Source organism: Monodelphis domestica, chromosome 2, assembly GCF_027887165.1.
Source record: "Monodelphis domestica isolate mMonDom1 chromosome 2, mMonDom1.pri, whole genome shotgun sequence".
Taxonomy (NCBI): Eukaryota; Metazoa; Chordata; class Mammalia; order Didelphimorphia; family Didelphidae; genus Monodelphis; species Monodelphis domestica.
In genome coordinates this window covers 8,941,014-9,011,877 of record NC_077228.1, presented here as the reverse complement: position 1 = coordinate 9,011,877, position 70,864 = coordinate 8,941,014, and the positions used below count along the sequence as shown (strand labels likewise).

Genomic DNA, 70,864 nt, shown 5'->3' with positions numbered 1-70,864 from the left:
CTTCCTTCCTTCCTTCCTTCCTTCCTTCCTTCCTTCCTTCCTTCCTTCCTTCTTTCCTTCTTTTCTTCCTTCCTTCCTTCCTTCCTTCCTTCCTTCCTTCCTTCCTTCCTTCCTTCCTTCCTTCCTTCCTTCCTTCCTTCCTTCCTTCCTTCCTTCCTTCCTTCCTTCCTTCCTTCCTTCTCTCATTCCCCCTACTCACCAAGATCTTTGATTTCATGGAAAAACATTGAACTTGGGAGTCAGGAGATAGATAGAAGGTGGTCTGATCATGAATAAATCCCATAGCTTCCTTTAGTCTTGTTTTTTTCTTCTCTAAAATGGGAATCTTAATGCATATCCAGGGAGAATTCACTGAGAAATTCTTCACCTGTGAAAGAAACCAAGAGAAGCAGCCCTGGAGTTATGGACCAAACTGGAGTCAGGAAGATCTTTCTCTTCCCTTTGGGATAATGGCTCTCAATCTGGCAGGAGCTTTAGGGGCCATCTAGAGGAGGAAACTGAGGCTGGGGAGGTTATATGACTTGTCTGGGCTCTCCCAGGCAAGAACCAAAGTCTTCTGTCTTAAGAACCAATGTTCTTGCACATACCAGCTATGTGAGCATGGGCAAGTCCCTTCGTGGCCCCAGACAATTCTCTTGGACAGATTTCTGATTTACAGATGAGTTACTGGTTGGCATCAGTGAAGGCTGCACGGATAGAATGTTCAGGCAGCAATGGCACCTCTGCTGGGAGGGCTTGCTGAGCCCTTTATAGGACTGCTCCTCCACCTTTCGTGTCCACCCACCACCCAGCTCTAACCTGTGACTCCTAGAAACTGTAGTACGTGCATCGACCACCCCAGTAAATCTGTCTTGGCAGATGGTCTAAGCCAGGTTGAAGGTAATCATTGGGCTTCAAACCCACTGGGGGGGGGGATGCCTACCCCAGCCACATGAAGACTTTCTTCAATAAAAGGGACAAATGAGAACCACTTGGATGGGTATTCACAGAGCATCTGGACCAAGGATTCGCCACCTCTCCCTGGTGTTATGGACCTCTCTAGCTATCAGTCTGTTGACCCCTATGGACCCCTCTTAGAATCACCTCTTTACATTCACGAAATAGAAAGAGAAAGAGGATTACATTGGAAACTAATTATATGAAAAACAGATGCCATTTTCCCCATTCACAGTCATGAACCCCTTGATATTTAAGGGTTAAGAACCCCTGATCTAGGCTGTTTCAGAGCAGAACACAAGTTTCAGAAATTCAAAAGCAATCTGAGACCATTTGGTCCAAGTCCCCCATTTATAGATGAACAGGAGGCCCGGAAAAGGAAATTAAATTACTCATCCGAGGTCATCTAGGAAGAAACCAGCAGTTACAGTTCGAACTCAGGTCTTCTGTCTCTAAATCCGATACATTTCTCTGGGTTGTTATAGTAGTTCCAGGTAAAGACGGAGCAATTATTGACTCTTTAATGAAATGGCTCTGGGCAGGGAGGCTGTTTGTTTCCAGAGAAGCTTGGGCAGAGGGTGGCTGGAAAATAGTTTCTTGTTGCCTTTTCCCAGAACCTTCTAAATGTAATTGCAACAGAACCAGCCCAGAAGGCAGCTTCTTTGATAAAGTTCTTTTCCATCATTCCTCACAAGAATGCCAGGACTCCCATCTCAGTACCTGCCTTGTCCGCTGAGTCCCATGTACCCACCCACACCCACCAGGGCCTGCAAAAATCCTCTTTGCTCTCACTCACATCCCTTTATCTTGTAAGACTGGAAACAGCCTTGTTGTCTTCACCATTCTGAGGCAAAACCACACCTCCCCTTTAAATAAGAGCCTACTATGTGCCAGATGCTGCACTAGGCTTTGGTGGAGGAAGCGTGCTAACAGTGAAAAGTGTAGGCTGCATAATTTTAATAATTGTAGCATTTAATTCTATAGCTCTCTAAACCTTGAAAGGGGCCTCACCAAGGTTATTAGATTAGAGAATTGTTTTTGTTCTATTTTTTTCCAGATTACACGTAGACACAATTTTATAAATCATTTTTGGACATTTTCAAATGGACATGTTATTTTTTGAAAGGAAAGGAGGTCCTTCTCGCCTATCTTTAATCTCTGTGGGATACAGACTTAGTGGTGGTATGGCTGGCTCAAAAGGTATGCAATGGTTTTATGGCTTTTGGCTCCAAATTGCTTCCTGAAATGGTTGTAGCAGTTAAAGGTCCACCAATAGTGTATCAGTGTCCCAATTTTTCCACATCCTCTTCAACACTTATAATTTTCCTTTTGAGACATGTTAGCCAGTCTGATAGGGGTGAGTTGGGAACTCAGAGCTGCTTTAAATTGTATTTCTTTAATTAATAGTGATTGGGGGAGGGGAAGATTTAGAGCCTTTTTTTATATAACTAAAGATAGTTTTTATTTCTCCATCTGAAAATTGCCTGTTCATACTCTTTTAATCATTTATCAGTTGGGGAATTATGCATTCTTATACATTTGCCTTGGTTCTCTGTAGATATGAGAAATGAGGCCTTTTCCAGAGACACTTGCTACAAAAATAATATTTTTCCTTCCCTCACTTCTTTGATTGTTTTCTAATCTTGGCTGCATTGGTTTTGTTTGTGTAAAACTTTTTCAATTGAATGTAGTCAACGTTGTCTATTTTACATCTTTTAATATTCTCTAAATCTTCTTCCCTCACCCATAGATCTGGTGGGGACACTATTTTGTGCTCTTCTAATTTGTTTGGCAGCAACCTCCTTTATGTCTAAATTGTGCATCCATTTTGACTTTGTCTTGGTATATGGTGTGACATGCTGGTCTATGCCTGCTTTCTGCCTTACTGTTTTCCAGTAGATTCTATGTTTCATGAAGGCAGTGGCTCTCTCTTGTTTATTTCCGTATCCTGAGCTTGATACAGAGTAGGTTCTTACTAAACATTTAGTGGTTGATCATGTCATTTGAGCTATCTAGCAGCTCTTTTAGGAAGGCTAATTTTTACACGCATTTGATAGATAGTAGATGTTGTTATCTACATTTTACATCAAAGGACATGGTGGCTTAGAGGTTAGACATAGAGGCTTAGACATAGAGACAAGAGGCACAGAAGTAAGTCATACCTGAAGCAAGATTAGAACTCAGATATTCCTAACTCCACTTTGTCTTGTTGCCTCTAAAAATAACTCAGCTAGAAACACCTGAGCTCTTGCCCCAACCCTGGAGAATTCCTTCCTTATTTCTCCATTGATGGTGTCCCAGAATCTTTGCCTCTCCTCAAAGGGCAAGAGTCCCCGGAGAAGCTTGTTTTCAGAGGTCTGAGTCTCTCCTCCTGTCTTCTCACCCCCCTTTACCTCCCAGCTATACTTGTCTTGGCCCCAGAGCTTCTGGGGTGCTTACCCCGGGGCCAAGAATTTATAATCAATGAATCCGCCAATGCCATCTTCCCCTTGACTCCTAGCCCTAGCATTTACCCAGACACACAGACATACACACTTGTCCAATATTGGTGGTTTTATTGCGGGGGGGGGGGGGAGACAGAGACAGAGACAGAGTCAAAGAGACAGAGAGATAGATGGAGACAGGGAGACAGACAGAAAGAGAGACAGAGAGACAGAGACAGAGACAGAGTCAAAGAGACAAAAAGACAGAGATAGAGAAGAAAAGAGAAGGTGGAAGAGAGGAGAGGGAGGGTGTGTAGGGAGAAGGCTGGGAAAATCTCAGATTGTTTTCCATCCTCTCACAAGTGGGGGAGTGGAATTAAATCTGTCAGAACAAGGACCAAGCCTTGCTCCTCTCTCACTGCTGTCACCTCAAGTGCTGTGGAGAAGGTCTCTGGCAATAATCAAGGCTACTCTATCAATTTGGAGGGTGCTTCGGCAGGCAGCTCTGCTCGGATGATTCAGGGGCCAGGAGGAACTGGACAGCGTTTACAATTAACTGAAAACTTCTGTCCCCAGCACAATCTGCCTCCTGCCTAATTTTCAAGAGATAGGTCACATTTCTCTCCTTTCACTAACTCAATATTCAGGCCAAATGGCACTCAGTTGATTGCTAAACTGGGCGCCCCATCTCCCACTCCCAGGTACTCTGGAGGATGCCCTGCCTCCCAGAATCCTTCTCTTCCTTCAAGGCTCTGCTCTGGTGGGATGGGTGGGGGGATCTCTCTCCTTTTCTGTGGCTTATCTCTCAGGAGGATGTAAGTTCCTTGTTTTTCCTCAATCCCTAACACCACACCAAGACTTGCATACAGTAGGGGCTTAATGAATGCCTATAGCACAAAAGGAAACTGATTAATATGATGGTAACTACACTTCACAACCACAGCCTTCTAATTTCTCAAAGGGTTTTCATGGGCTTGTCCTCACAAAAGTCTTAGAAAGTGGTTAAGGTGGGCATCATTTAGCAAGCCCATTTCACAGATGAGGAAACTGAAAGAATAAAAAATTAAATGACTAAAATGAGAAGTAGTTTAAGAGAAACAAGCTGAATTAAGAATAACTGACTATTGGGGGCAGCTGGGTAGCTCAGTGGATTGAGAGCCAGGCCTAGAGATGGGAGGATGTAGGTTCAAATCTGGCCTCAGACACTTCCTAGCTGTGTGACCCTGGGCAAGTCACTTGACACCCCCCCCCTTGCCTAGCCCTTACTGTTCTTCTGCCTTGGAACCAATACACAGTATTGACTCCAAGACAGAAGGTAAGGGGTTAAAAAAAAGAATAACTGACTATTGAATGACTAATGGAATAAATGAATGAATAAAAAATTATTTAATGAGAGTTTAGTAGGTGGGGGTAGCTAGGTGGCTCAGAGGATTAAGAGCCACACCTGGAGATGAGAGGTCATGGGTTCAAATCTGACCTCAGATGCTGTGTGTCTCTGGGCAAATCACTTCACCCCCATTACCTAGCCTTTACCTCTCTTCTGCCATGGAACCAAAATACAGTATTGATTCTAAGGCAGAAGGTGAGGGGTTAGAGGCACCATATTTACTACTGGGAAATACAAACAGGAAAAGGGAGACAGAGCTAGTCCTCGAGGCTCTTATTTTTTTTCTTTTTAAATAAAAAAATTAAAGTCTTTATTTGATTTTATATTTTACACGATTGCATATGGGTAGGGTAGGAGGGAGAGGCTTCAGAACTCCAATTTTTTAAAAAATGTGAACATTAAACTTTGTTTTCCATGTCATTGGGGGGAAATCAAATATTATTAAAATATTTATTTTATTTTATTCAAATCGAGTTCCAAGCTGTCTCCCTCCCTCCTTCCCAAGCCTGCACTCAACAGAGTGCCAGTATTTGACAAGGATATGTATGTGGCACTCCACAATACGTGGCTCCCCAGAGTAGCTCTTTCTCTGGAGGTGGAAAGCATCTCCCTTCCTAGGTGCTTAGGAATTGATTTGAATATTCATACAAGTCAGAAGAGCTTAGTCATTCCCATTTCCTTTTGGAACTATCTCGCCGTTACTAGGTTCAACGTTGTCTTGGTTCTGCTCGTCTCATTCTTCATTATTTCATGCAAGTCTTTCCATGTTTTCCTAGAATCGTCCTGCTCATCATTGCTTACAGCCCAGTAATATTCCATCACAATCACATACCACAACTCAGCCAACCATTTCCCAGTCGATGGCATCCTCTCAATTCCCATCTCTTTGCCAGGCTCTTACATTCTAATTGGGCAAGATGGCCAGGCTGGGGGTGGCCGGAGAAGGACATTTGGGGTTCCAGAGTCAGAGCTGACAGCCCTAGAGACTGGCCCACGGTCACAGGGCAAGCAATTTACACCTCCTTTCCAGAAGCAGTGGCAGTGTCTGGGCATGTGCCACTGAGGAGGTGAGCCACGTGGCAAAATGGCATTGGTGGCCAGCTCTTGAGAGTTCGTGGTTCTGCTTCTAGCTGCTTTAGTTAGATTGCCATCTTGGGCAAGTTCCTTCAGTTCTTCATATGTAACATGGAGGGAGGCTAGGAGGTTGGACTGGGTGACCTCTGAGATACCCAGCAGCCCCCAGTTTAGGAAGATTCTGTGAGCTGTGACTTCTTGGAATCGCCAAATGTTTGTAGAGAGCTCTGGAATCATCTAGGTCAACCCCTACCGGAAAGGAAAAGAATATCCTCTATGATGGAGTCAACTAGTGGTCATCCTAACTGCTGGAAAAGCTCCAAGTAGGAAGAAAGTGGCACCTCTCCAGTCCACCTACTTCGACTCTCAGACAGATTGGATGATTAGGGAGCTATATGTCACCCTCTCCTCCCTTCCTCAACAAGTTCATAACTTTTCTCTTCTCCCCAATTCCTGTCCTCACACTAGAGGACTTCAGTAGAGTCATTGCCACTCCTTGAATTCCTGAACTTACTCACTCCCAGGCTCCTTCACAGCTGCCCCAGAGAGGCTCGTACCCTGGATCTTGCCCCCATGCACAGATGTCCCACATCCATGTTCATGAACTCTGAAAATCCTTCATATGATCATTGTCTGCTGTCATCCTACTTCCCCCTCTGCCTTTGCATCCCTGAATCCTGTTCTTCTCTTCACCATGACCTGGAACCCCTTGACCCCTCCATTGTGTCCCAGGCTATCACCCCACTCTAGCTAATTCTCCTCCCTTCCCTATCCTGATGCTCTGAAGAGGCAGTTCAGCTCCATTCAGCCCTCTTCCCTGGAGGCTCTGGCCCTTTTCTCTCCGCCATTACGAACACTGGTCTTGGATTATACCCATCCACTGCCTTTGCTCCTCCACACATACTATTGAAGAAAATCAGAGAAATCATGGCACTGTGCTGACTTGGCACACCACAAATGGGTTACATACTCTCAAGTGGGCAGTCCTTTCTTACCTCCCTAACTGGCTCGCCATCTCACTCATGACACTGGCTTTTCCAAACCTTTTTCTCCCTTCTCCAGAATCCCATGGCCTCCCAGCCCCTCTGTCAGTTGACAACCTTGCTTCATAGTTCACTGTAAAACAAGAATGGAGATCATTGGCTAAGAGTTCCTTCCTTTCCCCTCCTGCTCATCTCATACAGCCATGACACCCTCCATCACCTCTGTCACCAATGAAGAAGGGTCACTTTTCCTTGCCAAGGCAAACTCCTTCCTTTATATGCACAAGTGATCCTGCCTTCTCTGGCAGATTGCCTCCCCTGTCATCCCTACTGACTACAAATAGGCCCATGTCTCCTTCCTTCTTGAGAAAACCTCACTTGATCTATCTGCTACCACTAGCTATCTTCTTGTATCTCTCCTTCTTTTGTAATCAGTCAATAATCATTTATTAAGCACCTACTATGTGCAGATACTGGGTAATGAAACTCCTTGAGAAGGCCATAATCTACCATCCATGTTTCCATTTCGTCCTTTATCTCTTCTTAACTCTCCAAGGTCTGGCTTCCCGTCTCCTCATTTGACCAAAAGAGCTCTCTCCAATGTTTCTGATGATTTCTTACTGTCAAATCAAATGCCCTTTTCTCAGTCCTCATTCTTCTTGGTCTTTCTGCAACCTTTGACATTGATATTTATTCTCTCTTCCTTAACACTCCATACCTTCCTTCTCTAGTTCTTTTATTTTTATTTTTTTATTTTATTGTTTTTTTGAAACAATTTTTTATTTTTATTGTTTTATTGAAAAATTGTAGTTAATTTAGAATATTTTTCCACGGTTACATGATTCATGTTCTTTCCCTCCCCTCCCCTCACCCCCTCCCATAACTGATGCTCCATTCCACTGGGTTTTACATGTATCATTGATCAAGACCTATTTCCATAATATTGATATTTGCACTAGGATGATCATTTAGAGTCTATATTCCCCAATAGTATCCCCGTCAACCCATGTGATCAAGCAGTTGTTTTTCTTCTTCATTTCTGCTCCCACAGTTCTTCCTCTGGATATGGAGAGCATCTTTCTCATAAGTCCCTCAGAATTGTCCTGGGTCATTGCATTGCTGCTGGTAGCAAAGTCGGTTACATTGAATGGTGCTACAATGTTTCAGTCTCTGTGTACAATGTTCTCCTGGTTCTGCTCCTTTCACTCTGCATCAGTTTCTGGGGGTTGTCCCAGTTCACATGGAATCCCTCCAGTTCATTATTCCTTTGAGCACAATAGTATTCCATCACCAACATATACCACAGTGTGTTCAGCCATTCCCCAATTGAAGGGCATCCCCTCATTTTCCAATTTTTGGCCACCACAAAGAGTGCAGCTATGAATATTCTTGTACAAGTCTTTTTCCTTATGTTCTCTTTGGGGCATAAACCCAGCAGTGGCATAGCTGGATCAATTACTTCTCTAGTTCTGAAGACCCCCATCTTTTCTTAGTCTTCTCCTATCTGGCCAGCCCTTCTTAATCTTCATTGCTGGATTTTCATATGCCAATTAATTGTGGATATTGCCCAAGACCTGGTCCTGGGCCCTCCTCTCTGTTTTATCTAAACAATTTCACTTGAAGATCTCATTGGCTCCAGTGGTTTCAATGATCAGCCCTGTGCTGGCGACTCTCAGATCTACTTGTCTAGCCCTGATATCTCTGCTGACTTAGAATCTCTCCTCTTGTATTGTCTATTAGAAATACCAAATTGGATGTCCCAGGGGCAGCAAGGTAGCTCAGTGGATAGAGAGCCAGGCCTGGAGATGGGAGGTCCTAGATTCAAATCTGGCCCCAGATACTTCCTAGCTGTGTGACCCTGAGTATGTTACTTAAATGTTAAATATTTAATAATTTAATTTTGAAGTATTTAATATTTAATAAATAATAATTTAAAACCCAGTTGTTCAACTCTTACTGTTCTTCTGCCTTAGAACACAGTATTGATTCTAAGAGAGATGGTAAGGGTTTAAAAAAACTGGACGTTCAAGAGATGTCTTATGCTTGACATGCTTTCCTCCAAAACCTACCTCTCTTCCTGTCTTCCTTATCAGTGCCAAAGGTAGCACCTTCCTCCAAGTTACCCAGGTTCCACCTCACCCCTCACTCTTTTTCACCCTCAAAATCCAATCAGTTGTCACGTCCTGCTGTTTCCACTTTTGTAGCATCTCACAGTCCTTCTCTCCTCTGACACTGCCTCCATTCTGGTGGAGGCCTTTAATGCATCATGCCTGAGCTATGGCATTGGAGCCTATTGGTGGGTCTGCCTGTCTCAAGTCCTTCTCTACTCTAATTCACCCTCCAGTCAGCTGTGAAATTGGTCTCTAAAATGAAAGTCTACCCATGTCACCCCCCCACCCCGTTTCATAACCACCAGTGGCTCCTCATTGCCTCCAGGATCAGCACAAGATGTTCTGTTTGGCTTCCAAAGCCTTACAAAACCTAACCCCCTCCTCCCTGTCTAGTCTTCTCATGCCGTGCTCCTTGACATGCAGTCTTTTTTTAAAGATTATTCATTTATTTGTTTGTTTGTTACATTAAAAATCCCACACATCTCCCTCCCTGCTTCCCCTCCTGGCACCAGAGAAAGATAAAAAGATCTTCTATGTACATGGAAAACTGGGTCTTGCTTATTTCTACTTGTCAGTTCTTTTTTGGAGGTGGACACACACACGCCATTCTTCAAACCTTATTTCTGGTGCTGTACAGAGTGTTCTCTTGGTTCTGCTCAGTTCACCCTTCATGCTTTCATGTGGCTCTTTCCATGGTTTTTTGCCTTCTTGGCGTTTCTTATGGCACAACAGCCTTCCATCCCAATTGTATGCCACGACTGGTTTAGCCAGCCATTCCCCATTTGATGGGCATCCCTTTAACTTCCAGTTCTGTGCCTTCCCACCACCAAGAGAGCTGCTCTGCATATTTTAGGGCATGGAGGTTCTTTCTTTTCTTTTTTCCCTGATCACCTTTGGAAACAGATCAAATAGTGGTAGTGCCGGGTCAGAAGGTCTACACAGTGGGATAACTCTTTGAGGATAATTCCAGATGGCTCTCCAAATGGTTGGGTCAGTTGACACTTCCACCAACAGTGACCCCATTTTCCCCATCATCTCCAACATCTGCCATTTTGCCCTTTTGTTATTTTAGCCCATCTGATAGGTGTGAGATGATCTCTCAGAGTTGTTTTGATTTGCATTGCTCTAATCAATAATGATTTAGAGCTCTTTTTGAGCATCTTTTCATATAGTTATATATAGCTTTATAATTATAAAATCATAATTATAGCTAATTTTAGCAAAGTAGCAGGATATAAAATAGACCCACATAAATCATTAGCATTTCTATATATCACCAACAAAGTCCTGCAAGAAGAGCTAGTAAGACATTATCCATTGAAAATAACCATGGATAGAAGCAAATCCCGAGGGGTATACCTGCCAAAACAAACCCAGGACCTACATGGACATAATTAGAAAATGCTTTATACAAATAAAGTCAGATTTAAATAAATGGCAAAATATTAATTGTTCATGGGTGGGCAGAGACACGAGCTCTCCTCTCCTGTGACTCTGGCTGTTCCTTGAACATGACAGACAATTTCTCTGGCTTTTCTCCATTCCTAGCCTCTTCCCCCTCTTCATCCCCACCTCCTGGCTTTCTTGGCTTTCTTTAAGTCTCAGTCACATTCCCAACTTGTGCAAAAAGGCCTTCCCCAGTCCCTCGATTCTAGTGACTTTCCTCTGAGATTATCTCCAATTGGTCCTGTGTCTAGCTCATTTGTGCTTAGTGTTGTACTTGTAGAATCCTCCCATTAGACTGTAAGCTCCTTGAGAACAGTGACAGTCTTTTTCCTTTCTTTGTATATCTCTGGCACTTAGCACTGTGTATGACACCCAGTAGGTGCTTAATAAAAGCTCATTGACTGACTTGCCTCAAGCCTCAATGGACTTCTTTGTTTCTATCTTCTGGAATCAAATGGAACAAATCTAGAAGTAATAACAGGGAACGTTTACATGTCCCCTTGAGTTTTCTCTTCTTCAGGTGAAATATGACTAGATCACCTGATAGGATAGACTCAAAACCCTTCACTAACCTAGTTGTCTCCCTCTGGACACTCCTCCACTTAGCGATGTCCCTGAAGTCCCTGAAGAGGAGCTCAGAGGGAAACAAAGTACAGTAGACCTAGCATAGCCTTTTCCCTGGAAGCTAGGGTCTCATTGAATTAAGTCTCACTCATCTGGTGAATGTTGATACAGAGGTCCACTAATGCCTCCAGACCTTTTTCAGAACAATCTTTGTTATACTTTTCCTTTCCGTCTTGTAGCAAATTGATGTACACCCAAGTGTAAGATGACTTGGAAATGATTGAATTCATTTTATTAGATCCAGCCTAAAGTGTAGATCCTGACCCTGTGGTTCCCTAGGTTGGATATCTCACCCAGCTTTGTGTGACCTATAAATGCGTGAACCTGTCATCTATGCCTTAATCCATGCCGTTGTTCAAGATGTCAAATGGCATAGGATTAAGCAGAAGTCCCCGGCGTCCCCCCGGACATTTTCATTCCATCTAAACCATAGCCACTCCTCTTTGAACCTGGCTTTCCCACTTATTTCAAATCCAACTGAATGCCATGCCATACCATTCGGACCATTGGAACTTCTCCCCAAGAATAGGGTTAGATCCTCTATTTAAAGCACACTCAGCCCCGTCCTCCTTTCCCCCTTGGCTATTCCCATTTTGGACTTCTTTGACTTCTCCGCCATGCTCTTATACCCAAGTATTCGTTCCCTCTCCTCTCCGCTTTTCAGTTTTCTTTTGTGTGCTGCCTCCATTAGATTGTAAGCTCTTTGAGAGAAAGGATTTTCATTTTTTGCCTTCCTCGCCCTATCACTTTCCACAAATAATAAATGTTTCTTGACTATTGTCTCAATTTTGATTCAAATCTAGTATAACCATCGACACCATTCTTCTAGTCTCATCGTCCTCTCAAAAAAAAAGAAATTATATTATTCTGGCAGGGCCTGTTTTTGATGAAGCCAGACTGGCCCTTTCTCTTTGTGCCTCCCCTGTCTTTATTCTTGTCAGCCATTTGTTTAATGAACCTCCTGATAAAGGAAGTTAAATTCACTGGCCTCCTTCTTCTTTTCTCTTCTTTTAAAAAAATGTTTGCTTTCATTTTAGAATCAATACTAAATATGGATTCCAAGACAGAAAAACAGAAAAGGCTAAGTAGGCGGGGTTAAGTGGCTTACCCAAAGTCACACAGCTAGGAAGTGCCTGTGGTCAAATTTGAACCCAGGACCTCCCATTTCTAGTCCAGCTTTCTCTGCACTAAGCCACTTAACCACTCCCATCTTCTTTTCTTAAAATCAGGACATTTCCCCTTTCTCTCTCTAGTTTCTGATTCTTTACCCGTTTTCCAGTATCACCAAGGGAAGCTTGCAGGTCATGTCTGCCATCTTTTAAGGGATGAAAGGATGCTCTTCTTATGAGGCACATGACTCGAGGTCATGAAGGGCAACTTGGTGCTTCTTTATTATCTCCTTACTTCTCTTGGATAACAAGTCTCTGTTAGCTGGCTTTTGTTCTGTCATTTCCCATGCACATGTCATTTTCCTTGGCAGAGAAGAGAAACACAATGAGCATTGAGCAGTTAGTTCTGTCTTCCCTCCATTGTCAGGTCTCATGGTCTCATCCACCTCAAGTAAAGCTTCTTTCACTTCTTTAATCTGCCTTTTGGGTTGGCTATCGCTAAAAATAAATAAATAGAAACCCTCTTTCTGTTGTTCTCAGTTTCCTTGGCTAACATGAGCTCGCTCTGAACTTCCACTTCCTGGCGCCATTTTTAGAGAACTGTGAACATCCTCATAGTCATCTTCTGCTACCTTGCCTTGCTTTCGTCTTCTAGACGTTTCCTTTTAAAATCTTCATTGATTGGCGACTTTCCTGTTCATTCCCATCAGTCTCTTCAGAAAAATCCCATGTTTCCTCCTCCCTGGAATTTCTTTTTTGTGTGTTCATAATCCCAGTCTGGGGCAGCCTATCTTTCCTCAGAACCCTTTCGAATTCTCTTTTACCAATCTAGGTTGGATGGCAGACAGATTGTGCTCAGATTTCCTCTCCCTGCCACAAAATGTTAGGATGTAGAGTTCACATAATTTCCACTAGAGCCATCTCCCGTTGGCAAGACTCAGATCCATAACAGAATTTCTCCTTGTTGGCTCCTCTACCTTTTGAAGGATGTTTAATTTTTACTAAAGTGAGTTGAGAAGTTTGTTTTTGACACAAAGAGCTCCAGTAGACGTCTGGAGAACTGAAGTCATCCAGCCCTGTTATCCCATGTCTCCTTGCCAGGCTTGTGATCTATTTTTCAAACTCATCCACATCCTCTTTCTGTCCAAGTGGTCTGTACCCTATATTTGAAGCATGAGTCCAGAATTCAAATTCCATTCTTAGATACCACCTCCTTTGCCAGTTGTTCACTTCCCAGATTAATTTTTCTCATCTGCAATCCTTGCCTTCAATCAACAACTGGGAGGAAAACACACGGTATATTCTTGTGGTCTTCATTTTCTTGTTGAAAATTTCACAATTACTGGCAATACAGTTTAGGTTCCTTCTGAAAATCTCCTTTGGGTTCATGTAAATCACCAGAAGCAGGTCAGAGAAGTCTTGGGAGGTTCCTAATTGTGTCTTTACTATATTTCCCAGGATGATCCAGACCTCTCTACTGTTCCCAGATTGACAAAGAGCTACCTTAATAACACTAAGCAGGAAAGTATCAAGTGATCTTCTCTTCTTTCTTTGAGGTTTACTGGATTATCCCTCTCCCACATTTTCCATGGCTTTACGCTAGCCTTCAGAGGAGAGCAGCATCTTCCTTCTTCTTGGAGCATCCAGTTCTCTCCTCTTCAGGAGCTGCTTATTATCTATTCTTGAGTTCTGATTGTAATCAATTCTTTCTTTTCCTTTCTCTTCTGCTGAATACTTCCATTCTTCTGCCTCTCCCCTAGGGTTATCACCACTCCTAGACCCACTTTTTTGCCCACTGATGACTCATTTCGGTTTCCTTTGGAAACTCCTCATTTTCTCTGATAGCCTGCTCTGTGGAGGAAGATTCTCGGGGCTCTTTCACTTTCTCCTCCAGAAGGGACATCAGCCCCAAGTAGAAACTACCAGAATCATCTGACTACAACAGAAAGATAACACTGCTTACTCTATCCTCAAAAAGTCCCCTGGTCATCCCGTGGTAGAGTCAGGGATCCTAACTTCCTCCTGCCCTGTATCTTTTGCCATTTTATCACAACCAAGTAAAAGGGTGATGTGAGGACCCACTGAGAAATGGCCTTCCAGAATCTCCCCCATTTCTCCATAGATCTAGAAATGCTTTGATAGTCTTTTGAATCGGTGATTTCCTCAAAGTCAATATTCTTTCCTGTGGAGCAAACTGTAGCCCAGTGTATGCTCTTAATAAATGAGAGTTGACTTCCTGTCCTATGTGACTTATTCAGGTCTTCCTGTGAATCTTCTACAAGTGGGCACTCCCAAGGTTTCCTAGCATAGTTCTCCTGACATTATGTGGATGCCTTTGGGTTACAAAGTCTCTCCCTAGCCTTGCACTCAAGACATGACTGACCTACTTTCTTTTCTGGTTATCAGATATCTAAGATAATATCCTTCATGCTACTTCTTTTGTTCGTTCTTTATTGGAAATATATCACAATCTACTCACATCTGTTTACAACCTTCCATTGCTGTTAGGGTGACCTGCAATTTTAATTCTTTGGACAATAGTATTTCAAGGCCCATGAACAACCCAGCATTGCTGGATGAATATGATTTTAAAAATGTTTCAGGGGCAACCATGAGGTCACTAAAAACACCTATTAGGACCAGTTTTTTGGCTTGTTCGCCCTACTGCACGTCATAGCCTGGGGAACAGACCTTCCTCAGGCAATCAGAACAATGTTTTCTGTAGTCAGGAACATCTAGAGAACCTCACCCATCTATAAGGAATTTCTCAGGGCCATGTTCTGCACATCATCCAGGAGAATATACAGGAAGATTTGACTAAGAATTAGTCAGAAGAGAAGGTGTAGAGAGTAGCAGAGTTTTTTCATGATTGGTATCAGGGATGGAAAGATTGAATTGGGTAACAAACTACCAAATGACCATGTGACTAGCATTTACTGCTAAATCTAGCATTCACTTCTAAGACCTATGATTTCATTGGTGTGAGGAGCTCCTGGAAAAGATCTCCTCTCCATACAGATCATTTAGATCTACTCTACTGTAAAGATTTATAATCTTAGAGAATTGTTCATGGGATTGCGAGATGTAGGGATTTATCCAAAGTCAAATAGTCTGAATGTAGAAGTGGGATTTGAACCCAGGTTTCCATAATTCTGAGCCTAGCTCTCTCACCACTATAATTCACTGCTGCCTCCCTTGATCACCTACTCAATTAATCCAACCACACTGTGCTCACCATCCAACGAGTGAGTACTATTGTTCCATGGGCTTGGAATGCCCTTTCCTTCATCTCCACCAGACTTAGTCTGGTTTATCCTTCAAGGTCCAGCTCAAATTTCACCTCTTCCAGGAAGTCTTCCTTGATTCCCTCACAACATGTCCTGGAGGCAGAGATGCTGTCCCCTCACTTATGTGTTCTTGGGACACAATCATTCATTAAATGCTTGCTGGGGACTGGACACTATGCTAAGTGCTAAGGAATAGAAAGATAGAGATGGAGAATATTGTTTGTGGGACAGGCAAGAGATCGGTTTCATTGGATGATAGAGTATGCATTGGGAAGCAAGAAGTAAGAAGACTGGAAAGGAGAAAGGGAGATGGGCTTTGAATGTCAAACAGAGCATTTTATATTTGACCCTGAAATTATGGAGTTTATTGAGTAGAGGGTGACAAGATCACATCTACACTTAAGTGATTGAATAGAAGATGGATTAGAATGTGGAAAGACCAGGCAGGGACACCGTCTTCCCTAGCAGCTATTACAGGAGTCTAGGTGTGAGGCGATAAGAGCCTGTACCAGGGTGTGGCACTGTCAGGAGATGGGGCTTTTTGGAGAGATGCTACAAAGGTGAAATTGACAAGAGATGGTCCAGAGGTGAAATTAACAGGAAATGGTCCAGGGGTGAAATTGTGGTGTTTTTTTTTAAACCCTTACCTTCCATCTTAGAATTGATACTGTTGATTGGTTCCAAAGCAAAAGAATAAGAACAATGGATGCTGGGTAATTTACTCAGTTTTGAATCTAGAACTTCCTGTCTCTAGGTTTGGTTCTCAATCCACTGAGTCACTTAGCTACCCTCCCAACCCCACTCCCACCCCCAAAGGTGAAATGGACAAGAGATGATCCAGAAGTGAAATAGACAAGAGATGGTCCAGAGGAGAAATTGGCAAGAGATGATCCAGAGATAAAATGGACTAAGAGTTGGTTCAGAGGTGAAAATGACAAGAGTTGGTCCAGAAGTGAAATTGATAAGAGATATTGAAGAGGAGAGATTGGTAAGAGATGTCCCACAGGCCTTGTCAACAGCTGGGATGTGTGGGTGAGAGATAATGAGAAATTCAGGATGGCTTCTCTTTGGTGAGCCTGGAGGACTGGGAGGAGAGTATGGCCCTTTGCAATAATGGGGGAGCAAGGAGGGATGGGATAGGGAGTTTGGGGGTGGGGGAGAGAATTGGCACACTGAGTTTCAGAAGTCTACAGTTTGAAATGTCTGAAGGGCAGTTGGAGGTCAGCAGAGAGGCTGGGGCAGAATAAGTAGATCTGACATTAAATCCAGGAGGTGAAGGAGGGAGAGGATCATACCTGATTTATCTCTGGAGCCTTGCAACTTTAAATATGTAGCAGTCACAGCTTTACTAAGAACAGTCATGTTGCTCTTAGTGTGCCATACGTGTTTAATAAATGTTTGCTAGATTGAATTTAAGTAGATGAAATAAGAAGTAAAGTAGTATATCTGGGAACCAGCACCAGTCTTGAGACCAGGAAGCCCTGAGTTCAAGTGCTGCCTCAGACACACTCTGTGTCATATCACCTGTATGACTCCAGGAAAGTCACTTAATCTCCTAAAGCTCCTGGAGGAGGTTGGGACCTGCATTTTCAGAGGGATGTCTCTAATGTGGGAGTTCTTTAGATCGGTGAACTCCAAGATTCATTCCTTTTCCTGAAATGACAGAATGATCCATGGGGCTTAATGGAAATTAGGCTGACCTCTGACATCAGACAAGCAAGGTAGTGTTCCAGAAAGAGTTTAGAATTTGAGGTTAGAAAAGATCTGGGTCCAGATACTATTTTAAACCCTTCTTACCAGTGTTGCTTTTAAAAAAAAAAAACCAACTCTTCCCTTCTATCTTAGAATCAGATCTAAGAATTGGTTTCAAGGTAAAGAACAGTAAAGGGTGAGCAATGGGAGTTAAGTGACTTGCCCTGGGTCACACAGCTAGGAAATGTCAGAGGTCAGATTTGAACCCAGGATATCTGCTCTCCAGACCTAGCTCTCTATTCACAGAGCCACCTACCTATCCTGTGTCACTTTAGTCTCTTCATGCCTCAGTTTCCTCATCTATAAAATGGGAGGTGAATTAGTATCTGCAGTGCCAGAATCAGAGAATCATGGCATCTCATAATGAGAGGGACCTCAAAAGTCATTTCATATAATCCCCTCATTTTACAGTTGAGGAAACTGAGGCTTGGGAAGGTGAAGTAACTAATCCATTTTGGTCTAACTCGAGTTCTGTCACATATGACCAAATGTGAAAGAGTTAGTTGGCACATGACTCTGGGTGTCTAGGAAAATCCATCTTTGACACTGTCAGTGTGACCAGGGGCACAGTCATCTCTCTGAGCCTCAGTTTGCCCATTAGTTAGATGGGGGAAAGTAATGTCTGTGGCTCCTTTCTTTGGGCATTTTCTCTGGCTGTCCTCCATGCCTGGTAGGCTCTCCTCCTTCATCTCTGCCTCCTGCCTTCTCCAGTTGCCTTCAAGCTAAACCCCTACCTCCCACAGGAAGCCTTTCCCAGTCCCCCTTCATGCAAGCACCTTCCCTCTAGTGATTATCTCCCATTTATCGGGCTTGCTGGTCCGCATGCTGAGTCTCCCATGAGACAATGAACTCCCTTAGATCGGGGACTGCCGTTTGCCTTTCCTTGTGTCCCACCCTGCTCACCGCAGCCTGCTGGGCAACTAGTAGGCATTTAATAAATGATTATTGACTGACTGGGTTCTAAGGGTCAAATGACATAATGTGCTTCTAGAGCTGGAGTTCATTTCTTTCTCCTGGCTTCCCTGCAGTCTCAGCTAAGTCCCAGCTTCTGTAGGGGACTCCCTCCTGGCCTTCGGAATCTCAAGGATTCCCTCTGAGATTGCCTCCCACTTATCGTGTGTGTGTGTGTGTGTGTGCACACGTGTGCACGCGTGTGCAAGGGTGTAAACACTCCTGTGAATAAAGGAAGGTCCAATTGTCCATGGATATTTTCAGATTGTTCTCCACCCCTCCCCACAAGCCTGAGCTTTTCCACAAAAGCAGAGACTGTAGTTTGCCTTTCTTAATTTTATTTTTGATGCTTATTTCAATGCATGGCACCAAATCGGTGCCTAATTAATGCTTGATGACTTGATTTTTTACAATAGACTTTGACAATTGCATTTCAATAGAATTCGTTTTCTTTGTCATCAGACTGTTTTCTTTTCTGTTTTTACAGCCAGGGCTCTAAGTCCAGAAGAGCCTGCCCAGGGACTCTAGACACCCAGAGGAAAGATGAAGAACCCTTGGTCTAGAGTTTAATGGGACTTAAGCTGGTAGTATAAAGAGAGATCTCTTTACTAGACACTTTACAGATTTCCAAAGAACTTTCCCCAGAACAGCCCTGTGAGGTCAGTCGTGCAAGTATTGCCCATTTTACAGATGGGGAAACTGAGGAAGAGAATGGATCTGAAGACCAGGGGCCTTGCTGTTTATTACCCATGTGACCTTAGGCAAAAGGCACTTAATATCTAGCAGCAGTTAGAGCTCTGGGTCTAGAGTGGAGAAGATCTGGTCTCATGTCTGCCTCAGTTTCCTCACCTATCCAATGGGGAGAATAATGGCACCTGCCTTCCAGGGTTGTGAGGATCAACTGAGGTGATATTCATTTTTCTTTGTTTTTTAGAAGCACCAAGTGCCCTGCTTGGCACAGAGTAGGTGTTATCCAAATGCTTGTGGTCTTCTTTCTTCCTTCCCTTCCCCTTCCCTGGACCTCAGTTTCCTTATCTGTAAAAGAAGGGGCTAGAAGATGCTCTCTAGCTTTAAATCTATGTCGCTATGAAAAAACAAAGTGATTTGCCGTGGGGAACAAAACTAGCAGCCCTCAGTCAGTCCTCTCTGTGGTCAGGCAGCTGTTCCACCAGAGCTGTCCTGATCTGTGCCCTCCATGTTCTGCCAGTTTCCCAGAATCCCCAGAAAACAGCAGTGCCCTTGGTGGAGAGATAAGGGCTCCTCGCCACGTTAGGTGGTGCGCATGTGCTGGAGACACGCACTAGAGCACGGCATCGCAGAGAAGCGCCAGACCCTTCTCTGCCCCCAAGAGGCGTCCTGTCTGGTTCCCACCTGCTCTTGGGAGCCCAGTGGGTCAAGGATGGCTCCAGGCAAGTTCTCTCAACAAATCAGTAAATGCAACAATTTTATTAGGTTTGTAGCAAAAGGCTTGCTTTTTATTAGCTGTCGTCTGCTTCCTACTTGCCTCGCTTCTGGACAAAATGTTCCCAGCTCTTGGCCCGGCCTTGGGAGAAGGTCTTCCTCCCCACCTTGGGGTGCCATGCAAGGCCAGGCATGCAAAGTCATTCTTGGGATTCAGTTGTCTCCTTCCTTTGGTTCCCACCAAGGCCCCTTCCCTTCAGATAATATTGGATTCAGAGCCAGGAAAACCTTATTTCCCATCTTCCCTCAGACGCACATTAGCTTGGTGACTGGCCAAATCGCTTTACTTCTCTTCCCCCTCAGTTTTTCCATCTGTGGAATGGAGAGAACAAGAGCATTTGCCCCTGGTTTGTTGTGAGAATCAAATGAGATATTTGGAAAGTGCTTCGTGAGCTGTTACTGCTATTACTCTGAATTATCACTAATAGTCTTGAGTTCAAAAACAATAGCTGTTATTTTTATTTTAGAATCCAACCACAGGGGTAGGTAGGTAGTTCAGTGGATAGAGCTCCAGGCCTGGAGATGGGAGGTCCTGGATTCAAATCCGACCTCAGCCACTTCCTAGCTATGTGACCCTGGGCAAGTCACTTAACTCCCATGGCCGAGTCCTTACTGCCCTTCTGCCTTGGAAACAATGCACAGTCTTGATTCTAAGATAGAAGAAAAGGGTTTAAAAAAAGAAAACAACAGCAGCCATTTGAGCTATACTTTCTAATATTTCTAAGGGTGATGACTGGCTATTTGTCTCATACTGAGCAGCCTCATTTATAGTCTTAACAAGCTGTCTTTGTGGAAACAAAATGTTTTCCCAAGAGTGTCTTTCATAGACTCTCTGCTCCCACCAAACTAGCCTTGCTCTCCCCTTACTTAAACTCTCTGGACTTCCCCTGCTCTCTAATGGCCCATTCCTCCTCCTGGGGCTTTTCCCCCACCCCACACGCCTGCCTCCTTCTCTTCCTGCCTCCCACACCATCCTCTGCCTGGAATCTCTTCTCTTTGGCACCTCAGAGAACAGTCCCCCATGGAGCCTTGGTTCAGGCGCTTCCCACTGCCCAGCCCGCCTCAGTCTCTCCCTCGTCAGTTTACTCGAGCAATCCATGATGGCGGCTTGTCGTATGCCTCTGAGGAGATGCCGCTCCTTGCGGGCAGGGCCTGGCCTGGATTGCCGTGGCATTCCCAAAGCTTTGCAGCCCATCATTTGGGAGAAGACATTTCCTCACAGGTGCTGGTAGGAGATCGAAAGAGCCCAGGCCAGAGCGCCACAGTGGAGTGCCGAAGGCTAAAGTGGGCTGCTTTGGCATGGGAGCCATTGTGGGGGGCAAAGCTGGTGGCAGCCCCTCACCACCAAGAGAGCTGCTCGAACTCTGTTGGATACGGAGCTCCTCTTCCTTTTTGCCCCGATCCCCCTAGGAAGCGTGGCACGGCTGGGGCAAAGCAGACATGGTTTTATAGCTCTGGGCTTCGTTCCAGATTGCCCGAGCTCCGTAGGGGGAAGGCCGGCCAGGTGTGGGAGCAGACTGGCACCCACATGGTGAGTGAGGCCCAAGGGGAGAACCAGCCTGGCTCAGAAATGGAGAGGTCAAAGCTTTTGGCCTGGTCAGTATCGAGATTGGACCAGGAGCGGCCTCTGGCTTTCCTGCCTGGGCAAGACAAGGGCAGCAGCAGCAGCAGCAGCAGCAGCAGCAACAACAGACAATCACATAGAAGTAGATGGAGTATTTTCCAAATTTCAAGCCGTTCCTTTTTGTAAGTAATGAAATAGAAAGACTGTCGTCTTAGCAGCCCTAAAGCACTGTGCATTTTAATCACATTCTACTCTGGAAATCCAATGGCACAACTTTTTGCAAAGCACAGCTTCATTTGGGAAAAAAAAAGCACTGAACACATTTCCTGGCACATAGTGGATGCTAAATGCTTAGATTCTCTGTATCTCTCTTTCTCTCTGTCTCTCTCTCTTTCTCTGACTCTGTCTCTCTCTCTTTCTGTCTCTCTCTGTATCTCTGTCTCTGTCTCTCTTTCTGTCTCTGTCTGTCTCTGTTTCTTTCTCTCTCTGTCTCTCTCTCTGTCTCTCCCTCTCTGTCTCTCTCTCTGTGTCTGTCTCTCTTTGTCTCTCTCTGTCTCTGTCTCTCTCTGTCTCTTTCTGTCTCTCTCTGTATCTCTGTCTCTGTCTCTCTCTCTCTGTCTCTCCCTCTCTGTCTCTCTCTCTGTGTCTGTCTCTCTTTGTCTCTCTCTGTCTCTGTCTCTCTCTGTCTCTGTCTCTTTCTGTCTCTCTCTGTATCTCTGTCTCTGTCTCTCTTTCTGTCTCTCTGTCTGTCTCTCTGTTTCTTTCTCTCTCTGTCTCTCCCTCTCTGTCTCCCTCTCTCTGCCCCCCCCCGTCTCTGTCTGTCTGTCTGTCTGTCTCTCTTTCTCCCTCTGGCTCTCTCTCCCCCTTCTTCTTTCCCAGACTAAGGAGGAGCCTCAACACTGCTAAAACAAGAGAAGAAACATGCCCACCTGGTGTTTTCCATCCATGAACAACATTTAGGAACCACATCCTCTGGGAGTGGATGGGCCGCCCCAAATCAAGAAGACGCCTGGACGAGGTGTCCAGCCTAGACTGCTGCACACTGGCTAGGAGCCGGCGGACCCTCTCTGTGAGACCCGTCCCAGGCACCCTGAAGACTCTCTGAGAAGTTGCAGGTGAGACGCCCCCGCATGGAGGGAGTCACATCAGAGGAGATCTCGGCACGTCTGAACGGAAAAGGCGCGCCATTAGGTGCTGGGCTGAGTTTCCCCTATGGGGGCATCAGCCTTGCCCTCAGTGAGCTCACAATTTACTGGAGGGAGAACATGGACTTGGAGAAACAATGGAGGAGGTTAGGGTGAAGGGAACAAATGGGCGATCCCAGATATCAGGGTGACCACTGGGGAAGACAAGGAAGGTGTTTGGAGAGATTCTGGGAGACGCTCCAGAAGAAAGTGGCATCTTCTTTGAGGTTTCTGTCCTTTGGGTGTCTCCTGGGATCTAAGTGTCTTGCCGTGCCCCAGTCTGGTGCCAAGTCCTGCCATTTTCCCTCAAACAGGCCTCCTTCTTTCCTCTGTCTGCCCCCTCCCTGGCACAGGCCCTGGTCCCCTCGCTGGTCTGAACTATCACAGTAACTGCTGGGGGCGGGTCTGCCCACCTCAAGTCTCTCCCCACTCCAGTCTGTCCTCCATTCAGCCACTGAAAAGATTTCCCCAAAGTCCAGGTCTGACCCCAGATCTCAATAAACTCTGGTGGCTTCCTATTGGCCCCAGGATCAAACCCAAATGCTCTGTTTGGCATTCAATGCCCCTCCTCATCGTCCCCCTCCCCTCCTCAACACCCCTTAGAACCTTTCATCAAGTGACCCCAGCCAACTGGCTGCTCCTCCAACAAGAGAGTCCATCCACCTCAGCTTCCAGGCTTTTCTCTGGCTGCTCTCCGCCCTGGGGTGCTCCCCCTCTCCCCTCTGCCTTGTCCCGCCTCCTTCCTGAGACCCAGCTCCAATCCCCCTCCTCTAGGAAGCCTTTCCTGATGTCTCCTCATGCTAATGAAGCTTAATGAAGGCGTTTAGTGCTGGGCCCTTCCTCTGCGGATGATTTCTGTTGATTCTGTATCCATGGGGGGGGGTGTAGATAATGGGGTGCGGGTCTGCAGCTCCTGGAAGGCAGGGGCTGCCCTTGGCCTTTCCTGCAGCCCCCATTCCTGAGCACAGTGCCCGGATCAAAGGAGGTGTTCAGTGGCTAAGGTGCCTTTGGATGTAGGGGTTCAGAGAAGGTTCCCCCCAGTCATCCCCCCCCCCGGAGAAAGGGGGCAGGCCTTCTTCCCCCTTCCTTCCCCCCTCCCTCCTTCCACAATGCTGACTGTCTGGCTTTGGGATTTCACTGACCAGGGGCCTTCCAGTAAGCACAGTCCCTGTCCCACTGCAGGTCAGGGGTCTGAAGGCCCAAGAGGGGACTAGACTTGCCCAGGGTCACGTAGCCAGTTTGTGTCCAAGCTGGGACTTCAAGCCGTCTTCCTGTCTGTGAGGGAGGCCTGTTCTCTAGTCATTATACTCTGCTGCCTCTCTTAAGGTAGCCTCCTTAAGGTAGCCCCAAGCTAAATCCCCACCTGCCTGCTCTAGAGACATCAGCCAAGATGGAGCCAGTGATTTTCCCACTAGAAAACACTTGGCAAAGCTGAAGGTGCCATAGAAATGCTGGCTCCTGTGATTATTATTATCATTATTGCTGCTGCTGCCGTTGCTGCTGTCAAAGCCTCTCACTCAGAGCCATTTTGAGTGAGCTATGATTTAACAGATTTGCAGAGGGCTTCAGGGGGACCACTAGGGCTCTGGACTGGAGCTGGGGGTCCTGGGGGTGCTGGGGCTGAAGGGCTGGATCCTTGCACCACTTACCATCTTCCTGGCTCTGTGGGCAGCTCTTTTTGGCTTGTCTGAGACTCTCTTTCCTTCTTTGAAAGAGAGGGTGCTGAAGCAGAGGAACTCAGGGGGACTGTCTTCTCCAGATCCTTGGGGCTGCCTTCCCTCTGGCAATGTTTTGACTGCTTCCATTCTGCTCTCTCCAGAGGGGACCAGTGACCAGCTAAGCAACCCCTGCATTGCAGGGGGCCTGAGAGAGATCTGCTCAGATCCTCCTCACCAAAGGGAAAAGGCCCCCCCTCCCTGTCTCCCTCCCTCTCCTCTCTCCCTCCCTCCCTCTTTCCTTGCCTTCCCTTCCTCCCTCTCTCTCTTTCCCTCTCTTCCCTCCCTCCCTCCCTTTTTCCTTGCCTTCCCTTCCTCCCTCTCCCTCTTTCCCTCTCCTCCCTCCCTCCCTCCCTCTCTCTCTTTCCCTCTCCTCCCTCCCTCCCTCCCTCCCTCGCTCTTTCCCTCTCCTCCCTCCTTCCCCTCTCTTTCCCTTCCCTCCCTCCCTCTCTCCTTCCCTCCCCTCTCTCTTACCCTTCCTCCCTCTCTCTCCCTTCCTCCCCTCCCTCCTTCCTCCCTCCTCCCTCGCTCCCTCTCTCGCTCTGAGATCCTGCCTTGGGCCCTGCGCCAGCACCCATTTAAGGGCTCCCCTGCCAAATGCAGCGAAGTCCCACGCTGTCGAGAAAAACCACAACAGGACACGGGTGATTCCATGCAAGAAAGAGCTTTAATAAGTCACACTTATTCTAAATCACTGCCACATGCCACCGAAGCTGCTGAGCGACACACGTACACACGGACACACACAGACATACACACAGACAGACAGCGAGAACTTTATTTCGGAAACAACTAGCACGTCTTTGGTAAGCGAATGCCATCCTCTCCCCCCTGGATCGAGCAGTAGAGAGAGCACCCGGCTTCCTGCTGGCTTTCTCGATCAGCTCTTCCAGCCTCAACAGCGCTTTCTTCAAGGTGAATCTGAAGATGGGTCTCTCCGAGTCTATGCAGCGTAGGCAAGTTAGGCTTTCTGGGGCCAACACTCCGAGCTGCTCAAACACAAGATTACTCGTGGCGTCAGGGAAGGGGGTGCGCGGCGTTATTCCCCAGACAGCCTGGCCTTTGGGTGCCAAATTGGTGGGGCTTCAAAGTTCGGAATACTTGGGCTCGGGGAAGGCTGCGGCCGCCGCGGTGGGTTTGCTTTGCCGGGGTTTGGGGCAGTGATCGAGTCCTTTAGGAGCCCCCCTCCCCCCTCCCCCCAGGAAATGTGGCAAGTCCGGGTCGGTCCCATTTTGGTTTCTCCCCCCCACCCCTCAAAGGACGTTTGTTCGGCTCCGATTTGGTGTAGGACGAACCACGAGCTGAGATCCCTCGTTCACGAATCGCTAATGCTGCGGGGGCCACTTTCCGACAGGGAGGAGTAGTCCATGCCCTTAAGACAGACACCATGCAAAGAAAGCGAAGGGTCCTGGAGCTTGGCGGTGGCGGCGGCGGCGGCGGCGGCGGCGGCGGCGCGGCGCGGCGCGGCGCGACCCTCGGGGCTGGCTTACATAAGACAGCACTTGCCTCGGAGCCGGGCGGTCCGGGTGGGCTGCTTGGCTTTCTTGCCGTCCACCTGTAGGCACACGGGTCTCCTCTTCTCCAGGTTGAGCAGCTCCTCGAAGAGCTCCTGCACGTTCGAGTTGTTCTTGGCCGAGGTCTCCATGAAGGAGCAGTTCCACTTGTTGGCCAGGGCTTCCCCCTCGCTGGCCTGCAGTTCCCTCTGGTCCTCGTCCGTCTTGTTGCCCACCAGCATGATGGGCACCTTCTGCACGTCGCCTTTGATCTGGCGGATCTGCTCGTAGATGGGCAGCAGGTCGTCCAGGGACTGCTTGCTGGTGACCGAGTACACCAGGATGAAGGCGTGACCCTTGGAAATGGACAGCCTCTGCATGGCCGGGAACTGGTGACTACCTGTTGTGTCGGTGATCTGGAGGGTGCAGACGCTCTTCTCGCAGCAGATCACTTGGCGGTAGGTGTCCTCGATGGTGGGCACGTAGGTCTCCCGGAAAGTGCCCCGGACGAACCTGAGAACCAGGGAACTCTTCCCCACTCCGGCTGCCCCGAACACCACCACCCGGTAGTCGTTGCTCTGCTCTGGCATCTCGGAAGCTGGATCCGAGCTGGAGTGAGTGAGAACAGCTGCTGCCGCTGCCGCTGCTACTGCCGCTGCCGCTACCCCTACTGCTGCTGCTGTGATCTGAAGAGGCAAGCCCGGGAGTGAGAGGATGCTGGCTGCAATCTCAACTCGGGGGTGGGGCACGGGTGGGAGGGGGGCAGCTTTGCCCACTCAGCTTCTCTGTTTACCTGGCCATTGGGGGAATCTGGGAGACGGGCAGGGAGGAGGAGAGAAACACAGAAAGGCAATTTCTCACTCAAACTTGTCCTTCCCTCTGCCCCTCGCAGAGCCCCCCGCCAGCTCATTCGGCGCCCCCTCCCCCCGGAAAAATGTCAAATGGCACATACACACATCCCGATGGCAGACGAGGCTCGGGAGAGCTGGGGGAGAGTTTAGAAATCTCATTTTTAAGGCTTGCCCCCTCTCTCTCCCCAGCTTTGCATATCTCACAGCCCGATATTTGGGCTCGCTCTGGTCCCTGGGGGCGTAGGGGAGGGAGGACACTGTGGTGGGGATGGGGGGGAGCCTGGAGCAGGGAGGAAAACATATGGAGTCAGAGGACCTGGATTCAAAGCCCAGCTCTTCCAGGAGCTGGGTGACCTTGGACTCATTGTTTACTCTCTCTAAGCCTCAGTTTCCCCATCACAGCTTGGGGGTCTGGGACTGAATGGCAGATGAGTCCCTTCCAGTTCCAAATATCCAATTCCTTCCTTATACAGAGCTTAATGTTATCCCAAGGCAAATCTCAAGGCAATCAGGACAGTCACCCTCCCCTCCCTCCATCCACACAGCTGCACATTCAGCTGAGGGTCAACATGAGAGACTTGCAAGGAGAAATTCTCTTTCCCCCTTCCCCCTCTTCCCTCCCCTTGCTGCTTCATAAACCCTCTCTCTCCCACCTCCAAATCCCACTTCCCCAGACATCCTACAAATCTGCCGTGCCTTTCTAAGGCCCGCTTCCCCAACAGCAGCCCCAGACCACCACCCAGCTTTTATTCGGGGCTTCCCTTCCCTGTCTCAGACATTGTCCTGAGCACAGGGAACACAAGTATAAAAAGCACAACAATCCCTGCCCTTCAGAAGTGTCCATTCTATTGGGGAAGGAGAGTCATCAAGGCCACTGCCTCTCTCAACTTGGCTCACTCGAGGCTCCTCAGATCCTGAGTCTGAGACTTCGGAAACTGGACAGGCTACAGCAGTAAGACCCCCTGATCAGTAAGAAGACTGGACCTTCGGGTTCCCAGATTGTGCTTAGAAAGCAAAGCCAACAGTGAAAGCGAACAGACACTGTGCTGGCTGGTGACCAAAGGAGAGGCCCTCAAGAAGCTTACATTCCAGTAAAGAAGGCAATATAGCAATCAGGGATATCACAGCCTGCAGGCCACACCAGGTCTATGGCACTGCAGAGTATGGACAGAACCAGCTTATAGTGGAAATGGGGAAATATTGTTAAAGATTAATAAAAATACAATACAACAGGGATAATATTACAATTATACAGCCAGGACTCATGTGAGATTAGTGGTCCCAGGTTCTATTTGAGGGTGGCACCACTCATTAAAATCACAAGATACACTGGAGCCATTTACTGAGTAGATGGAAAGCCATCCGAAAAGGCAAGATCTGAGGGCAGCAAAACAGAGCTTCTGGCTGAATCTTGAAGGAGGCCAAAGAAATCAAGATGTGGAAGAATTGGGGATGGATGGAATCCTTAGAGAAAACAGGATAGATTGACTAAATTAAGGACTTGGAGCAAGAAAGACCTGAATTCAAGTCTGGCCACTGACACAGACTGGATTAACGTCAGGACTTCAGTTTCCTTATCAGCATTAGGGGGCAAAAAAGAAAAATCTTGATCCTTGGGTTATTTTGAGGAACAAATAAGAGAATGTAAAAAATAAAGGGTATTTGCTTGTATTTGTAATTCTAGCACTTCCCTTAGTTAAGTTAATGAGTTTTTATTGGGCACCTACTATGTGCCAAGCACTGCCCAAAACACCAAAAATATGAGTATGAGCAAAATAGAAAGGCAGAGTCTTCCCTCAACGAGATTACATTCTAGTGGGGTAAGAGAGCATCTAAAAGGAAGGTTAAATGGGGAGGGAGAGAGTAGGAAGGTAGGAAAAGTCATGTGAAGCTTGGAAAGGAACAAAGACATATCTGTCCTGAACACTCACCTTAAAATGGTAGTTCTAAAAAAATCAATCAGAGGAAATAACTACGGGGGCAGAATAAATGTCTAGGGAGAGAAGTCAGTAGATAAATATTTACTAAGGGCCTACTATGTGCTAAACACTACTAAGAAAGGCAAAAGACAGTCCTTGGCCCTGAAGAATTCACACTCTAATGAGGAAGACAACACACAAACAGCTATGTTCAAGCAAGCTAGAGAGAGGATAAATTGGAGATATTCAGCTGAAGAAAAAGCATGAGGAATTGGGAAAGGCTCCCTGCAGAAGATGGGATTTTAGCTGGGACTTAAAGGAAGCCAAGAAGCAGAGCTGAGGAAGAAGAGCATTCCCTGGTGCAGGATAGACTGGAATAGTGAGATATTTGTGGCAGAGACCCCCACCCCCCCAAGCAGTGATTGCAAAAGTCCAAGCAGTGGAGATGAAGGCCTGCACCAGGGTGTGGCAGTATCCGAGAGAAAAGGAGCATATGGAGAGATGTTGTGAAGGTTAAATCCACAGTCCTTGGTAACAGTTTAGACAGGGAGACTATGAGATAATGAGGAACTAAGGCTGACCCCTGGGTTATAGGCTGGAGCCTGAGGGGATCCCCCACATTAAGAGGGAATATTGGTAGCAAGGAGCATTTGGGGGCAAGGATCATGAGTTCAGTTGTGGACATGCTGAGTTTTAAGATGTCTGAGGGACAACCACTCCAAGATGTCTGCTTCACTTGAAGATGCAAGTCTGGAGGGAGGTTAAGGTTGGCTAAATAGATTTGAGAACCATCAGCATAGAGATGATAATTAAATCCATTGGAGCTGATGAGATCACCAAGTGAAGCAGTATAGAGGGAGAAGAGAGGAGGCTCAGGGCTAGTGGGCTTGGAAGAGAGAGAGAGAGAGAGAGAGAGAGAGAGAGAGAGAGAGAGAGAGAGAGAGAGAGAGAGAGAGAGAGAGAGAGGATGAGAGAGAGAGGATGAGAGGGAGGGGGAGAGAGAGGATGAGAGGGAGAGGCAGGGAGGGAGGAGGAAAGGAGAGAAAGAGGGAGGGAGGGAGGGAGGAAAGGAGAGAGGGAGGGAGGGAGGAAATGAGAGAGAGAGGGAGGGAGGAAAGGAGAGAGGAAGGGAGGGAGGAATGGAGAGAGGAAGGGAGGGAGGAAAGGAGAGAGAGGGAGGGAGCAAAGGAGAGAGTGGGAGGGAGGAAATAAGAGAGAGAAAGAAAGGGAGGGAGGAAAGAAGAGAGAGGGGGAGAAAGGGAGGGAGGAATGGAGAAAGAGAAAAGGAGGGAGGAAAGGAGTGATCGAGAGACAGGGAGGGAGAGACACAGACAGGGAGGAAGGGAGGAGCACCGCTTTGGAGGGGATGCCCGGGATAGGGAACAGATGCAGGATATGGTGCAGCCTTCCCGGCCCCCCGTAGCGAGGGCCAAGGCGGGGTTGGGTGACACGGGCCTGGCGCGGGCAGCAGGGGCAGTGCAGTGGCCGCATTCTCCCCTCCTCACTCCGCAGCGCGCCTGGAGGGGCCGGTGATGGGGACTGAGCCATAGCCGAGGCTCACAGAGACCCAGCTCCCAGTCTGAACACCCTGCCGGCTTCGGCCAATCACGGTGCGGTCCGACAGAGCCTCACGTCATCTGGCCAATCGTGGCCTATTCCGCCTCTCCAGGGTCTGAGGCTGGTCCAATCGCCGCGAGGAGGTAACCAAGTCCCGTCCACCCCTCTCCGTTGCTAAGGCCGCCTGCCCCCAGCCTATGGGAGGGCTCGGTGCGTCTGCGGGGTCTGGGGAGGCGGTGCTTCAGCCCCCCCAACCCCATGTTGGCGGTGCACAGTTATATAATTCTTCGGGGAGTGGGGCAGCGAGCTTGGCAACAGGGCCTTTCGCGTTCAATATCGCGAGATTACTGCAGTCTCTCCAAGATAAATTAGACGTTTTAGTTAGTGGGAATGTTTGCAGTGGAAGGCTTATACTGGTTTAAACCGGTATTGCGCATGCGTATCGTAGGAGGCCTGCGCATGCGTTTAAGTCCTTGGCAGAAGCACCAGAAACAGGAGACCCCCGCCCCCTCTCTTGGAGAGGAGCAAGAACTAGAGACCCTCCTCACTCCCCCGCTCCAGTGTCTTTCCTGGGGTGGGAAAATAAGAGGGTCCCCCTCCTCCTTCTCTTCCCCCGCTCCCCCTCTTGGGGAGGGGCAAGAACACGAGAGCCCCCTCCCCCGCTCCAGTCTTTTTCCTGGGGAAGGGAAATTAGACCCCCCCCCAGTCTTTCACCTGCGTGGGAGTAGGAACCCCTTCCCTCCCCCCACCCCTCTCTTAGGAAGGGGTAAGAACAGGAGACACCCCACACCCACACACGCGCACACACACACTCTGTCTTTCCCTGGCTGGAGCTAAACACAAGCTTATTGACCCAGAGCGGGAGGGGCTAATTTCCTACTCAAAAGCCGTCTCTAGCCATGAAATCAAAGCGAATTAGATCAACCCGCTTTTATTAAGCACCTGCCCGATGCCCAACACGAAAGAGGCAAATGGGCAGCAGCACAAGTGGTAGTCCCTGCCCACGGGGAGCTCACAGTCTAAAGGGAAGCTGCATGCAAACAAGCCGCAGACCCGAGAAATCGAGAATCATCTCCGGGGGAAAACCCTGACAAATAGGGGGAATCGGGGCAGGGTTCCTGGAGAAGCCGGGAGGCAGAGATGGGAAGGGATGGAGGACGGTCTGAGAAAATGCCCAAACCCGAGAAATGGAGAGGATTGTAGGGAGAGAAGGGTGAGCTCATGCGCGAATGGGGAAGGCTGCAGGATTTTAGATTTGTGTCTGGCACATAGTAGGTGCTTAATAATTGCTTATCGTTTGGCGGATGGATCCCGGAAGGGGTAGGTGGCTCCTGGACTTTATTAAGTGGGAGGAGAGAGCTGACCCAGACCTTTAGTTTAGGAAAATCCCTTTGGTGGCAGAATGGAGGATGAGCTCGCCTGGGGAGAGCCTGGAGTCAGCCAGACCTCCCCCCCCCCCCCCACCGTGTGAGGGAGGGGAGCCTGCCCCAGGGTGGTGGCTTCCTTGGGCAACAAAGGCAGGGGTAGTGGTCCTGGGCTTCCCTGCTCACTGGCCACTGGCCACCAGTTGGTATCCTCCCTAAAGGCTGCTCTCCTCTGTACGAGCATTAAGGGTGCCCAGCTACAAGTTAGCCCCGTGACCCGGGAGTCTGCCATTTCCAGGGCTCCAATTATCCTGTTTGGAGCGCTTAGCTACCATGGAGCTGGAGCTATGAACAATTTGGCCTTTCATGGACCTCTCTTCTGCCTTGGCTTTCCTTGGGGTACGTGCCTGGTAGTGAGTCAAAAGGTATGGAATGGGGCAGTCACTTGTGTGGCGTCACTAGCAGGATGTCTCTCAGCCCTTCCAAAGTTACCAGCGATCTCTTACTTCCTAAATCAGAGAACTCTTCCTTAGCCTTCCTCCTTCTTGACTTCTGGCTGGACTTGGTACCAGGAGCCACTTTCTTCTCTCTGGGCTTCCTCCTTTCACACCTCCTCCCTTCTTCCCATTCCTCTCCCTCCTGCTCATCATCCTTTTCTTGTAATATAAGCTTCTTGAGGGCAGCCTTCATTTTTGCCTATAGACCTGCATCTCTGTATCACCTAATAAAGGCAGTGCAGTAGGTGCTTCAAAAATATTTATCAAATTAGAGTTATCTGACAATATTTTCTCATATCATCCTCCCCCAACTTCTCCTCCATTTTTGACTATTCCTTTATTTGCTCATCATCCTTTTCAGGCACATTATTTATAGATACACCCTCGAACTCTGGACTGAGTCCCCTTCTCTTCTCTCCTAACACTATCCTATTTGGAAAACCCATGTGTTTCCATGAGTTAAATTATTCTCTTTCTTCAGATATCTCCTAGGTGGATTCTTCATCCTGGATCCATATATTCTAGTCCCTGTTTGGAACCCCAATCGCACATCAGCAACTGCCTTCCAAGCGTATCAGATGGGATGTTTTGTAGACATCTCAAATTCAAAATGTCCAGAATAGAACTAGTCGTAGTTTTCCCTAAACAGCCTTTCATGGGAACTATCCTAGGCACCTCGGTGTCCAAGTGGATAGCATACCAGGCCTGAAGGCAGGAAGACCCAACTTGAAGACAACTTAGGTCAAATCTAGACTCAGACACTTATTAGCTCTGTGAGCCTGGACGAGTCACTTCACACTGCCATAGTTTCCTCGTCTATAAAATGAGCTGGAGAAGAAAATGGCCAACTATTCTAGTATCTTTGCCAAGAAAACCCCAATGAGTTGGACGTGACTGAGCACCCTCACCAGTACCAACAACGACACCCTGTCTGTCACCATCAAGGGGGCCACTATCCATCCTTTCCGTCATTTGGGTTCACAATCTTTGATTCGCCTCCTTCCTCACTCCTCAGATCCGGGTTTGTAATTTCAACATCTCTAACGTTCAGTTCCTTCTCTCCACCTACAGCCTCAGCTCTGGACCTCAGCTCTTCATTGCTAATGGCTAGGGCTGCAGTGACAGCCTTCTCACCAGTCTCCTTGCCTTGAATCTCCCCACAACCCAATTCCTCTTTCCCATCGCCACCAAAGAGACTTTCCTAGAGCCAGCCTGACCTTGTCACCCTCCTACACAATTAAGTTCAACGACTCCCTATGGCTTCTGGGAGCAGACGAAGATTCATTTGTTTGGAAGCATTTAAAGTTTTTCCCAGCTTCCCATCCTTATAGTGCCTCGCCTTCCTTCTCCTTCATACGTTCGGCAACCTCATCATTATGGACCTTTTATTGCCCTTCATACACAGGACCTCGTGCCTATCTCCAAGCCTTTGCACTGGCCATTCTCCTTATTTCTGCCTCTTAGAATCTCTAGTTCCTTTCAAGATTAGGTCAAGCATCACCTTCTGAATGAAGCCTTTCAGGCCCCAGCAGTTGGTTGTACTGCCCCCCCCCAGCACACACACACACACACACACACACACACACACACACACAAATGACTTGTTCCTATTTTGTATATATGAATATAGCTTATAGAATCTCAGACTGAGAGCTGAAAATAACTTTCGAGGTCCTCCTGTGACGGCTGAGGAAACGTGAAGCCTGGAGCGGTCACCAGGCTCTGAATGAAATCCATTGAATTCATGCCCTTTGAGTCCAGCATCAGCATTCTGTACAGGATGCCACCCAGCGCCTTGAAAGAACCCCCATCTCTCCATGCAGTCCCCCAGACTGATACACTTGGAGCCAACAGCCAATCAATGGCTGGATGTTGTCATTTCTACCCAGAGTCACGCCGGCAATGGTTCTAACAAGCAGCTCTCCAAAAAGGCACTACATGCCTTTAAGTGGTGCTGGTCACATTTTCTCCATCGCCGTAAGTTTGAACCAGCAAACCAATAAAGCGGGACTTGATTTTGAGGTGTGAATGCCCGTAACGACCAGCTCGAGAGAGAAACATGGCAAGCTGGTTCTGGCACCCCTGATTTTACAGCCTCCACCTTATTTCCTCTGTCCCCTTCTCTTTGTACCCAGAGGCACTGCCCTGGCTTAGCCCAAGCAACCAATCAATCGTTATAAAGCTCTGGCTATTTGCCAGGTACTGTGCGGAGGTCCTTAGCCTTTCTTTCTTGGACTACTGCTCCAGCCTCCCAGCTAGCCTTCTAGTTCTCCTTGTTTCCAGCCTCTCCCCTTTCCTCATCATCTTCCACACAAATGCCAAAGAGATTTGGCCCAAGTCTGCCCTCATCGTTGCCCTGCACAAGTAGCCTCAATAGCTCCCTGCTATCTTGGGAGTCAAGTACGGTCTCCACGGTCTGGTTCTAGGCTGCTTTTCCAGATTTCACCCAGATATTCTCCATCTTAAACTTCACCTTCCAGCCAAGTTGATCTCTTGTTGCCTGCACTCATCTTCCATCACCTTTGTCTGGAATGGACTTTCTAATCTCTTGGCCGTCTTGGGCTCTACTGCTAGAACAGAATTCCCTTGAGGACAGACACTGTCTGGTTTGTGTCCATTTTCCTAGCTTCTCACATAGGAGTGTATGTGTATGTGGAACACAGTAGGTGCTTAATTCTTGTAATTGCTTACACTTAGCACTATTTCCAGTGCCAAGCCCAGTACCTGGCACACAACAGGCATTGATGGATTAGACTCTCTCACTCCCTTCAAGGATCAGTTCAGTTACCTTTGCTTTCGTGAGGCCTTTTGTGGCCCCCTCCTCTAGGTTATGATCCACTGACCCCCCCTAAAAACTATGCCAAGTTTGCTTATACTCCCCTGGCAAAATGTAAGCTTCTTGGGGACAGGTTTCATTTTTGTCTTTGTACAGATACCGAGCACATAGCATGAAGCCAGACATATGGTGGGATACTTGATAAATATTGATCAAATTAGAATTGTTTAATTTGATGTTCCCTTTGCAGATTGTCTCTCTGTCTCTCTCTGTCTCTCTCTCTGTCTCTCTCTGTCTCTGTCTCTGTCTCTCTGTCTCTCTTTGTCTCTCTCTGTCTCTGTCTCTGTCTCTGTCTCTGTCTCTCTCATCAGCTCCAGAGGTTTAATTTTCTTTCATATGTAGATGACGCCTAGATCTTTATGTCCAACTCAGTTCTCTCCTTGAGTACCACTTCCAAGTGGAAGGACATCTGAAATCCAACATGTCTAAGACAAAACCCATGATCTTTTCTTCCAACCCAACCCTCTTCTGAACGTGTGCATTCCTGCTGATGGTCCCACCAATCCTCCAAGTCATCTTCAGCACCCTTCTCCTCCTCATCCCACCAGACTCATTCACTTCCACATCTTATTGATGGTGCTTGGAAGACCTCGGTCGCATCTGTCTCCTCTCCCCCAGCCTCTTCCCCAGTGCTGGCTCTTATCACCTACCACCAGATCATTGCAGGAGCCTTTGAATTGGACTCCCCAGATTCCTCCCCCTTCTCAAACTATCCTCCACAAGCTGCCAAAATGACACTTGGACCTGATCAAGTCACCTCCATGCTCACAAAGTTCCTGGGACTCTGGATTTCCTGTAGGATCAGACACCAACTCTTCCAGTCGACATTTAGATGTCTTCTCAAGATGCCTCCTGCCTTCTTTTCCATACTCATTGCACATTCCTCCCTGCCTTATATAGCACAGCCTTGATTATCGAGAACAATGAGTCTCCTAATAAAGAGGAAGCACGGATTTGAATTCACACTGTTTGAAGCAATAATTATATAAAATATGGTCATCGATTCGAACTCAACGGAAATATGCAGCGATGCAAGAAATTGGACAAAGTGCCGTGCCCGGAATCAGGTAGACCTGAGTTCAAATCCAGTCTCAGATATTTCCTAGCTATGTGACCTTAGGCAAGTCATGTAAACTCTATTTGCCTTGGAGGCAGCTACGTGGCTCAGTGGATAGAGCACTGGGCTTGGACTTAGGAAGATCTGATTTCAAATCCAGCCTCAGACACTTCCTAGCTGTGTGATCCGAGGCATATTGCTTAACCTCACACTGTTTCAGTTTCTTCCTCTGTAAAATGGGGCTAATAAAATAGTGCCTACCTCCAAGGATTGTTATGAAGATCCAATGGGAAACCATTTGTAAAGAGCTCTGGAGCCCTTAAAGCACTTCCATTCCTGCTATTATAGTTCAGTACTTTGCAAGCAAACTGGCCAGTCCTTGCTATCCACTGACTGGTCTCTCATCTGTAGCCCTTTGGCCAGCTGCGTTGCTCCCCCTTCCTAGAACACTCTCTCTTCTTACTGGCCTCTCAGAGTAACAAGTCTCTTCAAAACGTGTCTCCAGCCCCAGCTCATCCACGAAACCCTCTCCGCTCCCTCCAGCCCCAAACCTGCTTTCTCTGTGCTCGAGGTATAGGACGAGAGAGGCAGAGACAGGCGGGTAGAAGGAGCTCAGAACCATCTGGCCCAATGGTTAGCATCGAATTTGATAGCTGAGGAAACAGATCTAGGAAGGCCAACGGGGGTGACAGAGGTAGGGTCTGTGGAAGGATTTGAACCCAGGTCCTATGGTCTTTTCAGTGCACCATCACCTGAGAGGATGCCCTGGGAAGAGAGCCAGTCCCAGAAGCATGGTGGAATTATATTAGACACGTCCCTTAGCCTCTCCGCGGTCTAGGCAGCTAGCCAAGTGGAGTAAGTGCTCCCCATCTTCATGCACTGAGACTTCCCTGTGCCAGGGAGATGAGGGGCTCCTCCAGAACTGGCTCCATCTCCTTCTAGGAGGCCCTGTTCTGTCCTTGTCCTTGAGGGATGTCTAGTTGGAGTTCCGTGGATGCTCGTTGAGAGTGGAGCCCTTCCAGGAGGTGACTGGCCTCCCCACAAGAGGGCTGGACTGGTTCAGGTTAGTCCTTTAGGGCTGGACCAGGAATGCCAGATAAAACTGCCCCTGAGCTCATTAAGGCAGGGCCGACTTCCTCCCCAGACTAGAGGTCCTCTAACTCCATCAGACAAGGACTCTCTTTTGCTTATTTGTATCCCCAGAGTTTAACCTACAAGAGGGGCCTCATAAATATGGATTCAGGTGGGTTACGACTAGCAGAGCAGGGCAGCTCCAGTGCCCTGCCTAGAGACACCATGTCCCGGGTTCAAATCTAGCCTCAGATGCTTCCTAGCTATGTGACCCTGGGCGAGTCACTTCACCTCCATCACCCACCCATTACCGCTCTTCTGCCTTGGAGCCGGTACCCTTTAGTGATGCTAAGACAGAAGAAAGCCAAAGCCTGGGGGACCAGCTGGCAGCGTGGTAGAATGGCTTCTATGGGTTCCCGGGTTGCACTGGCTGGGTGCTGAGCTCCCTGAGGACTCAGAGCTTCTGCTCCTAGACCAGAGGAGGCGTAGCTGTATCTCCAGACTCGGAGGGGCCACGAAGCCCGGGCTGAGCCTCCCCCCTGCCCTCCCTTCCAGCAGAGACCTCACACAAGCCCAGCGAGCTCGCTTTCCTGGCACGTTAAGAGCGGCCCATAATGCCACGTCCTGACAGGGATGGAGGAGAGCGTGCTCGGGCTTAAGCCTGCCTGTGACTTGCTCTCTGCCTCATCTTCACAGCAGGCCCCCTCCCGCCCCAGGCGCGATCAGAGGGCACCCTTGGGGGCACAACGGGGCCGGGTGGCAGTGAGAGCGCCCAGCAGAGCCTCCGAAGGAGCCACGGCAGCCCTGAAGCCGGCACTCTAACAGCCTCTAGATGCTGTCCTGAGGGCTGGCTGGGGGGGCAGGCGAGACCCTGGGGATACGGGCGAAGCAGAGCCCAGCCGGGGGAGGCACACACATGGCATGGAGCTCCCTCTCTGCCTCCAGCCTATTTCACGATGTCTAGCCCAGCCTCCAGAGTCCCCCTCCTAGAATCTCCCTCCTTCTCACTTTGGGCAGGGCAGAAAGGATTTTAGCATCCTCCGAAGCCCCCCGGACCCCTCCAGCAAATAAAAGCTCCAGCCCAGATCCACAGAGGTTCGACCTCCCACCCCTCCATCCCAAGAACAGCCTCACAGACCGGGGGGGGGGGGGCTCTCACCAGGCGGCCTGGGAGTGCTGGGAGTCCGAGAAGCCAGCAGGAGGGTCCCGAGTGGGGAGGCCACTGAGGCCCGCTGAGAGCTGCGAGGCTGCCGCTTGTTCTCCAGGCTTGTCCTCTCCTCTCCTCTCCTCTCCTGGCGGAGCAGAGCAGCCTGGAGCCTCCCTATTTTTCATTCAGGTTTCCACCCAGTGAAAGAGTCCCATTCATGGAGAGAGTGGTAAAGGGACAGCCAGCCAGCCAGCTAGTGGGGATTCTCTCTGGCAGAGAAAAACAAACCCACCCCCGCCAGCCAGCCAGCCGGGCTGCCCACGCAACCCCTGTGGGCGGCCGGGCACCACAGCGTGTGAGGTGAGCAGGACTCCTGGAGCTCCCGGGACAGCCACAGCAGCACGATGCCAGCCGGGATGTCCCCAGCCGGAGCGCCCGGCGGCTCCTGCCTGGGCTCTGCCAGCGCCCATGCCCTGCCCTCCTTCCCCCTCCAAGAGGCAGGCAAGCACCGCAGCCTGCTCCCGCTGGCACACGCCGGGAGTTTCCCTGCTCCCAATTCGAGAGCCTGTTGCTATAAAAAGCAGGAAGCCAAGATGTGGTTATTAGAGCTGTCACCAGCAGCCCTCAGATTTCCTGCAGCTCCCATGGAGGAAGGTCCTGCCTCTCCCCCATCCCCTCCCAGGCAGAGGGCCCTGGCCGGGCACACCAAGAGGCTCTGCCACCCCCTGGCTCCGGGGCTGTGGGAGGAAAGAAGGCAGTCGGAAGTCAGTCGAGAACAGGGAGGACTCTGAGTGGCCGGAGAGTCCTTGACTCTCCGTGACCCTTTTGGGGATTTTCTTGGCAAAAACCCTGGAGCGGTTCAACATTTCCTTCTCCAGCTCATTTTACAGATGAGGAAACTGAGGCAAACAGGCTGAAGTGACTGGCCCAGGGTCACACAGCTAGGAAGTGTCTGAGGCCAGATTGGAACTCAGGTCTTTGGGACTCTGGGCCCTGCACTCTATTCACCGTGCCACCTGGCTGCCCCCATGGAGTCTATTCACCGTGCCACCTGGCTGCCCCCATGGAGACCTCCCTCCGCTTTACCAATGAAGGAACCCTTTGCCCTGCCTATATCTTGGACATGCTATTTCCCCCACGTGTTGTCCTTCCCTTTAGAATGCAAGCTTCCTGAAGGCAGGGGCTGTCTTGGCCTTTGGGCCTCCCCCCACTACCCATCCTTAGCACAGTTCTAGGCACATAGCAAGGGCTTTCTGACGCTTGCTAAATTAGGATGAATCACAGTTTCGGAGGAGTCATGATGAAGTGGGCTGCCCACATCCCGAGAGAACAAAGCCAAAGATAGAGCTCACTCTGTCTATGGACCTCTCGCATCTGTGAGTCTAGGATGAACTCTAGTGTGGTCTAACAGGTCTAACAGGAAAGCTGGAGGACAAGGTCTGGAGTTCAAATCCTGATTCTGCCATGGAGTTAAAATTGTACCTTGTTCTGCTCCCCCAGACCCGCTCCCTGCTTCTGGTCAGCGTGGCATGTGGATGAGTCGCTGGTACAAAGAAGCACTAGCAAAAAGTAGGGCTGCCAAGGGCACGTCAGGAACAAACCTTCCCAAAGGGGAAAGGGGCGCCATTTACAAAGTATACAGTAACCCCAGATCATGTCCTGACAATTGTGCTGAATCAGGGGCCCCAGCCATCCTGTGCTCTGTGTAATTAGAAAACCTTGCACCCTGGGACTTCATCTCCCAGAATCCTCCCCCTTCCTCCACGTAGGTCCTTTCGTATTTGCTCTGTAACTCCGCCATTTTCACTCACTTTTCCTTCGACCATGGCTGTGTTCACTCCCTCTTGCTCTAGCTTTTATTTTCCTTTACTTCAAGTTACCCTTATTATCTGAGTACATCTTATTAAGTGGAATACTTGGGTGTTTGGATATTCCATTTTCAGTCTTACATCTTCAAGGACCTTTTGGTCCCATGATGCACAAATCCCTGACAACGTCTAAAAGATGGTGTCCATCATTTTGAAATGGCGTGGACGTGTTAACTGGAACGTTCTACAGACCCCTGGGAAATATGTGGATGTGCTCATGAATAACCCCACGGTGGGGCAGATAAGAGCTTGTCCAATCCTCCCCTAAACCCCATGAAAATGAGACCCCAAACGCCCGCCCTTCCCCCAGCCCTCTTCCATCAGTCAAGGATCCATGTTGCCAGGGCTCCCAGTTCTTCTGTGACTGTGGCACGCCTCTCCTGCTCCCCACCCTTTTCCTCATAGTGCCTACCTGCTTCAGCACCCCATCTTTTGCCCCTTTTTGATGCTTAGCTCTGCACTTTCTGTGATGTTTTGACCAACACTTTCGATGCCTTATTAAAGTAGGACTGCAACATCACTTCCAGCCGCCATCTTGGTCTTTCCCATGGAGTACCCAAAGAAATGGGCATGGCAAAACTGAGGCTCAAATAAACTCAGGGACTGTCCACAGTCACACAGCTAGTGTTCCAGGTGAAATTTCTGCTTCTGTCTCTCTGCTCTTCCACAACCTTTTCTCTACCCACCCCTTCTTGAGAAGAAAGCACTTTATAAGTACAAACAACCTTCACATGATCATTCCTTATCACCAACCAGTGGAGACCCTTCCTTCTTTTCCCTCTCTGAGTGAAGGCTCTGACCTCAACGGAGAAAGACCCCCTCCCAGCAGTCCAGCACTTGGGTGCCTCACTGACTACAGGGCAAGAGAATGGCATTTGCCAACCGCCTGTGAAATAGGTGCCATTATTATCCCCATTTAGAGATGAGAAAACTGAGATTAAAGGTCACAGCTAGTAAGTGTCTGAGGCAGGATTTGAACCTGGGTTTTCTTGACCACAGGTTCCCCATTCTTGCCTAACTGCCTAAATCTGTGTCTGACTCTCTTAGGTCCCTTCCCATCCTAGATCCCAGGTCAGGAGGATTAAAAGCCCAACAAGGCAACGTGTGTAGTAAATGGGGCTGAATTCCAATCTGCCATTTATTTGCTTGTTGCATGGCCACAGGTGTGTCTCCTCAAGTTTCTGTGTCTCCAGCCCATTTGCTGCTTCCCTAATTTGAAGGCGGGACGTTGCTCTACGCAGTGAAGTGAAGTCCCGGGCCAGGGCCAAATGAAGAGCCCAGAGAAGACCATACAACAGTAACGAAATTCATGAACTCTCTCATCCATCTGACGCCACTTAATACCGCCCTGCTTGGACTTGGGAGGAGGAAAAAATACAAATTAATCCCTGCCCGCCCAACCTGGCTCCCTTCTAAACTTGAACTGGTCCCGACGTCTTGCAGGCGTGTTTTCATTTTGGCTAAATATGGGAGTCTTATTTGGGGGCCCATTTGAGCAATTAGCACACAGGCTCCCCAGGAGCGGAGGCGGGATGCCGTCTCCCACATTGTCCAGGGGTGTTTTAACCAACGAAGCCGGGTCTGCCTTACATTTTCCTCAAAGGGCTAATCCGAGCTTCTGTCTTGGCTTCAAGTTCTTCCAGAGAATGGAAATTCCAGGAAAAGACAAGCCTCCTTTGACGTTTCCGGCACCTCACTGTGCCTGCGGTGCCCTTGCCAGGGCTGGGCGGGCATCTGTCGATGCCACAGCCAGCTAAATGCAGACACAATACACTCAGCACTTGCACTGACCTGGAAGTCCAGGAAAGTTTCCAAAGAAACATTGCAGCTGGTGAAATGAAAGGGGAGATCGCTAGTTGGCACCTTCTTAAGAAGCCATAATTCGTTAACTTCTACTAGTCTTCGGCACCTCCAAGAGAACTTCTGGACCCTGCGGTCCCTTTCGTTTTCTTGGCGTGGCAGAACGGTCCCATCTGTGGCCAGGAGGAAGTCAGAGTTCTGAGCTTCCAAGAAGCATCTAGTCCAACCCCCTTTTCAAAGAGAGGAGCCTTTCTGGAGACTATACAGAAGCCCCTGTCGTGTGCAGTCTGGCCCCACGTTCCTTTTCCAGGGCTCTTCCTGGTTATTTCCCACCTGAGGTCCAGCGGCCCTGGTTTATTTGGTCTCCCACTTTCTAAGCTTTGCCTGGTGGACTTCCCTAAGTGGAATGCTCTCCCTCTTCATCCTCATCTCTTAGAAGTCCCCTCTTCCTTCCAAACTCAAATCAAGGGCTGCTCCCGACCAGAAGTCTTTCCTGATCCTCTCCTTGATGCCCTCAGCTGTCCATTTCTGCATATTGCCCGTCTGCACGGATGTCATTTCCTTTTGGGAGAATGTAAGTCCCTTGAGGGCAAGGACTACTCACTTTTGTCTTGGCATTCCCATAGCAGAGAGCCACGCACGTGAAGTCAGCTCCTTTTTCTATGTATTTTCTACGTATTCAGCTACTTGAAGGATAGTGTGCTGCCTTCCACTAAGCCTTCTCATTTCCAGGAGAAATGCCTCCGCTGCCTTAGCTCATAAAGATGGGGGTCATGCCCATGGGGAGAACAGCAGCATTCAGCACGAAGCTTTACAAAGTGCTTTCTTGGCATTCATTTGTACTTGGATCTTACCTAGCAGCCGTGTGCGGCATGTACTACAAGGAGCATCACCCCCATTTTACAGATTAGGAAACTGAGATTCAGACACGTTAAGCCATTCCCCCATGATGACACATCTAGAAAGGGTCAAGGCAGGATCAGAAGCCAGGTCCGGCGCTCTGTATGTGATTTGTCGTGATTCAAGTCCCCTCTCCTTGCCAACTACCCTTCTGAACGTGTCCAACTTTTCAACTGGAAGAGCCTCCACAGGATGGCCTGACCATGGTAGAGCTCTCACGGGGACCCTAGAGGGGATTCCCGTCTTACAGCAGCCGCCACTTGGGGGGCTGCCACTTCTCCCCGTGATCTCGTACTGAACGTTCAGGCCCCCGAAACCTCCAGGTTTGGGGCACATGAATTCCTGCCTGGCCACCTCTCCCCATCCTGTCTTTGTATGGTGGGTTTTTTCTACCTAAGGGCAGGATGTTGCATTTATCCCTATTAAAATTGATCTTATTAGATTCAGCCCATTGGTCTGGCCTGCCCAGACCTTTTTGGATCCCGATTCTGTCATCCAGGAAGTTAGCCATCCTTCCCAGCCCTGCAAATTCGATTTGATGCGCATGCCACCTTAGATGCCCGCCGCGGAGGGCCCTGCCAGCTCGGAAACCCTCCGCTGTTGATGGGCTGAGTCGAGAGGGAGCCATCGTCCGCCCGTGTGATGGATGACCACAAGCAACCCATGACCCCGACCACCGCAGGCACCCTTCACGTTCGTGAAGAAATCATCAATTCTGCTGCGAGCAGTTCGGAGAGGAACACAACAGTTTGAGGCACCCGATTGATCGGACCTTTTGACCTAGTGATTTCATTGCTAGAACACGACAGCAGGGACATCATAAAAAGGGGAAAAGGACCTCTCTGGGCAGAAAGCATTCCTACAGCAGTTACTCAGAACAGTGACGGAGGGAGGCATCGATGCAGCCAGTACCTGGGAGATCGAATGTCTAAATGGACTGGAGTTGGGACCAGACTGCCCTAGCTGCTCTTTTGTGCCCAGCTGGCATGTGACGTAATGCACACAGCTGTAGAGTGCAGAGGGACAAGGTGTTTCTGGGATTGTAGTGCAATTTGGAGCTTTAATGGCTTGAAACTTTTAAGCTATTACATTTTAATGACCCCATCGTAAGTAAATGAAAGAAATAATTTGTTTATATGATTAAATACACTTACTTATTTAAAAATTACATTTAAAATTTTTGAGCTTTACTAGCTTAAGACTATGCTAAATCTTTTAGGACACCCAGTACACATATGGGTATACACATCCACAAATGGGCATAAAAGAGAGAAAGGATAGGTACTCGAGGGCCGGAAAAAGGGGTCAAAAATCTAGCACTTTGGGCAGGTCTTAAGAAAGATAAAGAGCAAAAATTCTTTCCTTTACTTGTTTGTTGATCAAACTATCCACCCAAGAAACACTAAGTGGATGAAAGATGCCAATAATCTAGGCTAGCTGTCAACTCAAATCAAATTGACTTAGAAAACCACAAATAAATATTATCTGGGTTGTATTTTTATTGATTTTGCTAAACTTGACCCAATTACATTTTAATCTGGTTAGGACCCTCTCCGCTAGAGGCAGGTCACTGATGAGTTTGACCACTCTGATTTAGATTGTGATGCAGGTAGATGGACAAAGTGTGCTATCGAGGAAGAGTATGATTGAAAGGAAAAATGGGACAGTCACAGGAGATATCATGTTCTATAGGTCATGGAAAATTTGAATTCAGGTCCAATAACCAGAGCCAGAGGTCTTTTTTCTTTGTAATAAGCATGTTGCTTGTTAATGCAACTTATTTGGTTTTGCTTTCTTAAGAGGCTTTGAGTTGGAGCATGGTTTGGAGGATTATTTGATGGATTCTCTTCAGAGGTGGTTATTCAGTTCATAATTTAAAAGAAATGAATTCTGATCACAAGAATCTGCCCCTAAAATCCATTTTGAGTAGCTGTCTACATGTACCACATTCTGTCGATGCAAAATACAAACAAAACAGTCCCTGCCCTTAAGGAGATTCCATGTTGTCAGAAGAGACAATGCCTGGACCCCAAATTCTATTCAAAACGAAGCCCGCGTTACTGAGCACAATGACACAAGAAGTTCAGAACCCAGGAGTTCTTCCTCCCAGTGTATTAGAGTCAAATCAGCTCCAGAGTTGTGACCAGAAAGCTTGGGTTCAAATCATGTCTCTGCTACTTTCAACTCATCATTTGTGGCTCTGCACAAACTATTAACCCCTCCAGGTCTCCAGTCCCTCACCTATAAGAGGGGGGATTGGATGAGATGGCCATGGAAAGCTCTTCTAGGTGGCAATCTGAGATTCTAGGACTCTCAATGCTCCTGCCAACCGTCCACTGGAGATCCTCATTTAGCCGGGAGTTTGATTTGGGTGGTTCATCTCCCCCTTGCTTCAGACTTCTCTCATTTGTATTGAAGAGTCCAGCTTGAAGAGTGCTTTTCCCCAAGCCGCTCAAGACCCCTCAGAAAAAAACCACTGAAGGCCCCCATTGCCTTCTCCCAAAGGAGCTCTCTCAGACCGTGGCTTTTCTCTCAAAACCAGAGAAAAAGTGACGGCCTCATTAAGCCACAGAAACAACTCAGAAGCTGTTTCTGAGAGTCATGGGACCTTCTCAGTGACACTGACCAAATGTCCCTCTTTGGGTCCCTTCACAGAAGCGACGGGCAAACATTAATGAGCATCCAGGATGGGCCAGCCACGGGAGACCCAGAGACGAAACGGAAATAGCGTCTTCCCCCTCCAGGAATTGACATTCTACCAAGGGAGGCAACACGATCGGATATAAATAGATGTTCTACACACGCCTATCCTCCAAGGGGAAATGGGCTCCTGGGGGTACAGGAGAGAAGGAGCAGCCACTGGAGGAGCAGAAAAGGCTTCCCGTGGCTGTGTTTGAATACAAGTTTGAAGACGGGCTGGCCAGGGAAACAAGGGGAGAATTGAGCAGGGAGCCCATTCCAGGCATTGGTGAGGGAGATGGAGCATTGTGTGGGAGGGACTCCAAGAAAGCCAAACTCTCCCAGCTGCAAGGCTCATTGGTGGCCATTCGGTCCCATCTGCACCCAAACTCCCTTCCACAATCCCAATAAATGGTGCTCCAGACTCCCCTCCTTCAACAATCCCAATAAATGGTGCTCCAGACTCCCCTTAAAGGGCTCCTGTGATGGGGAACCCTTTGGCTCTCGAGGCTGTCCCCACCCCCCTTCCCCAGCACCCATGTGTCGGTGACTGACCTTCGCCCTGGAAGTTGGTGTTTCTGAGATCATCTCCCAATGTAGTTCTCCCCCAAGGACCTAAACCGTGCTGGCTTTGTCCAGTCCCAGCAGCCTGAGGCTCTTGAGCAGACCGTGGCTTCTTCCAATCTGGCTCCAGCCTTGCTCTCTCCAGTCCATTCTCTCTGGCAAACAGCTGGGTGGAAATCACAATCAGTTTCCCCTCACTGTCTCCCCCAGAAACTCTATGGTGCCCCCCTGCCATCCCACCCTGCCTGGACACACTTCTGGGGCCTGCGTAGTTCCCTGTGGAATGGGCATGGCTGTTCCTAAGGTGCCAATCACCAAGCTCTGGTTCTAGTTGGAAGTTCAGAGTTGGTGAAGACATCCTTTTGGTCTCAGAGGTCGCCATGTCCAATAATAATCATCATTCCATAATTACTTAATCCAGTGACAAGAGGACTGTGAGAAGGAGATTTAATGGACCAGCATCTTATTCTGACAGCCTCAATTTTAGAATGGGAGGGTCTGTGTTCAAATTCTACCTCTGACCCATGTGACTTTGGTTGGGAAACTCACTTGGTAGCCTGTGAGTGCTCCTCTCACTGGAAATTAATGGCTCTTCTGGAATGTTTCTGGTCAGTGAAGGACTTTACTCTATTTTTCTTCCTATCTTTCACCACGTTTACAAAATATGACAAAAAGGCCTGAGAAACAAAATGGCTTCTTGGCTTCCTTAGAAGCCACATCCCTGCCTTCTTGGGTCATACGTGCCCCCTGAACGGAGGGGACTGTGCATCTGAGGTCTCTTTGGAGCTGAGGGGAAGGAAGAAGGCAGGATCAGAAGCCACCTTAAAGCATAAAAAGGGCTCTTTCTACAACCACCTGATGAGGAAGGTGATGTAGGTGCTCATCTATACCTGCGACTCTCTGAGGGTGGGGAACTCCCTTTCCTAGTGGATCTCATCAATAGCTTTTCAGCTGGCAGTCATGGAGAGGTTCCTGGGGGCTCTTGGAGGGAAGTGACTTGTCCAAGGTCACTCAGCCCAGACAGGTCAGAGATAGGAGTGTAACCCAGGTCTTCCTGACTCTGAAGCTGGCTTTCCGTCCACTTTGCTAAGCTGCTCTTCAAACACTGGGATTCTTGCCCTTACTTGTAGATGAAGACATGGAATCAGGCGTCATTCTCTATCTTTCACAGATCAGGTGATGGAATTTCCCAAAGAGGAGATTTAGAGCCAGGTCCCCTGACTTCAAGTGTGATGCCTGGCAAGTCACATGGTCTCTTGGTGCCTCAGTTGCCTTATCTGGTGTTTTCTTTCTTCCTTTTTTATTCTCTGAAATGAAGGGTGGGTCTCCAAAGACATGAAAGTGATGTGAGGAGGGATAGATAGCAAAATGGAGGTGATACATTAGCAAAATGAGATCAATAAAGAACTTTTAAAAGAAAATTATTCGTGTTGAGCCCAGATCAGCCTCCCAATTACTTAATTTTTTTAGAGTAATCGAGTGTATTGAATCTTGTAGTAGTACTAGAAAGTTGATGGAAAAAATCAATTACAAAGTTAGAAGCAATAACAGAAACCCTTTCATCCTTCACTTTCCATCCCAACCTATATGTAAATTAAATGCTAATTTCCCTATTCTTTGGTCCAATGACTTTAAACAAGTAGGTAAGTGGTGGATCTGGAATCAGGAAGATCCACGTTCAAATCCAACCAGACTCACTTATTAGTTGTGTGACCCTGGACAAGTCACTTCACTTCTGTCTGCCTCAATTTCCTCATCTGTAAAATGGTGATAAAAATAGCACCCACCTCCCAAGGTTGTTGTAAAGATCCAATAAGATAATCATTATCAAGTCCTGAGTACAGCTCCTGACACAGAGTATATGTAAATATTATTGATTTTGATTGATTATTACTTAAATGAGTGAAAAAACAGTAATTAATGGCTTATTCCCCATCAAAGCAGGATTGGTCATGCTATTTCCCTCCTCAAACTTCAGTGCCTCCCTGCATTCTCTGTGCCCATTAACCCCTGTCCAGCTTTGAAAGCCCTTCTCAGCCTTGGTCCAGTCTCTTTGTACCCTCCATGCACTTACTCCCCCTGCACTCTATATTCCAGCCATACTTCAAATCCCACTTCCCACCTCCTTGCCTTTGCCCGCTGTGCCCCACGCTGGGAGTGCACTCGCTCCTCCCCACTGTCGTAGGCTCCCCCTTTTCCTTCAGATGTGCCTCTTGCACCACCTTCTGTGGGCAGCCTCTTGGGATCCCCTCCGTTGTTGCTCGCCTCCCTCCCAAACGCCTCCGTATCTATCACCATATCCATGGACGCCCACGGACCCCGAGGTCCTTGTTGGGTCCCCCTTCACTGGGACGCTCCTTGTGGGCATAGATCGGTTCCGTGTGATATTCGTGTCCCCGACACTCAGCACGTCCTGGATGCTGGTTGGCTGACAGAAGAAAGGTGGCCGAGGTGAAGCGTCAAGCATGGCGGGACCATCTCGCTCGGAGAGTTTGCCTTCACGGGCTTAGATGAAGAGAGGCAGGCGTCTGGGCAGGCGCGCCACAGCTGAGAGGCGGGAGAGGCCCCTGACCACCCCCTGGACCAGTCCGAGCTCTCCTCCCCTGGGGGCGGCCTGGCGCTTGTCCAATGATGGGGATCGCGTCTCCTTCCCGTCCTGATGCCGCTTCTTCCTCCATCTAGCCAGCCCAGGGCCATCCCCACCTGCTCTCTCATTTGTCCGAGTCCCTCTTTAGACCGGGAGCCCGGCTGGAAGACGAGGCTCCCGCGGCATGGGGGCAGCGGCAGTGTGGGGCCTCGCTTCCTCTGATCGGACTCCCGCAGCCTCAGGCGCTTTGCAAGGGAAATGTCGTGAAGGAAACATGGCAGCCTGAAGCGGAAAAGCCGGCGGCTGGAGACTCGGCGCCCATCGCGGCTGCTCCGGGGAGTTCCACCACACGGCTCAGGGCAGGGCTTACGGTGGCCTAGAGAAGGAGCTTCTTGGGGGCGAGTCAGGCCCCAGATGTGGAGTCATCCAGGCCGGGGGTGTCATCGCCTGGTGCGGCCCCAATCGGGTTCAAATGTAACTGGGTAAGATTTCAGGAAACGGCTCCAAACCCAAATGGACCCGATAAGGGAGGGACGTGGCTTTCTGGGTCATCAGGCAGCCTGCGGGGATCCTCCTGTACACCCCCCCACTGTACCCCGCTTCTGAGTTTGATGCCACCCAGCCAGCCCTTCCCCATTCTACAGCTGAGGCATCTGGGCTGCAGAAAGTGCCCGAGAAGATGTTGTTGCTGTATATCCACCGGAAACATCTGAGGTTTGCATATCCCCTCCCCAGCACCAAAACCTGGTTGTTAAACATTTACCAGCATACCTTGGTAACAAGAAGATCCCCAAAGGATGAATCCAACCCCTCATTTCACAGATGAGAACACTGGGGGCCAAACAGGGGAACTGACTTGCCCAACACCCCACAGTTCAGTGGAAAGCCTGGGATTCCAACCGAGTTTTAGACCCTGAACCCCGTAGCAAATCATTCTTGGCTCCATTGCTGGGAACCAAGCAGAAAAACCCTCTTCCATGAGCGCTGAGCTCCTGAAAACAACCATGATGCCATCTAAGCAGTCCATCTCCCCAGAGTCTTTTTACTCTACGCTACACGTGCCTAGTTCTTCCAACCGAGGAGTTGCCTGTGGCACGAGGTGAAACTGGAGCCAGGCTCCCCCTCTCCAGTGTCCCAACTCCCTCACCCAAGCAGGTTGCCCTCCTCTCAATAATCTTCGGACACAAGCAGCTGGCCCCATCCTCTGAGCATCTCTCTGAATACGGACTGCTTATACTTAGTCAGGTGAGCTAGGTGGAGTGATGGATAGAGGGCTGGTCTCGGAATCAGGAAGACCTCCGTTCCAATCGGATTTCAGATACTTCCTAGCTGTGTGACCCTGGGCAAGTCACTTACCCCTCCATTGCTTAGGCCTTACCACTCTTCTGCCTTGGAATCAATAGTTAGTATTGCTGCTAATACAGAAAGTAAGAGCTTAAGAAAAAAAAATAATGGCCAAGTGAGGGTTTGATTGAATGAATAAAAGAAAGATGGGGCACCCAGTCCAAATCCTGAATCTGAAATTATTGCCAATATCCGTGTGGGTAAATCCCTCGGGGTCTCTGGGTCTCAATTGTCCCATCTTTATAACAAGGACAATATAGCACATAATATGATAATATGTAATATAATAAACTATATAAGGAGGAACAGATGAGGTAATAATGAGCGTAATGTGTGATCCTCCTCCACTCTGCCCCAGAAGATGCCAGAAGATCTTCCTGGAGTTTGGGTGTAGCCATGCCCTTCCTGCTCAGGAAGCTCCAGGAGCTCCCACTCACATTGCCCTCTCTTTGGCATTTAATGCCCTTCCCATACTGCTCTCAACCTCATTTTCCAGACTAACTTCATGTTACTGTCCCTCCCAATTCTACTGGACGTTCCCTTCAAACTGACTTGGTTACCATTTTCCATAAACGCTCTTCCATCTCCCACCTCCATCCTTTTGCACAGGCCGTCTCCCAAGCCCGACAGGATCTCTTCCCTCGTCATCCACTTCTTGGGACAAATGATTATTTCCTTCAATATTCAGCTGGTGTGCCTTCTCTCACCGGGTGCATCTCCTGACATGCCCCCGTCCTCCTCCCATTGTTGAGACTTTCTTCACGTGATTTCCCCAGGCTTCCTTCAGATCCCAAGCTAAGGTCCACCTTCTGCCTTTCCTGGCCCCCTTTACGGGTCATGCTCTTCCTCTGTAGATTTTCTCCACTGGATCTTGTCTATATTTTGTTTGTTTCCATGTTGTCTCCCCCCAATTAGCCTGGAAGCTCCTTGGAAACAGGGTGCTTTTCTTTGCACTCTGGGCCTTCGCAGAAAGTTTGGCACACAGTAGGCATTTGCTAAGTATTCATGACTGCATGACTGTGTACTTGGCCTGTCTCTAGCTATATACAGGCTGTTTTCCTCCAAAAGACTATCATTTCCCCAAGGATAGATAGATAGGCTTTCCTTTCTTGGCTTTTATCGCCGGCTTCTTCCACAGCACCTCTTGTTTGTTCCATCTCATTGGATCACCGATGGAGAGCTGGAGAGGATCTCAGAGCCCACCCAGTCCAGCCCCATTGACATACACAGAATTCAATTGGGCGCCATCTGTCGGGGTCCTAAGAACTCTGACAAACCTTCAGGGTCCCAAAGGGGTGAGGAGAATGAGATGGGGAGGGGGGCCAGTGAAGGCGGCAGCAATCAGAGGCCAGGTTTATTGATCACAGCTGGTATTTTATAGACAAAGTGATGTAGGCTAATGGTTAGTAACGATTTACAACCTTCATACGTGACTTAGTTTACCTCACCAAAACTTAGAGTTTTCTGTAAGATAATAAGTCACCATCTAGCCCAGATTCTCAGGGCAGTGTTGGGCTTCAAGGGGTAGAACAAGGACAGGAGGGGTTTGGGGGGCCTTGTGCCTAGGCTGTGCGACTGATTCTGGCCAGACCATGGCTTCCCAGGATCCTTGTAATTTGGGGGTCACTCTCACTACTGGAGGCTACTCTTCAGTGTCCACAGCATTCAGTGGGCTTCATGATGGGGGGCAGACAAGTTCTGAGCCCTCCTCTAGCTGCGATATTCTCAGAATCATCTATTTCAGACTTCTCGTTGGATAGATGAGGAAGTCGTGGCCTTGAGATTTGTGACCAGCCAACAGTGCCTCCAGCACAGTTATCATTTGTCTCCCTTTTTTAAAATTAAAACTCTTACCTTCCACCTTAGAATCAATACTTTCATTGGTTCTGAGACAGAAGAGCAAAAGGGCTAGATGATGGGGGAAACAGAGCCAGCACAATGAACGCAGCCTGGGGCCGACTGGGAGTGCCACGTTCTGCACCCAGAGTCCCCCACTTCTGCAAAGAAAGGCAGGAGGGTCAAGCTGAGACCCCGAGGTCTGTTCCTCTGGGGACCTTCCACTGCCTTAGACACCAAGACTCCCTCAGGCCCTCACTGCCTCCAATGATCTTTCTTGGCAGGGAGGAAAGAAACCCAGCAGTGAGTCACCCCTGGAGGAGTGGGGGAGGCTCCTTCCACCACCAAATCTTCCTGAAGTCTGAATAATGAAGTGGGCTCTGGGGGAGGAAGTGGAGGGTGTTAATGCCAGGGAGTGAGTGCTCCAAGCCGGAGAGAGGCATGACTCGGCAGCCAGCTGCTGCAAGGCCTGCTGCATCCCAGAGGCATCCCTTTCGGCGCCCCCCAGCCAGCCCCAGGCCTTGGGGTCCTGAAACAGTGCTGCCTCCCCTTTCCTGATAAAACTGTCCATCAGTCACCAGTGCCCTCAGAGGTTCGTCCAGAGAGGCTGGAAGGGTCTGACAGTCATCCCGTCCGAGCTCCTCACTTTACAAATGAGGAAGCAGACCAGAGAGGTTCAGCGCCTGCCCAAGGCATCACGGATGTCCTGATGATCCCATCAAGGACTTCCTGCTCTTCCAGTTCAGCCCCATCATGTTTCAGACAAAGAAACTTGGGCTCTAAGAAATCGAGTGACTTATCCAAGGACACACAGCTAGTACAGATGGGGCAGACCAGAATTTGCACCCATGTCTTCTGACTCCAAAGTCAGGATTCTTTCCACAGCCTGTATCAGGGGAATGCCTACCAAGCCCTGAGTCTGGGCAAGGGTTCTCCACACTATTGCCTTGAAAGAGAATCAGTCCCAGCATTGTCTTCCCTGTATAAATGGCCCTCTCCGAGAAGGCACGAGCCTGGGGAAGGCAGAAAGAGCTCTGGCTTTAGAGACTTGATGTACCAGGGTCTGCTTTTTCCCACCAACGTTGCCTCTCCCCCCTCCCTTTCCTCATTTATAAAAGGAGGGGTTAAACGAGAAGGCCTTGGACCCTTCTGCTGCTAAATCCTATGACCAGCTTCCTTCATTACCCTAAATATATACTAAGTACCTGCCCCACTAGCATGGTAACTGGTGAAGAGATCATTGGGCTTCTCTTTAGAAGGGCAGGAGTTCAAATCCTTCACTTATCAGTCACGTACCAGTGGTATGACCCTGCATGAGTCATTTAACTTCTGTATGTTCAGTTTCTTTGCCCGTAAAATGGAGACGATGATAGCACCTACCTCCCAGAGATGTTGTGAGGGTCAAACAGGATAATACAGGTATCTTCGCAAGCCTTACAGTGCTGTGGAAAGGCCAGATGTGTCTTCCTGACTTCAGGCCTGACCCTTTACTGCTCCGTCTAGCTGCCATACTTGAGTCAAATATGGAGAAGGAAATCATGCAGGTGCCCAGGATTTGGGACTACCGGATAGGTTAGAGGTTGATGGGATCTGAGGGAAATCGAGAGTACGATCTCTATACCGAGATCCTGGCTCCGCTTCTACTTTAAGAGAAATAAGATCAAAGACAATTAAAGATGGTGTAAGAGGAGTAGAAGTCCACTGAGGAAGGAAAAGGAAAAGGCTGTTGGCAAGACGAACCCAGGTAAGAAGGAAAAGGCAAGCGGAACAATTAGTTGTCGTTGCAGTTGTTCGGTCATATCTGACTCTTCGTGATACCATTGGGGGTTTTCTGGGCAGAGATATTGGAGTGGTTTGCTATTTCCTTTTCCAGCTCATTTTACAGAGGAGGAACCTGAGGCAAAGTTAAGTCACTGCCCAGGGTCATACAGCTAGTAAATGTCTGAGTATGATCTGAACTCAGGTTTTCCCGACTCCAGGCCCAGTGTGCTATCCAGTGAACCACCTAGCTGCCCAAACAATTAGAGGGTAAAGCTAATTACCGAGTAGGGGAGACTGGTGAGACTAGAGGTGATGTTGGTTCAAAGACGAAAAGGAGGTGAGTCTACCTGTGAGTATGTTGTTGAGACGAAGGAAAGGAAGTGGAATGGGATTATCGTGTTACTAGAAGTGATAACTGGCCACAAAAATGTGGCTTGCTCTTGTAACGTGGTGGTTGTCATTCGTCCACCCGTTTCGAGGAGGACCAATGGCATCATGAGCCCATCTTGGTGAGGCCGGGGTACACAAAGCTTCACTTTCTCCAGGGCAAGACACAAGTCATCATGCCTGGCGATGGCCCTGGGTGCATCTTGGATGTCTGACCAAGCTCTAAGTTCTCCAGTGCCTGCTTCAACCACCTTCATGGCTGGTAGAAACAATGGTTCTCAGCCCCCCATTCCACTGGGGGAAGTCTTCAGATGCTTGGGGTAGACACCTTCCTAGCTCTCTGATGGGTTTGGGGCTCATTGACTGTCCTCAACCTCGTTCAACCCATCTGCCAAGATGGCACACTGGGGTGTGACCTCTGGAGTCACGAGTGAGAGTTGAGTGCCAGGTGGCCACCAAAGCTGGATGAGCAGCCCTGAAAGGGGCTCCGAATGCCCTCACAGTGGCCATAGTCCTTCTGGAACACTCATCCACTCCCATCGTAATGCAAGCATCTCTCAAAGAGTTAGAAGAAACAAGGCTGACAAACCTGGGGGTGACGTTCGCAATTCCACCATGGTCTAATGATGACTATTTGTGTTTCGAGAGTGGGCAGCTCATTCCTCCTAGAGGAGAAGGTGGCAAGACTGAAGGCACTTCTCCACATTCCAGGTTGTTTGGGCGAGTGAAGGGTTCCATCCTCTCAGAACCAGTGAGGCGATGATCACTCAAGAAGTGCCCACCCTGTGCCAGGCACTGGGCTCTGAGCTGGAGGCACAGAGAAAGGTAAAGAGAAATTCCTGCCCTGAAAAGCTCACAGTCCAATGCAAAAGACAACATGCAAACAGAGTAGGCAGGGTAAACCGGAAATCTTTAAGACCGATCCAAAAAGGCTGCCTGTAGAAGGTACGATTTTAGTTGGGCCTTGGAGGAAGCCAGGAGGTGGAGACGAGAAGGGAGAGCATTCCAGGCTTGGGGAACAACCAGTCAGAAGATGGCATGTCTCCTTCTAGGAACCACAAGGAGACCAGGATCATTAGATGGAAGCATCCATGGAGATGGGAGTGGAAGGAGTAAGAAGGCAAGAATCATGGAGGAAGAGGACTATGAACATCAGAAGATTTGCTCTTTGACCCTGGAGGTGGTATGTGGAAGATGGATTCAACTGGTTTTCTTTTGGCACCAGATCACATGGGTAGAAGTTGCAAAGCAGTAAATTGAGGCTTGAGGCCAGGAAAGCAGGAATGGAAGGAGCTGTCTTGAGAGGTTGTCTAAAGACAGAGACTGAGTGACTACCTGTCAGGTTTTAGTGGGGATTTCTTTTGGGGATGGCCATTGAAGTCTCTTCCAACTCTCGGATTCTGGGATTCTGGGATCTACTCCCATAGGGTTGCTGTGACTCTCAATGGAGATCATGCCCATGAAGCACTCCGCTGCCACCCCTGATCCTTATCATTCACTAAATTATGGAGGAGAGTTCCAGGGGGAACACTGTTCAGAGAGTGCACAGTCAACAAGTGTTTACAGTCATTGAATTCTATGCCAGGCCCATGCTCGTTCTGCCCATCCCCCCTCCCAGTGCCCTGGGAACACAAATATCAACAAAGAAAGACTGTCCTTGCCCTCTGGCAGCTTACGTTCTAGGGAAGGACCATAGCAAAAAGGAGCTGAAAAGAGGGAAGGGGGAAGAGGGTGTCTGGCCTGAGGGCATGATGGAGGGAGATCCAGAGGGGGAGAGCTCCATGGGAAATGAAGGGACGAGCCCCAGGAGCTGGGAGGGGATGGGGGGCGCCATGATGAATCGCTTCTGGACTGAAGTGATCTTTTGGGATGAAGAAGAATATGAGAGGCACCATCATATGTCCAGGCCCACCCTTGGGAGATCCATTAAGATGATCCATGGGAAGAGAAGTTTGAGTAAGAGTGACTAGCAAATGAAATGAAGGTAAATGAGCCATAAGAAGAATAACTGGAAGGGAAAATTGCTCCAACATCTGTAGTGTCTCCGTGGGCGATTACCATTTACAAGGTCCTTGGGCGACCTTTGCATCAGTATGCATTATGTGTGGAGTGGCGCAAGCCACAGAGGGCAGAGTTCCTGCTTCTGTCTCTGGGGGGAACAGGTCATGAGAAGGTGAGAGGAAAGCCTGGACCAGGAAGGACGGGTCCGAAAGGGGCAAAGGGGCAAAAGGAAGCCATCCTTCTCTTGTCTTTGTATCCCGGGGCCAAGGCGGGCGCCTGGTAGAGAGGAACTTAATAGGCCTGTAGAATGAGCCAGTTCATTAAAAAGAGAGTCAGAGGATTGATAATAATGACTCTTATTTATGTGATTCTTTACAGTTTGTAAATGATTTCATGCAAGTTACTTCATTTGATCCCCACAGCAAATTTAGAGCTAGAGGGAACTAGAGGTCATCTAGTCCACCTCCCCCTACCCATTTTACAGAGAGGAAAACTGAGGACTAGAACAGTTAAGAGATTTATTCTAGGTCATGGGGACATTTAGATAGACTCTGAGGTGGAATTTGGAAGCCAGGTCCCCTGACTCCAGAACCAGCCCTCTTACATTTGGGCCATGTTACTGGCAGCACAATGGAGGAGATTTAGAAAGCCAGTCCTGGCAAAAGGAAGACATAGATTTAAACCTTGGGTCTGTGTGACTCTGAATGAGTAGCTTTTCTTCTCACTGCTTTAACCAAGGGCTAGTTATTAGGGATAGAAAGGAAAAAGGGAAACAATACCTGCCCTCAGGAAGCTTTCATTCTATTATATAGCTTCATGGTCAACCTGCATCCGTGGAGAGAATGCCAACACTAGGAGTTTTTGGTGCTGATGAAATCAAAGGTCCCTACGATAAAAGAAATAAACTGTTTTAGAGCCCCTTTACATTTCTAAAATGTCTGACTTATGGCAGACTACCTGATGTCTCTGGATCTCGGTTTCCTCATTTATAAAATGAGAGAACTGGCTTTGATGGCCTCTGACATCCCTTCTCGTCCCAATTCCTATGCTTTTCTGATCTGTTTACATTTCTTTTATTTCCCTTTTAAATCCCTTGATTTTGGCAGGGCAGCTGCCAAATTTGGGGAGGATGTTCCAGGTTTTGCTCTGTAATCAGAAGGCTTCCTTATTGTCAGAAGCCAAATCTGGGGCTGTAGATAAACAGAGATGCTCAACCCAGGGTGTCCAGGTGAGGAAATCTCAGCCACCACGGGCATGTGTTAGAGCAGATGTCCTTTTCTTTAGGAGCACTCACGGGAGCCAAAGCTCCCAGTCTAGAGAGAGTCATGGACCAAATTAGGCCTGGGGAACCATAATCTGCAGAGTGGAACACGGACGGTGTCGGCATCATCTATTCAAGGACTGGGTTGTTTGATTTCATTCACACATCTAATTACTTTAGGGCAGGGACTTCATTTTTCATCCTCATGTCCCCAGTTTCTGGCTTAATGAATGCTTGGCGAAGTGACTCAGATATATTCTCTTTGCCTTTGGAACTAACTACGTTTTTAATACTTCGGTAGGAATCTGTCATCTCACTGATCTGGCATGTACCCGTTACCCACCTAGACCTCTGCACCCTATGGGATGTCAATTGGGGTTTGATTAGGGGAGTTCTTGGGTTAATCGGATGAGATTCCATGGCAGCGAACCTTGGAAGAGGACTTCTGCTCATAACTCAAAATGGCGGGCATGGCCATTCCCTTGTTGCCTCATGGAGGATGGATGTCAATAATTGAGGATGCTTGTTGGCTTGAGTTCCTCTGGGACTGACTTGTGTGGGTAGCACCCCTTTTTGCTGCTTGATAAGACTGGGTCTTCAATTATAGACTTGGCTTTTCCCTGTTATCCTCAACATCTATCACCGGGCCTGGCCACTGTGCTAAATAAATTCATGTTGATTGATGGACTGATGGCCAGCTTGAGAAAGAGGCACAATGAAGGTGTTTGTGTTCTTGCCCACATTGCCTAAGCCCCAACCTTGAACAGACAATGGCATAATCTCTCCACCAAAGAGATGGTAACTATGGAGAGAAGGCATACACAGTCCAAACAATGTGAGTTCCAGATCCCCAGCCCCCATGGTCAATGAAGGCAGAGTTCCTGGGCAGCATGATCCTATTTTCCAGTTATTTGAAGAGAAGGGGGAGGGGTTGGATAGCCCCAGCCTTGAGATCCTCTTTAGAAATCCTAAATTTGAGAATTTGGGGAGTCTAGTCTTCTGGAGGGAAAGCGTGTTCTCTGAGAAGCACTAACCTCTTGGAGAGAAAAGAGGATCATGCTAAGATTCCCTATAAGTAGAGGGAAGTCCAAGACATGTCCAGGGGAGCAAAAATGTGGGCTCTTCACTATGACAATGGGTTTTTCAGGCATCAATTAGCCAGTGTGGCAATGGGGAAAGAGGGTTGTTTATTAAGCCACTCCCCCATTTGTTTCCCTTTTAGTAGCACCATTAGTAGAGTACCATAAGGCTGCGCACCTGCATGAGGCTCTAGAACAAAGCAGAAACTCACCACAATGTTGGAGGGTTGCCTATTTAGCAAACCTGAAGGTGTTTCTGTTGTCCAAGAGGTGAAAGAGAGGTGAGTATGTCTGTGGACTTGCTGAGATGAAGAAGAAGTTGGTGGATGGATAGTAAGGGGGAGAAGTGGATGCCAAAGTTTAATATAGGTGCATATATATATATATATATATATATATATATAATATAGAGAGAGACAGAGACAGAGGCAGAGAGACAGAGATAGAGGCAGAGAGACAGAGATAGAGACAGAGAGAGACAGAGAGATGATATATATAGATATATGTATATATCTCTCTCTATATATACAAATAGTTAAAATAAGCCAAGGGAAAGCCTCAAGTTATAGAGAACAGAGGGAATTCCTGCTTTTTTTTCCTGAAAATTACAATTCTGCCACAGTCAAGTGGCTACTATTTGTGTTAGAAAGGTGGAGTATGACAGACTGGATGCTAGCATGGGTCTCCAGGGTGAAAGAGGGGATCACCATAATATGGGGGGCTTGTTCCATTAGCAACATCAAGTTCTTTTGTATTACTGGAGGAATCCAAAACCTTTGGGATAGTATTATAAGGCTGGATAGCTCTCTGGGCTCCTGGAGGTGAAAACAATTCACCAGAATGTTGAGGTTGCCCATCAAACAGCCCTAAGACTGTTTCCTTTTAGCAGTCACAGGCTCTTACCAAAAGGGCAGTGCTTGTATGTCATTCCATTTTACAGAATGAAGGACTCGACTTCTTTATTTTTTTTTGTTTTTTTTTCTTTTTTTTCTTTTTTTTTTCTTTTTTTATAGTATTTTATTTGATCATTTCCATGCATTTTTCATTAAAGACAAAGATCATTTTCTTTTCCTCCCTCCCACCCCCCGTGGCCGACGTGTGATTCCACTGGTATCATATGTGTTCTTGACTTGAACCCATTGCCATGTTGTTAGTATTTGCATCAGAGTGTTTGCTCCGAGTCTTTCCTCTGTCATGTCCCCTCAGCCATTGTAGTCAGGCAGTTGCTTTTCCTTGGTGTTTCTATTCCCTCAGTTTGTCCTCTGCTTTTGGATAGTGTTTTTTTCTCCTTGATCCCTGCAGATTGTGCAGGGACATTACACCACCACTAATGGAGAAGTCCATTACGTTCGATGATACCACAGTGTATTAGTCTCTGTGTACAATGTTCTCCTGGTTCTGCTCCTCTCGCTCTGCATCACTTCCTGGAGGTTGTTCCAGTTCACATGGAAATCCTCCACTTTATTATTCCTTTGGGCACAATAGTATTCCATCACCAACATATACCACAATTTGTTCAGCCATTCCCCAATTGATGGGCATCCCCTCATTTTCCAATTTTTGGCCACCACAAAGAGTGCAGCTATGAATATTTTTGTACAAGTCTTTTTGTCCATTATTCGACTTCTTTATTAAGGGACTCACCAAAATGTAGATGGAACTGCCTCGCTCGCAACCACAAGAACATTTTCCTTCTAAGAAAGGACAAGGTAAATCCAGGATGGAAGCACTGAGGAGAGGTGAGACACCAAAGACGGAAGAGAATTGGATACTTTTCAGAAGCTATTATGGCTCCTGTAGGTTATTTTTGCCTTTTCTGTGAGCTGGAATAAAGGCTGTCCTATACTTGCCATATACATTATCCTGAGTGCTTGTATAGGCACCAAATCTTCTCCCATACCTCCATCTACAGAGGCTTAGCCATGAGCCATAGTCAAGCTATTTTTAAACTTTCCCAGAGGAAAAGGATAGGAGCAAAATGAGATTTGGGGTGAGAAGTGTAAGAGAAGTTGCCCTCTGGATTGAACCTGGTCTCTGAAAAATCAGAGCCTGGGGCACTGGTCCATGGGTTACCTTTAGCAAAATTATTGTGGTTAAAGGAGAAGAAACCCCATCACATTGTGTGGTCCAATCAAACCTACTAAGAACACTACCAAGACAACGAGTTGCTGTTGTTGTTTAATTGATCAGTCATGTCTGACCCCTTTGGGGGTTTTCTTGGCACAGATGCTGGAATGGATTGCCATTTCCTTCTCTAGCCCATTTTTTAGATGAGGAAACAGAGGCAAACAAGATTAAGTGACTTGCCCAGGGTCCCACAGCTAGGCTGATGCTCTGTCTACTGCCAGCTAGTTGACCCTCATCACTTAGAATAATAATAATATTAAAAACAACAACAATGCCTGACTGATACAGTGCTTTAAGGCTTGCAAAGCCCTTTTCTACTATATTTCATTTAATGCTCCCAGTACTCCAAGGGGTTATGTACTCTAGATGTTATTGTCTCCACTTGACAGATGAGGAAACTGAGCCTGAGCGATGCTAATAATGATACCCAACGTTTACAGAGCGAGTACATCATCTATGTTACATTTAGGTCATGTTTACATTTCTAAAGAGCATCTCTACACGTGCTGTACATTTGCCCGTTTCCTAAAGAATATCTCCACACCATGCGTTATTCCATATGTGTATGTACGTGAAATTTCCTCATCCTCACTGTGAGAATGGCATATATAACTTATTGTGATTCCCATTGCACAGCTGAGAAAAATAAGGTTCATGAAGGTTACGTGACTTGACTAGGATCACACGTATTTAGAAAGAATTTGAACTCCAATCTTCCTGACCCCAAGGCGAGCACTCCCTCCCCTACGGCATGCTGCTGACACACATACAGGCTACGCTGAAGCCTGGCCGACTCGAGAGCAGCTTCCAGAAGCCACGTTCTGTCGGGATCTCCTTCGGGGGCTCCACGGTCCTCCTTGCCATGATAGGGCACACGTGAAAGCCCTTTGTCAGCAGACCCCAGGGAGGCACTCTGGGACCCGACAATGTGTTCCCCTGGGTGGGGGCGGTGAAAGAAAGGAGGCCACCTTCCCAACGAGGCCGATGGCTCTGGGGGTCCTGGCAGAAGAGGGGGGAGAGAACGCAGCGTCGCTGAACCTCAGACACTCACAGGCTCCACATCGGGAACATCTGACGTCAGAGCCTGGAGCCTGGAGCTGGGTGATGGGAGAGATGAAGGAGGCAAATGGTCCTGGGCTCTGCGGAGCCCCCAGGAAGCTGGCAGGGATGGGCGGGCGGGCGAGCGAGGCAGCACTAGACCGAGGGACCATGCAGCGAAGGCTGGACCAGACCACAGAGACCCTGGAAGCCAGCGGCGGACCCTGCAGGCAGTCCAGTGAAGCCGATGGACCCCGTCTCAGAATGTGCATAAAATAAAATGCAGGGAATTACAGAGGAAATCAACCATTAATGAAAATCACGATGCCACGTTTTGGAGATCTACCCTGGACCCCTGTAAAGGATCTGTAGACTCCAGGTGAAGACTCGCTACTCTGGACCAACCCTCTCATTTACAGATCAGTAAACTGAGGCCCATGGCAGGGAAATGACTTTCTCAAGGTCATCCAGGTTATTAAGCAGGGACGTGCAATGTGCCTGGAGTTGGGAAGACTTGAGTTCAAATCCCTATCTCATACACTTAACTATCTGGGTGACCTTGTGCCAGTCACTTAATCTCTGTTTTCCTCATCTGAAAAACGGGGATAATTAGGGCACCTACCTCATGGGGTTGTTGTGAGGGTCAAATGGAGTCATATTTGTAAAGTCTAGTGCCTGGCATGGAGTAGAGGCTATAGAAATGTTTGCTGCTATTATTATTATTATTATTATTATTATGTGGCAATGCTGACCTTCAAACTGAGTCCTCTAAATCCAAAGGCCATGAGTGTCCTTTCTGCCTTCCTTCCCCGTCCCCGCCCTTCGAGGCTCTGGGCACCCGCAGTGCTGGAGAGGGGCTGAGCTGTCTCTAACCTTCGCCAGCTTTAATTAGGATGGCCTCCTGCCAAATGAGATTCACCCCCGCCTCTGCTTTCTAGTTAGCATTCCTTGTTGGAAGCCGCAGTCTCCCCGTTACAAGTTGTAGGAAGAAAGCTTGCCAGGCTTTTACAAAGAACCCCGCAGATTGCCGGATCGTGCTGGGATGCATTATCTCTCGCCCTTCTCTCCTGGCTTATTTTTAACCTCGGTGCTTAAGTTGGGCTATCCCTCATGAGCTAGCTCAATGCACTCTGCTGCTGCTGGGAAATAGAGATGTTAAGGCAAAGACAAGACGCTTCCCTGTTCCCCATGCCCTGGTCCGGGGCAGGAACGCTGGAGAATGGGAGTTCCACTTCCTCGCCTAATGGTTAGTGCTTAGCTGGCCTTGAGCGAGACCCCGAGCTTCCCTGGGCTTCCGATTCCTCATCTGTGAACCCTGGGGCTGTATCTGCTCAGGTCAAAGAAAGATGAAGAGGACTGACGGGCAGAAGAATCCTCCTGGCAGCTCTTTTTAGGAGGGCGAAGAACTGGCCACTGAGGGGGTGTCCACCGCCTGGGCAATGGCTGAACCAAACAAGACATCATGGAATATTACTGACACCCGAAATGAGGACGGGGGCTTTCCGAGAAACCTGGCAGAACTTCTCTGAACTGATGCAGAGCGACTAGAGCAGAACCAGGAGCACAACCATAGGGCGGGCGAAGACCTGCCACCATTCCGGAGTCCCCCTGATGAAGCCTCACAGACAGGTGATGGAATCGGGGTAGGATGACACGTGGATTTTGCGCAGGGCCACTAGAGGAAGGTCTTTTGCTTAAACAGGCATATTTGTTATAAAGCTTTTGTTTGGGTTTTTCCAATTGAAAGGGATGTGGGAGGGAGAGAAAATAAATGCTTATTAATTGAAAAGTAGAAAGAGAAAAGTTACACATAATAAATAAACAAAAAGAGGGAGTTGGGCTCAATAATTCCGGAGATCCTTGCCAGCTTTTAGATCTTGGGTCCTATGAGTGTTGATGAGGAAACACATTCTTTTAAAAATAATTAAAATGTACAAGTGGTGGATTTTTACAAAATAACATCATCATTTCCCAAAATTCCCTTCCGCAAAGGAATGTCCATTGATAACCAAGAAGTTTAGTTGAGCAAAATAAAGTAATCATATCAATATGCATTTATTAAGTGCCTACCATGTGTCAGGCACAGTATTAAGTCCTGGGAAGAACAGCATTGATAACCAAGAAATTTAGTTAAGCAAAATAAAGTCGTCACACCAATATGCATTTATTAAGTGCCTACTATGTGCCAGGCACTATGTTAAGTTCTGGGAAGAACAGCATTGATAACCAAGAAATTTAGTTAAGCAAAATAAAGTCATCACACCAATATGCATTTATTAAGTGCCTACTATGTGCCAGGCACTGTGTTAAGTTCTGGGGAGAAAGGCAAAGACAATCCCTGTCCTCAAGGACGTCTCGGCATGTAAACAACTATGTCCAAACAAAATACAGATGGGATGAATTGGAAATAACCTCAGAGGGCAGACACTGTCATTAAAGGGGATAAGAGACGGCTTCTTGTAGAAACTAGGCTATTAACTGGTATTAGAAGGGAGTCAGGGACATCAGTAGGCGGAGATGAGTAAGGAGTGAGAGCATTCCAGGCATTGGGAACAGCCAGAGAGATTGCCCGGAGTTAGGAGATAGATGGAGCCAGGAGCGAGAGCCTCCAGCTGGCAGAGTATATGAGCATGGAATAAAGAGTGCCTGGAGGGGTGACTTTAAAAGCCAAATGCAGGATTTTATATTTGATCCCTAAAGAAAGAGGAAGCCACTGGATTTTATTGAGGCGATAAAGTCCCCCACCAGATGGTAGCCAGGGACAGAGGAGAGAAAGAGGGTTAAGAGGAAAAACATCACAAAGGTAGACGCACCGGAACTTGGCAACTCTTTGTAGATAGCAGGTGACAATAGAGGACGGAGAGCCTCAGTTTCCTCATCTGTAAATGGGGAAGTTGGAGTTGATGATTTCAGCAGTCCCAGCCAGCTGGAAGTCTAGTCCTACAGTATCTTTTCAGAGAGGAGGGAGACCCTATGGCCTTGTTAGTGCCTCAGTCAGAGTTCTAGCCTCCTTCCCTTTGCATCACTGAAACCCTTGTTTACCCTGTTCTGATTTTGCTTGTTTACTTCCTGTAGGCTCGGTTCATACCAGGGCCAGGAACAGAATGTATACATCATGGTGACTTGGAAGACGTGCCCAGAGTTCCCTCTCCACTGGGCAGCCATCCCAAACAGATGGGCAGCTTTCCCTTTGAACGGGCCTTACCGAGTGCATTAGCTAACCTTTCCATGTAAGTTTTGCAAACACTTTCCTCAAAGCAGTCCTATAAAGTAGGTGCTGGGAGTGATATTTACTTGATCATTTTAGCAAATTTTCATTGATGTCTTTTGGGTTTTTACATGACTACAAAACTTTTAGTTTCTCTCTCCCTCCCCTTCCTCTTCTAGCAAGGTGACAGGGTGCCAAATGTTGGGCCTGGAGTCAGGAAGACAAGTGCAAAACTGGCTTCTGCCACTTACTAGTTACGTGACCCTGGACAAGTCACTTAACCTCTGTCTGCAGTAGTTTCTTCAGCTGTATGTTGGGGACAGGGAGGGTATGTTGCATAATAGTAGTATCCACCTTATGGGATTGTTGTGAGGATCAAGTGAGATCTTTGTAAGGCACTTCACCTGGAGAATGGCATATAGTAGGTCTTTAATAAACATTCATTTCCTTCCTCCCTCCCTCCTTCCCTCTCTCCCTCCCTTCCTTCCTTCCTTCCTTCCTTCCTTCCTTCCTTCCTTCCTTCCTTCCTTCCTTCCTTCCTTCCTTCCTTCCTTCCTTCCCTCCTTCCTTCCTCCCTTCCTCCCTTCCTTCCTTCCTTCCTTCCTTCCTTCCTTCCTTCCTTCCTTCCTTCCTTCCCTCCTTCCTTCCTCCCTTCCTCCCTCCCTCCCTCCCTCCTCCCTCCCTCCTTCCTTCCTTCCTTCCTTCCTTCCTTCCTTCCTTCCTTCCTTCCTTCCTTCCTTCCTTCCTTCCTTCCTTCCTTCCTTCCTTCCTTTCTTCCCTCCCTCCATTCCTTCCTTCCTCCCTTTCTCCTTCCCTCCCTCCCTCTCTCCCTCCCTCCCTCCCTCCCTTCCTTTCTTCCTGCCTTCCTTCATCATGTCACACAAAAAGAGTAATTTTCTTAAAGACAAGAAAAGAAAGGAAAACATTGGCTTAACTGCTCAGTATATTGGAAAAGTCTGAAAATATGTGCAATGTCCACACTTGTTGGCAAGACTGGAAAGCAGGCAAAACTAAAGCAAGGTGGTATGATAGGCAGAGAACAGACATTGGAGCCAGCCAACTTGGGGCCTGGATCTTCTGCATGTTAGCTGTGCAACTCTGAGGATAGATGGAGAGACAGACAGACAGACAGACAGAGACAGAGAGAAAGAAGAATGGATGGATGAATATAGGTGGATAGATAGAGGTAAGTGAATGGGTAAATGGACATATGGACGGACAGACAGCTAGCAAGAGAGATTGATAGTTGATAGACTGAAAGAAATATTGGATGACACATATAGATAGATGTTACGTCATTGAGAGGTAGAGGCTGATGGATGGATATGTATAGAAAGAAGGCAATAGAGAGATGTAGATGGGCGAATAGTTGCATACACGGCTGGATAGACACATGGATGGCAAGAGAGATGATTGGTTGATTGATAGAGGACAGATATAGATAGATTTTCATACTTGATCGAGGTTGATGGAGGGATGGCTAGATATAGACAGATAAAGAGGCAGAAGTCGATCTGTAGATGAATAAATGGATGGACCGGCAGAAATACCTAATGAGAGAGATGACTGATTAGTAGATTGAAAGAGATGATAGGTACAGAGAGATGTTGGGGAATTGATGGACCGAGACTGATGGGTGGATTGATAACTATAGATAGAAAGATATTCCTAAGTGGATGGACAGATAGATGGAGAGAGAGATAGAGGGAGGGAGGAGTAGGTGGAGCCTTTATTAAGCACTAAGTGTAGGGCACTGTGCAGAGCACTGAGAATAGAAAAACAAGATTGGTCCTTCCCTCAAGAGATTTACATTCTTTTTTTTTTAAACCCTCACCTTCCATCTTGGAGTCAATACTGTGTATTGGCTCCAAGGCAGAAGAGTGGTAAGGGCTAGGCAATGGGGGTCAAGTGACTTGCCCAAGGTCACACAGCTAGGAAGTGGCTGAGGCCAGATTTGAACCTGGGACCTCCTGTCTCTAGGACTGGCTCTTAATCCACTGAGCTACCCAGCTGCCCCCAACAGATTTACATTCTAATAGAGAAATGCAAGAGATAAAGAGAAGGAAAAACTCCTGCCCAGAGGACCTCTCTGGAAGGGCTGCTCTGCAGAACAGAAGAGGTCCTGGAGAGCAAATGTTTTGTAAACTGTAAACCATAATACAAATATCAGTCAGGGTCTAGCACTCCACCACCCCTTTTTTAAGGGCTTTCATTGCTCCCAACATCTCAAAATTCAATTCAGCAAATATTCATGAAGCGCCTACTAGGCGCAGAGCCCATACTAGGGGTCCAGAATCCAGAAAAATCCAATCTAAGTCACCAGTTCTTGTCTGGAAGAAGCTAGCTCCATCCTGCCTTTAGGGTCAAAACATCAGCCTCTGTTTTGCATTTATGATCCTTCCCAATCAGGGTCCAACCTGCCTTTCCAGGCTCATTGCATAATCCCGCCCTTCAGAGACTCCTGGTTCCTGCCCAGTTCTTCTCCTCTCCGTTAACACATGGGACCTTTTCTGTCCATCTTGTCCTAGACTGTCCTCCAGGCCCTCAATGCTCTTTCCTCTCTTTGACCTTTCAGAATCCTTGGCTTCCTTCACAGCTGGGGGACTCACTACCTCTTCCAAGAATCCTTTCCTGCTCTCCCCACTTGCTAGTACTTCCCCTTGAAATTGCCTTAGACAGACAAGATCTTTCAAAACTCGAATCATTGCCACCCTCCCAAGGCTTTAGGGAGCCCCTCTGCTTCCATCATCTGAGCTCCTCTGCCCCGCCGCTGCTGTCCCTTCCTCTCCATCCTCCCAAAGCAGTAGAAGCTCTGTGAGGGCCAGGGCTGTTTAATTGGGGGGGGGGGGTCCCAGAGTCTAGCCCAGGACCTAGAATGGGGTAAGGAGACGGCTGTCCCTGGGATTTTCCTGGTGGAGGGAAGGTGCCCCGCTCTCCCATTGCGGTGAGGCCCTTCTTTGTACCTTGGTGTGTGAGAGCGGGGCTCTTGGCCTTTTGGAGGGGGGCCGATCCCTCTGGCAGGCTGGTGAAGGCTGGGACGCTGCCTCGGAACGCCGTTTTCACGTATGCACGCACGTGTTCATGGACGCTAGCCATTTACTTACTAATGCCTAAGTAAAGTGTGCGGGGCTGCAGGGGAATGAAGGACTGTGAAACGCCTCCAGCAAAGGTTCCACAGATGGTTCCTGAGATGCCCCACTCGGACCTGCTCGGCACGTTGAGAGGTTTTGTGGCAGGAACGTGGGTCCTGCTGCTTCAGGCAGGCTTTCTAGCCATCTGGCACAATTCTCTGGCGCGGTCCAGGGTCCGATCGATGGACTCTCTCAGAGGGACGCTGCACAGGTCCCAGTGAGCATCCCACAAGGCAAACCCAGGCAAGAGGATGCACTGATCTGTGTCCGAGCCTCGAGGGAAGACAAGGAGTCTGAGACTGGCAGGGATGAAGACGGAGCGTAGACACGCGGACGGACTGACTTTAGTGAATTTACAGAAATGGGAGATAGAGGAAGGCTAAGAGGGCTCTTGAAGGGCTACGCTATGGCCCAGAACCAGAGTAGGGAAGGCTTTAAATCTTGGGTAAAGAAATGTAGGTTTTAATGATAGGCCTTGAATGCCACACTAACATTCATAATAGCACTTCCGGTCTTTAAGCTGCCTCAGTGCCGGAGTAAGGAAAGTTGGTCAAGAGGAGCCTCATTTCCCAGTGGAGGACAATAAGATGTCACCCCTTCTCAGGCCAGGAAATGGCAGTCAAGAGTTGAACCCAGGCCTTCCCCTATCTCTTCTGGTGCCTGGGGCTTTGGTTAGCTCAGGCTAAGAGAAGAGTTCTTATTCTCATGTTCATGGAGCTGCAGAGGTCTCTGGGCAGAGTTCGAAGCACTTGAAACATTGAAGGATAAAAGAAATGACGTCTTCCTTTTCTCGACCCTCTGCCTAACCTTCAGCCTCTCCTGGAAACCTCGTGCCAACAAGGGGTGCCAAGGCACGCCGGCCTGTCGAAAGGGTCCCTGACCTCTCCGAGAGGGGAGCTGGCAGTGTGTCCCCCAGCTTTCAGTTAGACTTTCCCTTCGAAGCTGAAAGAATCAAATATTAGTCGCAGAGAAGGAGCGCCAAGTCATGGGCAGCACGCCTTGGAAGAAGACGGAAGCCACGTTCGTCTTTAGCATCGCCTGGCCTTGCCATGCTCACCAGGGAGAGCCGGGCACTGGTTCGGGGCAGAGCCACTGGGTGGCCCCATGGCAGGGACTTTTGTGGGCTCTGCTCACCCCGGATGAGCCCCAGCATCTGCAGCTTGGTGCTGCCGGCCAGCCCTTCTGCTCTTAGTCACCGTTGCAGGGAGATTGTTCTCGTCCTGCTGGGTGGTAGCACCATGGCAAGGCGGCAGGCACACTGCAGAGGAGGAGGAGGAGGAGGAGGAGGAGGAGGAGGAGGAGAAGGTGGAGGAGAAGGTGGAGGAAGAAGAAGAGGAAGAAGAGGAAGAAGATAGGGAAGAGGAGAAGGAAGAGGAGGAGGAGGAGGAAGAGGAGGAGGAGGAGAAGGTGGAGGAAGAGGAAGAGGAAGAGGAGGAAAAGGAGGAGGAGGAAGAGGAGGAAGAGGAAGAAGACAGGGAGGAGGAGGACGAAGAGGAGGAGGAGGAGCAAAAGGAGGAGGAGGAGGAAAAGGAGGAGGAGGCAGAGGCCTGGATTCCCAACAAATACAATTCCTTCCTGTGCCAGGAGCTGGGTAATGAGATTCCCGGCACTGCTGGCTCTATGGCACCCCATAGAGGAAGGCATCCCTGATGGGCAGTTTCCTTTCCCTCACTTCAGCATGGAATCAGGGCTCTGGAGGAGGAGATGGAGCCCACATGAGTCCAGACATCCAAACGTGAGCTGCATGCTCCCCCCTCTCTTCTTCCAGGGACAAGGATGCAGGTAGGAGGAGAGAGGATGGACCTACCTCCTGCCTGCCGTCTCACTTCCCTGCCATCCATCTCAAACACAACTGCAGCCCTAATCAGATTCTTAATGCAGGTCATTTCTCTGCTCAAAAAGTCACCCTATTGCCAATTCCTGAATAAAGTCCATAGTGCTGACTCTGGCCTTCGAAGCCCCCTCTACAAGCTAACCATCTAGTTTTATCTTTTCCTACCTTGTTTCATATAGTCTCTGTTTATTAGGAAGATCCAAGTTCAAATCAGACCTCAAACACTTAACAAGGCAAATATAATCTCTGTCTGCCTTGGTTTTCTCAGCTATAAAATGGGGTCATCATAGCACCTACCTCCTGGGATGGTTGTGATGATTAAATGATATAATATGTGTATAGAGCCTGGCACATAGTAGGTGCTATATCAGTGTTACATTATGCCTTTCTCCCTTCCCTTTTCCCCAAACTGATTTCCAATTTCATCCTCTCCCATCCCCATGCCTTCAATTAAGTCATCCCCGTGTCTGGGTTATAACCCACTGCGACTCCCATTTTCCCCTGTCAACGTCCTTCCTTTCCTCCAGAGGGCAACCGAGATGCCCCCTCCTCTCTGAAGACTCCCTGGACTGCACCCTCCCTCCCTTGCTCAGAGGAAAGCCATCTCACACTCTGAAATCTCATCTCATTTCTGCCTAGGCGTAAGCCTTGCACTTAGCTCCTTGTTGATTTGATCAAGCCAGATTCTTGTGAGTGGTCCTGGATGGGAGCCAGGACGCTCTCCAGTGTTTCCGGGCTTACTGCAGCCTGCACAGCATCTTCCACAGGGCACATCGTCCTCTGTTAGAGGGAGAATCCTTCTCTGGCTGGGCTTGGGCGGCCGATGTGCTTTGCTCTCCTCTTTGACCTTGGGGAAGACTTGCTGTCTCCCCGTCTTGGGTCCCAAATAGATGGATGAATGAATGCAGGCGTGCGTAAGTGAACAAAAATGACCTGCTAAACGTGGGTTATGTGCCAAGCCCTGTGCTAGCACCAGAGACATCAGAACCAAAAGGGAGACAGTCCCTGTCCTCAAGACGGGGAAGTCAACCTATCTGAGGAGTGTGGACCCTTCAGGGCAGTCATAGAGATGGTGAATGGAGGCCTAGAACAACCGATGGACACCAATACAGCAATAGTGCTGTAGATTTAATACAGTTTAAAAGTCACAGGAGGTAATGAGGTGACTCAGTAGATTGAAAACCAGTCCTAGAGATGGGAGGTCCTGGGTTCAAATTTGACCTCAGATTCTTCCTAGCTGTGTGACCCTGGGCAAGTCACTAAACCCCCATTGTCTACCCTTACCTCTCTTCTACCTTGGAACCAATACCTAATATTGATTCTAAGATGGAAGGTAAGGCTTTAAAAAAATAAAAATATACACTTTACTAATTGTGTAACCCTGGACAAGTCACTTCACCCCCATTGCCTACTCTTACCTCTCTTCTGTCTTGGAACCAATAACCGGTATTGATTCTAAGATGGAAGGTAAAGGTATAGAACAAGTCCCACATGGCAAGAAGACGTCTATGGACCACAGCTATCATCGGTGAGCTCCTGACAATCAGGGCTCCTGGGGAGGACCTGAAGGACAGGGGGACGATGCAGTAATGGCAGTGCAGGGGCATCATGGCAGCCGGCTGCCAAGCGGTGCCATGCCATGCTTGTTACAAGTGATTAG

General features: G+C 48.3%; 1 protein-coding gene and 1 long non-coding RNA gene across 3 annotated transcripts; both read right to left on the bottom strand.

Moving 5' to 3' along the window:
• Positions 1-24,655: 24,655 nt before the first annotated feature.
• Positions 24,656-38,311, bottom strand: DIRAS3 (DIRAS family GTPase 3). Of its 2 annotated transcripts, none has more exons than XM_056814960.1 (2): positions 37,812-38,311; positions 24,656-26,310 (listed from the first exon to the last, which is right to left on the bottom strand). In XM_056814960.1, exon 2 carries the CDS (start codon positions 26,088-26,090, stop codon positions 25,494-25,496), a length of 597 nt encoding a protein of 198 aa, XP_056670938.1. In that variant the 5' UTR covers positions 26,091-26,310; positions 37,812-38,311; the 3' UTR covers positions 24,656-25,493. The 2 variants fall into 2 exon arrangements, with proteins under 2 accessions (XP_056670938.1, XP_056670939.1); XM_056814961.1 differs by having other exon boundaries at positions 24,656-26,186.
• Positions 38,312-40,724: 2,413 nt separating this feature from the next.
• LOC103100267 (uncharacterized) lies at positions 40,725-52,961 on the bottom strand. The gene is made up of 4 exons (XR_461056.3): positions 52,758-52,961; positions 46,735-46,935; positions 45,602-45,776; positions 40,725-41,024 (listed from the first exon to the last, which is right to left on the bottom strand). It is a non-coding gene; the product is annotated as an uncharacterized LOC103100267 (long non-coding RNA).
• Between the last annotated feature and the right edge of the window lie 17,903 nt (positions 52,962-70,864).

Coding starts and splice junctions, on each gene's coding strand:
- DIRAS3 (XM_056814960.1), bottom strand. CDS start 26,090: ATGCCAGAGCAGAGCAACGACTACCGGGTGGTGGTGTTCGGGGCAGCC.